Raw genomic sequence first — 72,089 nt, 5'->3', positions numbered from 1 at the left:
ATGTATAAATGATAGGGTTAGCCTTCATTCAATTCTTTTCACACTCCTAAGCCAAGAAATCGACTTCTCTTTCAAGTATCATCCGATTTTGCTTCTAGATCTTCAAGTTGTAAGTGTTTCTTCCTTTGATATAATGATTCATTACCTTATCTAGTAAGGATCTATCAATTTATCCATGAAATCTCTTCTTTTGGTTAGATCTTCAAGTGTTCTTCATTTCATCAAGAATACTCTTGTTCTTTGGGCTGAAAACTACCCTTTCTGGCTTCTACATTGTAAGTATCCTCTTATATACTTGCTATCTTGTTAGAACCATTGAATTACTCCTTAGAAATCATCCAATAAATGATCATCAAGGAGTGTATGGCCGTACACACTCCATGTGGCCATACACCCCTTTAAGTAGTGCTTAATGGCCTCAAAACTCATGTTCTAGGCTAGCACTTGATCAATAACACTTAGGGGATGAAAGATAGAACCTTGGGATGCACTTTTGACCATTTTTACAAAATCATCAAGGATTTACGGCCGTACACACCCTTTTTAAGTCCCAAAATGGCATTAAACTTTCATTAAGGTTAAGTATTGGTCAAGACACACTTCCTAGATGCTTATAGTGATGGGTTTTATACAAACAATCCTATGTGTGCATGCAACCCTAATTTGGATCTATGTTTTGCTATTACATACACAACATTATGAACACAAGAATGAAACCCTAAAGAACAATGCTATTTTCGAAATTAATATACAAGGTTAGATTACATACCTCTTGTTGTTATATTGCAATAACAACTTAAATCTTCAAACCCTAAGTCTTGAAAGCAAGCACCACAAGTGTAGTGCCTCTAATGGCTCACAAACACCACAAGCAATTGGAGAGGCTATAGAAAGAGAAGGGAGGAGGTGGAAATTGTCCTTGGGACTTCTTAGAAGCATGTACACGAATTCACAAGGCCTAGGGGTCTTTATATAGGGTTTAGATTAGGGTTTCAGTCCTTATCCTTATTCAGTTACTTGCCCACCAAGCAACCACAAGATAAGCCTTGAAAACCCTTATCTCTTGGACCTTGGACGATTTTAAGGATATCCTTATCCTTGAATTCGTCCATCCTTAAACAAGGATAACCATTGCCCTATTTTGCAACTATCACATAATTACAATTCAGCCCCTCTAGTTTAATTAATTACACTTGATCACAAAATTAATTCCTAATTAATTATTGACCAATATTAATTAAACAAATATGATTTCTCCTTTAATATATTATTCTTATAACATATTAATAAATCATAATAACCTCTTTCTCTATTCATTTCTCCAGTCAAGTTGTTTTGGTGAAGGCAACCCAAAAGGACCATGCACAACCGGGTCAAGTACTTGCCTAATATAGTTGCAGCCTTAGACACTATTCCAACAGTCTCCCACTTGGATAAGTCTAGTAACTATATGCACAAGTACAATCTGGTTTGCAATCGTAGCTCTCAAAGATGCTGTTAAACTCTGATCTAATCAATCTTGTCCTTTAGATAAGGGATCGTATAGTCCTTTGTTAGATATCATGCTGACAATTTTATGGAATAATTAGTCTAGCATTTGGTTTCTCGATCTCCGATTTATTTGACATATAACTTAATCAAACACATCAATTCAGTTCTAACTGGGCCCGACACATAAGTCAAATCAAATCATTGAGCGGCCGAGATATCGCTTTTACCCTCTTAGGATAAAAGTTACAGATAAACTTCGACTTATATGCATTTACTTATTCATTAATCAACTATACACAAAAATGCGTTTTATAACACCGAGTTACGAATGTGTTTTCGCATTATGAATGTACAGTCAATTAACAAATAACAAACCATATATCTAGGTTTTAAGACTATATGATATTATCGTCTTGTGATTACCTTTTATATCACATTCCATAAGGTGATTCCAGCAAGCGCGGGTTTGTTCCAATGCTCAAAACCAGTTCATAAGCACTCATGAACGTTGCAGCAATCTTTTGCTATGTATAATACCATTTAGACAATCTACACACCAATTCATGACAATCTTCATTCATATCTACTTCCGACATATGAACGATTGTGGACAATTTGAATAATTCGATTATTCTTAATAAACTCAATTATTCTGGAAGTCAAAACATGCAAAGTGAAACAATAGTTAAACAATTAACATAAGACAGTAACGTTACTCATAAATAAAACTCCTTTACTTAATCATCAAATGTTAATTACATTTATCTATTACACGTTTCTACTACTATCTAATCTATGCTAATATCATCCTCCAGCCCAATACTCCAAGCATGCTGCAAGTGCTTAACCCTACTTAGTCCCTTCGTAAGCGGATCTGTTGGGTTATCTTCTGATGATATCCTCTTTACTACGAGTTGTCCTTCTTCTACACGATGTCTGATGAAGTGATATTTTCTGTTGATATGTCGAGATCTACCATGATCCCTCGGTTCCTTGGTCAAGGAAACCGCTCCTTCATTATCATAGAAAATCTCTATGGGATCCTTTATGGCAGGTACAACTCCAAGGTCACCGATGAAGTTCTTCAACCATATTGCCTCCTTTGACGCTTCGCTCGCTGCAATGTACTCTAATTCGCACGTTGAATCAGCTACGATTTCCTGCTTGAAACTCTTCCAAGTTACTGCTCCTCCATTCAGGGTAAAGACCCAGCCCGACTGCGAACGGTAGTTATCCCTATCGGTTTGAAAGCTAGCATCACTATACCCTCGCACCTTCAAGTCATCACTCCCTCCGAGGACTAAAAACCATTCCTTCGTCCTCCGAAGGTACTTAAGGATATTCTTCACCGCAATCCAATGGGCTCTGCCAGGTTTCCCTTGATATCTACTAACCATGCTCAAAGCAAAGGCTACATCAGGGCGAGTACAAGTCATAGCGTACATGATTGAGCCAACTGCGGAAGCGTATGGAACTCGGCTCATTTAAGCTATCTCAGCTTTGGTACTCGGACTTTGAGTCTTACTCAACTTGGCATTACTTTGTATCGGTAATTCTCCCTTCTTTGAGTTTTCCATACTAAAACGTTTTAGTACCTTCTCTAAGTAAGTGTTCTGACTAAGTCCTATTAGTCTCTTACTTCTTTCTCTTACTATCCTTATTCCCAAAATATAGGAAGCCTCTCCGAGGTCCTTCATAGCAAAGCACTTCCTGAGCCAGGACTTAACTTCCTGCAGAGTCGGGACATCGTTTCCTATGAGTAATATGTCATCGACATATAGAACGAGGAAGCTTACTATACTCCCACTGGCTTTGACATATACACACGATTCATCTTCGCTTCGTACAAATCCAAACTCTTTGACTTTCTCATCGAAACAAAGATTCCATCTGCGAGACGCTTGCTTAAGTCCATAAATGGACTTCTCAAGCTTACACACTCTATTTGGATGCTTCAGATCCATAAACCCCTCCGGTTGAGCCATGTAAACATCCTCAGCCAACTTCCCGTTAAGGAAAGCGGTCGTGACATCCATTTGCCAAATCTCATACTCATGAAATGCGGAAATAGCTAGCATCACTCTAATACACTTTATCTTCGCAATTGGTGAGAAGGTCTCATCATAGTCAACTCTGGGAGTTTGAGTAAAGCCCTTCACAACCAATCGCGCCTTATACATGTGTACTTTTCCATCCATGTCGGTCTTCTTCTTGAAGTTCCATTTGCACCCAACGGTCTTACGTCCGGGCACATTATGAACCAAATTCCAAACTTGGTTATCATACATGGATTGGATCTCGCTATCCATTGCCTCTTTCCATTTTGCAGACTCCAGGCCTGCCATGGCTTCCTTATAGCTATTAGGTTCGTCAAGGTTTATTAGTGTACTATCACTAATATACGTGTCCCCTTCAGTAGTAATATGAAAACCATACAACTGGGGTTGAACTATAACTCTTTCGGAACGTATAAGAGGTAATGATACGTCAATCGGTTCAACCGGAGTTTCCTCCTCGGGTTGAACGCCAGCGGTAGAGGTTCCTTCATCTATCGACTCTTGAATCTCTTCAAGCTCGATTTGCCTCCCACTGTCTCCTTGGCCTATAAGTTCTCGCTCTCGGAAAACTCCTCTTCTCGCAACAAAGACAACATTGTCCTTCGGTCTATAGCAGAGATATCCAAAGGATTTCTGCGGGTAGCCTATGAAAATACATCGCTCACTACGAGGTTCGAGCTTGTCGTGAGTATCTCATCTTACGAAAGCCTCGCAACCCCAAACCTTGATATGTGCTAACGAGGGAGCTTTCCATGTCCACATCTCGTGAGGTGTTTTGGAAACCTTCTTAGTAGGGACTCGGTTAAGGATATGGGCGGCAGTCTCTAAGGCATACCCCCAAAAAGAGATAGATAGTGAAGCACGACTCATCATAAAGCGAACCATGTCTAACAAGGTCGATTACGCCTTTCTGCCACACCATTCAGCTGCGGTGTCCTAGGTGGCGTCAATTGTGAAACTATTCCACACTCCTTGAGATAATCGTGGAATTCAAGACTTAGGTACTCTCCTCCTCGATCGGATCGAAGCATCTTGATTTTCCCTCCTAATTGATTCTCCACTTCATTCTTGAACTCTTTGAACTTTTCAAAAGTTTCTGACTTTTGCTTGATTAAATAGATATACCCATATCTACTATAGTCATCGGTAAAAGTCACGTAGAAGCGGTTTCCATCCTTGGTGGTAGATCTAAACGGTCCACACACATCGGTATGTATGAGGTCCAATAGACCCTCACCCCTTTCGCACGTACCAGCGAAGGGTGACTTAGTCATCTTTCCAAGTAAACAAGACTCGCATGTGTCATCTTCCCTAAGGTCGAATGACTCCAACACTCCATCCTTTTGGAGTTGGGCTATGCATTTCTTGTTTACATGTCCAAGACGACAATGCCATAAGGATGCCTTATCCATACTATTGGAAGAATCCATGCATAAAACATCATTTCCTAAGTTATCAACAATCATAACAGTTTCATAAATTCCATTACACGGTATTGCTTCAAAATAAAAGACACCATTTAGATAAGCCAAAATAGAACCATTCTCATTATTAAAAGAAAATCTAAAACCTTGTCTAAACAAACCATGAAATGAAATGATGTTTCTAGCCATTTCTGGCGAATAGCAACAATTGTTCAAATCTAAAGATAAACCATTCCTAAGCACTAGAGAATACACTCCAATCTTGGTTACAGGCGACGATCTTCTGTTCCCCATGATTAGATTTATTCTTCCATGCTCCACATCGCTATTTCTTCTTAGTCCCTACAATTCAGAACAAATGTGGTAACCACACCCGATATCGAGGACCCAAGAAATAGCATGAGATGAATCACTAGATTTAATTGTATATATACCTGCGAAAGACGGCTTGATCTTTCCTTCCTTGATAGCTTGCAGGTACTCTGGGCAGCTTCTCTTCCAATGCCCTATTTTGTGGCAATGGTGGCACTCTACCTCCTTTGGGTTAGAAGTAGGCTTAGCGGGATCAACTTTTTTCCCACTAGAAGAGGAACCATCTCGGGACTTTCCCTTGCGGTGGCTCTTAGATGGAGCCTTCCTCTTCTTACCTCTTCCTTGCCCAATGGCCAAAACAGGAGCAGTGGGTGGATTGGGAGTAGGTGCAACGGACTTGTCCTTGAGATTGCTCTCAGCAACCCTAAGGAGACCTTGGAGCTTACTTAGGGTGACCTATTCTTTGTTCATGTGGTAGGTCATCCTAAATTGGTTGTAACACGGAGGCAATGAGTGAAGCACCATGTCGATTGCTAAGTCTTCCCCAAAGTCAACATTTAACTTGCAAAGACGATCGACATACCTTTGCATCTTTTGCAGGCGCACGGTTAGAGATTCTCCATGACCCATTTTGGCGGAAATCATGTTAGTGAAAAACTCGTAACGCACTTGTCTCGCATTTTGATGGTATCTCTCCAACAAGTCTCGGTGCATTTCTTACGGATACATGTCCTCGTAGGACTTTTGGAATTCGGAGTTCATAGTGGCTATCATGATGCAATGAACCTTCGTTGCATCACGCTCACGAGTTTCAAAGGCGGTGATTTCAGCTGGAGTAGCGATTTCAGGATTGATCTTCTCGAGCTTCTTATCGAGGACATACTCCTTATCCTCGTAGCGAGCGATCGTGCGAATGTATCTTATCCATTCGCTAAAGTTCGTTCCATCAAAAGTCACTTTTTGGCAAAGGCTCATCAATGTGAACGAGGTAGCAGCAGCGTTGTTTGTGTTCGACATCTACAAATAGAAAGGATAAAGATAGATTAGAATTTGGATCCCTAATTATCACCCAATAAGAAAATTAGGGCTAGGATCCAACAACAACATTTACATATTAGAAAAGGGATGTCGTAATCTAATATGCAAACAATTTGAAGGTAAGTGAATGGCGATTCACTAATTCTCCACCATGAAAACATAACTTTAAGTTCTAAATGCATTGAGAATTCCTAGGTTTGGATGAGATTCATTGAAACCTTTCAATGACATGTTTAAATATCGATATGCCCCTCTCGTTTGTGACTGGGATACCGAGGATCACAAAGTGGGTGTGAATTACCATGCAAATTCACATGGTGCCTTCATTGTAACAATCACCTATTCGATGTGCCAAAAAACCACACACGCTCCATCGAACTATGATAAACAATGAATGACCCTTTGCCACCTTCGCTTAGAACCAATTAGTGTGCTGGTAAACCACACACGCTCCGCTAACTTCTTAGCAAGGTGCAAAGTGTAATTTCATAGGATTGCATCAATTCACTTTTCCTAAAGTAACTAGGATTGGGAAATTTTTTTAAAACATGTAGTTACTTTGTATTTCATATTATACTTTTAATGAGAGGATGAGGTTGCCCTATCCTACCTGTTCGGCTAACGACCCTCCACCGATCAAGCAAGCGGTGGGTGTGAGTGTACACCCATTAAACGCCATTTTATAGGCAGCAACCTTATACCCACCTTATAGATCCGACTTCGTGAATGAGGCCTACTAACGGTAAGACTAGCATATTAATTATACATATATATATATATATATATATATATATATATATATATATATATATATATATATATATATATTAAACTTGTAATAATATAATAGTATAGGGTGTATTTTAAACATTTCAAAAATACTAAGCTTTTAATTTCTAATTTAAAACTTTCGAAATTTAATACCATTTAAATTAAAATTTTAAATATTAAAACTCTTGATTTAATAATTATCACAAATTAAACTATCAATTTAAATTATTAAATCATAAGGGATTATCTAAATCATGAGGATAATTACCATTTAAACAATTAACTTATCCTAATCCCTTTTATCCCTCTAAATTTCGAAAATAATGGGATGGGATAATTCAAAATATTTAATTACCATATTTAACCATTAAAAGATAATTACAAGATATGGGATTATCCAAATCCCTAAAATTTAGGATCTTATCTTGGGGAAGGAGGCAAATCTCGAAATCTAAGGGTTTGCAAACCCTAGATTTCGAAATCTTGGATTAAAAGGAAAGGATTCAAAAACCCTTTCAAGATTTTCGCAAATTAGGGTTAGGAAACCCTAATCTCGAAATCTATGGCCTCTTAGGGTTTATTGGCTATAAACCCTAATTTTTCAATTTCATACAATTAAATAATACTAACTGAAAACAAGTTAACCAAAGGCTCTGATACCACTGATGGGGTTTATACAAACAATACTATGTATGCATGCAACCCTAATTTGGATCTATGTTTTGCTATTAGATACACAACATTATGAACACAAGAATAAAACCCTAAAGAACAATTCTATTTTTGAAATTAATATACAAGATTAGATTACATACCTCTTGTTGTTATATTGCAATAACAACTTAAATCTTCAAACCCTAAGTCTTGAAAGCAAGCACCACAAGTGTAGTGCCTCTAATGGCTCACAAACACCACAAGCAATTGAAGAGGCTATAGAAAGAGAAGGGAGGAGGTGGAAATCATCCTTGGGACTTCTTAGAAGCATGTACACGAATTCCCAATGCCTAGGGGTCTTTATATAGGATTTAGATTAGGGTTTCAGTCCTTATCCTTATCCAGTTACTTGCCCACCAAGCAACCACAAGATAAGCCTTGAAAACCCTTATCTCTTGGACCTTGGACGATTTTAAGGATATCCTTATCCTTGAATTCGTCCATCCTTAAACAAGGATAACCATTGCCCTATTTTGCAACTATCACATAATTACAATTCAGCCCCTCTAGTTTAATTAATTACACTTGATCACAAAATTAATTCCTAATTAATTATTGACCAATATTAATTAAACAAATATGATTTCTCCTTTAATATATTACTCTTATAACATATTAATAAATCATAATAACCTCTTTCTCTATTCATTTCTCCAGTCAAGTTGCTTTGGTGAAGGCAACCAAAAAGGACCATGCACAACCGGGTCAAGTACTTGCCTAATATAGTTGCAGCCTTAGACACTATTCCAACATATAGGACTTTAAATAACTCAATGGCATGTTTCACCATGAGTGTACGGTTGTACACCCACTTGGGCCGTACACTCTGGCCAGACACACCCATGAAACACACCATTCTGGCCTTACACTCCTATGTGTGTCCATAAACCCATTATATGAAACCCTTGGTACTTCTAGCACTTGAATCTAAGTGTTTTCTATGTCCTAGGGTGTCTTTCCTTGCATAATTAGTTGTGTAAACACTAATTGTATACATATATGTGTCATTATATGATAAATAGGATCCGTGTGTGTGCTCAAGTCTTCACTTGGCACTTAGCATCCTATACCACTCATTCATCCAAACCACTCACAACAGGTGAGTTCATGCCCCTTAATTTACCTTTAAAAATGATTTTAAATGCTTTTATGGGGGGGGGGGGGGATAGAAGTTAACACATTATTGTTATTATATCAATCACACGTGATTAATAACTAAAACAAACAAATAGAATTTTCTATTACTTTCAAACTGTTATCAAACATATGGATTTCAAATACTTCAAAATGTATATCAAAATCTTTTACATACTAAACTCTGTATCAAAATTGTTCTTATATGCCAAACCTTTTCTTTTAACTCTTTCAAACTTATATATTGTCAAAACCATGTCTAATGCATATATATAGTTATATAAGTAAGGTTAGAAGGACTTAGGACTGATAACTCACTTTATTTTCTGTTCCTTGTTTGGTTGTGGACTTAGAGTACCCTATTGTTTGTCTGAGTGTCATTTGATCCTTAGTTATATATTATGTATATATGTATAGACATAAAAGCTTTTATCTCAGTTCAACACACTCAGCCATACAAATAACCCTACAAGTAAACTATAATAGGCATAGTTTTGGAAGTCACTACTCACTATTTCTAGTACAATGAAACATACAAAGAGTCAGTTCATACATGAGTCAATACATACTATAACGAGAAACAATACTCACTATAAAGAGAAACATATAAAGAATACTATAACGAGAAACAATACATACTATACACTATACAAGAGAACATATTATGACGAGAAACAAAAAGAACATACTACATACTAGACAGAGAGAACATGCACTACACTAGTACATACAATACATATACAAGAATACCATAACATAAATGTGAGTCACTACTTCGGGGCATGGCATAATTGTTGTGTCTCGTTTTGTAACCAGGGTTTCCTGGAGGGAGAGCGTGAATTTGTGTATAGATCTATATCAGACTGACCGTCCTACACCTTGTTGCTAGCTACAGTGGGACCTGCAGGTCTACAGGTGATGAATGTCTTACCATTTCGACGTCTTCGAGCATCGTGTTTTACTAGTCAATCAAGTATGGTTACAATCATATCACATTATACCTTAATTAACAACCAGTTTAAGGTAGTTAGTACAACAGTAGTCACTATATACAACACTACAATACTTTATTATTTCCCATCGCATTCACATTGTGATCTTCGCACATAAACGGTAATGAAAAAAAACTATATTTTGTTAATGATAGTCACGCTTGAGAAAAATACACACTTTTACAAGAAACAAACATACATAACATTTGATGCCTTGGTAGAAGGCTACTTTTTAGTAGAAAATATAGTATTTTCTAGGATATACAAATATTTACTACAAAAATTTACAAACTATTACATCAAACACTTACAAACATTTTCATACAAACAATGACACTAAAATGCTTATGAACTCACCAACTTTAAAGCTGATCAACTCTTTCAAAATAAATTGTATTCTCAAGTAATCAGTAGACAGGTACCGATGCCAGGTTTTGAGAAGACGGAGCTTTCAAGAATTGTCTTTATATTGATCATTCATATTTTTGGTGTCTTATAAACTATACAAAACACACTTGTATTAAATTATATTATTAATGCAATGGATGGTGTTGTTGCTTGTTTACTGTTATGCTTTGTTGTGATACTGTACATGACGTCCTCCACCCCGGAACGTTTCCGCCGTTCAGGTTTTGGGGTGTGGCATATTGGTAATACAGAAACATAAGCATAAACAAACCTTACATTCATTTACACTAATGATCTACATATCCTTAATCTCTCGGTGTAATGTAGCTTCATATTGACACCTGTGATACAAATAAACTGAGTGGGTCAGGTTGGGAAACCTGATGAGTACATAGGGTTTTCATCCTACAATAATATAGTTATTACGTTTCATCATCAAAAAAAATTAACCCATTTACCCATCCCCATTATCTTCTTTATTCTTAAGCATCTTCTCTATGAACCATTTACTCCTCATTATTTATTCCTAAGGATTGTCCTATGAAATAGGCACGAAGTCCATCGTCGTTAGGGTTAATATAACAGGCACTAAGTCCATAGTCGCCAGGGTTTATATAACATGCACTAAGTCCATAGTCACCAGGGTTTATCTTGTTTATTGACAGAATTGTTTTCGAGAGTCCACTCACAATACATGTCAATGGGATTTGAGAGTACACCGGGTGAACGTCTCTTTGACAACACCTACAGGTTGAGATCATGCTAGTGTTCCACTAGACTATCTAGAATAGTCTGTGGTTGTCATCCATACTCTACTAGATGGCGGGGCCAACGCTTCTTTGATTTTTCACCTGTCACCCTCATCTCATGATCTATTTCACCTTTTATTTCATTATCCAACTCATATTTCATCTACACATCTTTACCCCTTGTAACTTATAAGTATAAAATACATACATTTTAAATCATTTAAAATATGTATAATAGTGTTCATCCAGCATAGATAGCTAGTACATAGATAATATGCACATATAGCACACAATTTATTTAGATCTCAATGGTAGTCTTTAGCAAGAGTTTTTTCTCCAGTATTTGGCATTCTCATAGTACATTTATATCCCTTTATATATAGGTAAACTGGCAATTCCCTAGCAGTTGCACAACTCATATTGGGGGATGACGTGCCCCACAAAAACAAATGAAAAGGCAACATTCATTACTATTCCTTGTTGTATTTATATTTCCAATCCGGGGTACGTCTTGATGTTGCATATGATTCAGGTAAACCCACATACATATAACGTCCTCCTGGACCCATATGGTCATTTCTAATGTAAAGGTTCATTTTATTGGTTTTTGTCAATATGAACAACACAATCACTTTTTCAATATGAACAAAATGAACTGGTTTGCTCATATTAACCATTTACGTCTATACTTAGCATGTTGGTCAAATATACCATTATGGTCTTTTTAAAAGTGTTATATTATAATCATTTACTACGTTTAAAGTAGAGATAAACCAATTCGATGCAATTCTTGACAAATGCGTGCAATACAGTGTTTAGCTCTCAAGTGTTCAAAAAAGATAGTTACTTCCATAAAAGAGAAGAAAATGGTTCTTGGAAGTTTGCTTCAGTGCTCATGCTAGTAAATACTCTGTATAATGTTTCGGCCCCAAATTGTCAATATTACCCTTATTACTTTTTTTTTAGTTTAAAAAATTGTTGTCTTGATATAATTATAAGATTTTAGTATATCTTTCTATCCTTTTAATTATACTTTTTCCAGCACATTGTTTCCAATTCATATTTAATACAATTGATCTACTTATTCAATTTTTCATTTTTTTTTAATTGTGTGATCAGAAGTCGAAAAGGGGAATTTTAAAGTTGAATGTTATTGTTGGTATTCTCTATAGGGAGCTGTTTTGGTTTGGATTTTCAGCTCTAAAATGGAATATAATAAGAAAACTGGGACTATTTTACTATAAAATGGCAATATCATATTTTACATATTTTGGGGTTCTAGATGCAGAAGTTGGTACATACCATAGTAACAATATATGTCCCCTTCTAGAGGGTATTTTGCTCGACTTAAAGGAGCTATCCAGATGCAACGCTAACCATCTATTTTGTACATGCTGACCTCATTCCAACTATTATATGACCAAAATAGGTCACAAAAGTCAAACTGATTTATAACAAAAAATCATTTGATGTAGGTAATTCCAACAGTTCAAATGAAAATTATTACATTTTGTTTGCAAAAAACTTTCCCAAACTCTAATAATAAGTTATGTGGTTTGGGCTTGAGTAAATGGCTCTATATAAGTCACATGGTTGACTATTCAACGAAGGGTATTTTAATGAACACCATTCTTTAAATTTATACACAAACTGGTACAAAAAGAATGACCATTACATAATTATAGTCACACATTCAATGACCATACTATAATTATACTGATTAGTCATTATATTACTTCTAACTAGATTTACTTATAGGAAACATAATAATTGTAAACATAACCAGTTGCAACTTACACTCAAAATATTTGTTTTTTTCAAAGCAAATTCATCATATTTTTTCATACATAATAAAAGGTACATAACCATAAACCACCAAAATTAACTTGTTTTCTTGCTTTTACTTAGTCACTGCTAAACGCCATCCTATGGACACACAAATATTTAATGTGGCCATATGTATCCCCAGTTAGCTACATTGGATCTCATGTGTCAAAATAGTACCATGATATAGAAACATATACAATTGTCCCATGTCATCGGATATCAATGTATTGCGTTTATATAAAAAGTATCATAATGTTAATCTATAAATGTGGATGATAGTGAAATATGGCCATGGTCTTCGAGTCTGGCTAATAATTGTCACATTTGATATAGTTAAGTGAGGTTAAAGTTTTGATTATCTATACAAGGGACACATAAACTAATTTAAATGTATCCGAAAATAGTCTCTAAATTTTTTTAGTGACCTTTTTAATAAAAAGTGTGACAGGCCATTTTTTGAAAAGTGTCATTGTAAGTCATTTTTGTACTAGTGAAAACTTTATGTACTATTCTATGATAATGCTACACTCACTAAGAACAACCAAACATAAATATATAGATTATTCTACCAGACTATACTATCACATATAGTCTTATCATTATATTATAGATTACTCTGTTAGAATATAATGATAAATAATTCATTCTTTTTGGAAGACCAGTAACCATTGTTCATCTTTATCCTACACACTATCATCCAACCTTTAGGCCTTTGATCATCATGTTCCATTCATGTGTTGTATGAGAAGAATTGTCATGAAATCGAAATATGTAAGAATAAAATTATGTGAGAACGAAGTAACACCAATAACCAAGTCAGAATTCTCTTTGTGTTCTTTTAGAATTTGAACATCCGATTCTCTTTTAGGCATTTCCATAAACACTTTTCATGCAACATATATATACAATATAAAAGATATATATATATATATATATATATATATATATGTGTGTGTGTGTGTGTGTGTGTGTGTGTATTCATTTATAACACATGCATTATGGAAAAAAGAAGCATTTTAGTCAAATATAATATGGGAAATCATTTCAAAAAATATGACTTCAAGAATACGTTCATTTTAGAATATTTTCTAGCAGAATAGTGTACATTCTGCTATAACACATTTCTCTTTGACATTTCATCAAATACTTTTAGAGCACTCCTTAAATCTTCACATTTTCTATAAATCGTGATACAAAAAAAAATCCAATTCGGAATCATCAACATCAAATTCATAGGAGCAACAAGATGCTCTAACATCATTACAAAAATCTGATACTAAAAGATGAAATTGTAACAATTAGTAAGCCAGGGGGGATAGAAGAAGAAAAACATGTTTATTTTGGAATAGATAATTAAAATTTGCAGTACATTAGTACATGTTTTTTTGTCATATGTCGTTTCAAAAAAACATTTATGTGAATATTTGGTTATCTTTTTTTGGTAGGAATAGGTATCTATTTTCACCACATCGCTCGACAAAACTCCATGCATCATTACTTATGTCCTAGTCAAAACCAGATTATCTGACTAATGCATTTTACAAATTACTGCACCATTCCAGTAGCAAAACATCGACCAAACTTAAAAAACTAAATCACAAAAATTATTATCTTCTATAACAAGTATTGATCATACCATAAAAAAATTTATCAAAAGTATAATGAGTTAAAACACACTATAATTGACAAAAACTAATGAACTAAAACACATTATAAATAATAATACAAACTTATGAACTAAAGTGCAAGAGCAATTAAATGGATGATATAGAAACAAAAATAATACCTTAACTAGATAACTTTAGATTGCCAAGATCAAACGATTTAAGCAAAATATTTTAAGGTTGAGAGAGATGCAATCGTGCTATAAAACTGAACACAACATGAGCGACTAAGACTAGGTCGACGTTCAAAATCAAGACGTCTGAAACCGAAATAGATCGATGGCAGAAGAAAAAAAATTGTTGATTGGAGAGTTTAGGGCTTGATGTGACTTAGGATTGGTCACCATTAGGGTTGATGTTTGTATTGTGCATCAGATTGATGATGGTCGACATGTTGGGTTTCTTTACCTGGTATCGCGAAGGAGTCGATGATGAAGATTGAAGAAGCAGTTTAAGGGGGAAAATAAAACAGATCTAATGGTATAAGGGATTTTCCATATATATTGGAACTTAATTCAGGTGTATAAAAGAACATTACTAATATATCCTTATTCAGGTTGTTGAATTTATTAGTCCACAATTATCCTTATATCCACACAATAGTTAGTTAGAATACATGAATATATCTTTCTCTCTCTCTCTCTCTCTCTCTCTCTCTATATATATATATATATATATATATATATATATATATATATATATATATATATAGTGTACATGTTATATGGATAAATATTACGGTTATATAATGTTTATATAAAATCTTTTTATAAACTTAACAATTCATGTTAAATAACATTTATAAGTTAAAAGATTATTTACAATAAATAATTTATTTGAATGTTGTAGTAAGCTTGATTGCGAACCTGTGAGTCTAAAGATTGCCAAAATCTGACCTCATATGAATAAGTTATGATTAATCGAAGATCTGCGGTACTACACATATCTCCAGTATTTTTTATAAAATACGAAAAGAAAATATTTTACTTATTAGCCAATGTTTGTAAACGACAATTATGTAAATGCAAAACTCTAGATATAAAGAACGTCGAGAATGATACACATATGAAGAAATTATCAATTTTGCAAGAGCTTTCACTAGATAAGCTTTATAAATTATATAGTGAAAATAGAATGTGAATTTGCTATCGAGATCTAAATAAAAGTTGTAGCATTTGGAAATATGACACATGGCATCGACAAACTCCAACTCTCCCACCTAACCGGCGATGAATGATACCACGAGAATACGATACATGGCCGAAGGCACGACACGCTTTTCAAAAGTCTATATATATGGCTTATTTTCTTCATCTTTCTTCACATCTTTCTTTTTCAACTTTTCCCACACCTTTGGGATCAGACTTTTTTGAGTTTTCAGGATTTCTTAGCGAGGAATTTCAATGTTAGAAAGACCGCCAAAAGAAATATTCAATGTCGAAGTTCTACTCGCAGAATTTCCAAATTTTCAATAGAAAACCATGTCGTTTAAAAGGGAAAACCAGTGTTAGAAGGAGGGCTAACCTACCCCCAAGGTCTTCCACCTTTAATTAATTAAGTGCATAGTTACTTTCATGAGCATGATGCTGATAAAAAGTATCAGTTATTTTAAAGTATTAGATATCATTTAAACACTTATAGTATACTGATACTGAATGCTCATTATTTGTAATATTTGTTAAGTGTATGTTTAATAATACTACATGAATTGTATAGTAAGTGTGTATTTACATTCATGAGCACTATCTTAATAAAAAGTATTTATTTCTTAAAAGATTAAAGATATACTAAATGCTTAGTGTTTGTATTATGTGATAAATGTACAACTTGTATTAAGATAGTATTACATAAACAGGAAATTGTATTAGAAGTTGGTTTCATGTATTATATCTTTGTGTAGTTATAAACTAAGCCTTGCAAAGGATACTTAGCTCAAAGTGAGTTAAATAAGTGAGTAGTCTCATTTTGGGGTAAATTGTAAGATTAAAGCAGAGTTTAGTAGTCCTCCTCTTTCTAGACAGCCAAAGAAGGGTAGTTATGTATCAGACAACAAATGTATATGTATGGGCCATCTACCAGAGTAAGATGATAACACTTGATTATTCTAGACTGTCTTTTGATTGTGTTGTTAGTGTGGACTTATAACCCACAAACATAGATGAAATAGGATAAAATATTTGTCAATTACTCTAATACGTGGGTTGCCTTTATGAATTACATCGGCCAAGGAATCCCTTAGATGTATATTCAAACCATTGCTCTAAACGGTTCATCAGGTGAGGTGATTCTTCTAGATGATCGTTGATTATGATTTGTATGAATCGATTGGGCTGGATATGTATGGGTATATTGTCTTATAGATATCTATTTTGGATTATATATTTATATTTCTTGGTAATGTTTGTTTTGCAAGATTATTAATATGATTTAATATCATTATATTATTATGGAATTGAAAACCCTATGTGTCTGTTAAAACATTGCCGTGGACATTTTAAACAAATAAAAGTCAACTAAAGGTTAGCACATGAAAGCAGGGTTGGATCCACATGGACACAACCTAAAAGGCAATGCCTCTTTACATGAGGCATATACTAGTCAAAAATAGAAAATAATAAAAAAAAATGGGGTTTTGTTGTACATTTAATAACCAAAATAATAGTGAATATAACCAAATCAAATTTAATAATAAAAAACGAATTCAGTTCTGCTGTGACTTTCCTAATCATGCAATCAACACAAACCTTGTTATTTATTCTATCTAAGTTGATAATGAAAACTACTAAGAAGTTCTAGTAAGTTCCCTTTTAACTAGTTAATTGACAAAAACAAGCTCTTTAGTTAATTCTAACTTTTTACTAACCTAATTAAACAATCTCTTAATCAAGTAAAAAAAACAACATTATGATATATGTAAAATTCTCAGCAATATTCAATACTTCTCACAAGCTTGAAAGTGTAAAAATATGAAATTCCAATTTATAACAGGGTCAAATCCCAACACGAAACTGATCTGTTACTTGTTACTTGTTACCAGTTGATTAAAACAATTATAGATTTCAACAACTGATTAACTAGATTGATTTAATCCTAAATTTGGTGATCGGCCTAAAAGTATCAAAATCAATCATTCATTAAGTACAAAACTGAAATAACTAAAATAATACTATAAAAAACCAAGTCTAATGACTGATTACATAAAAAGTACTAATCTTGCAGAACTAAAATCTAGGATTTAGACAGCCATGGCTAAAATTTGATTTACAACAATGAAAAGAAAAATGAAACACTAAATCTTACTAAACTAAATAAGAGAGTCGGTCGACAACCTTCAGATCCTTAGAAATTGAGGAAAACGGAGAAATATCACCTAAAAATCGTTTTTGGTCATCTGGGAGCACCTAGGGTTTAAATTAATTAGATAGGAGTTCGTTGTATATGAGTCAACAACAAAAAAACATGATTTCTTAAAAAAACATGATTGTGTGTTTTTGCCCAAAAGTCCCGAAAATCCCCGGTTTTCACGTTCCATGAAGTACAATGCTATTTAGGACACTTTTCTCAAAAACACGATCGTGTTTTATAGAAAAAAACACGATCGTGTAAGTCCTTTGAAGTCCCGAAACTTGATTTATGGCATAGAAAAGTTTTGAAGATGAAGCACGATCAAAAGCACAATCACATGGTGAAAAACACGATCATATAAATCATAAAATGCGCGTTTCGAACGCAAACTCTTCAGTTTCAGCAAATCTAACCCAAGTTCCAGCTTCTTCTGGTATTTTAGCTCTATTAAGCTCCAATTATGCATCCAAGTTGATTCCAAAGTATCACTTCACTCGAAATATCTGAAAATGACATAAAAACATGAGCAATACAAGAATTTTGACCAAATAAATTTGATGGACATTATTTAAACTAATGAACATGAAAAAACATAAATTATGATGTAAAACACTAATAAAATTTATTATATTATATGCATAAAATGACATTTAACAGTGTCTCAATAGGTTCCTAAATTTGAACCACTCAAATTATATGCATCACACGTAGCAATACTAAGACTGCTGGAACTTAAATATAATGTCGAGTGAATAAAGTGACAAACATATGACAATATTCAGGACCTGTATTTCTTTACGTTGTAACCTATGTTGGGTATTGATTATGTCATCCTTAATGATTTTGGGATTTGAAACAATATTTGTTATCTCAAAATGTTTTATTTAAACTGGGATTTTTCTGCATTAAAAACAATATGATATTTAAAGTATAAAAACAAATTTTTATTTGATTGTAAAAAATAGGAGACGTCACATCCTCACAGCCACAAAAATCTTACCACCATCTCCATCATAACCGTAAGTCAAAGCCTTATTATGATGATTTTAATTTCCTACAAAAAAAACTATAAAGATAATTTTAATATCCAATCGTACCATAGTTCTGAAATTTTTGGAATTAAAACCCGTGGAGACAATTCCGTTTTCGAATGAGATACCTTGTTAGAGTGGTAAGTACAAGTGATGAGTAGTGTTTCTAAATTAAAAGAGTAAATTACTGAAATCGTCCGTGTGTTATGGTCAAAATTGCACATTTGGTTCCTAACTTTTTTTTTGCACTCGGATCGTCCTTGTGGTTTGATTTTGTTGCGTTTTTAGTCCCTATAGTTTGATTTTGTTGCATTTTTCATCCCTTACATAAATAAAGTTAGGGACCAAACATGCAACTTTTACCAAACCATAGGGACGAAAAACACAACAAAATCAAACTACAGGGACGATCCGAGTGCATAAAAAAAAATTAGGAACCAAACGTGCAATTTTGATCAAACCACAGGGATGATTTTAGTAATTTACTCAAATTAAAATTAATATTATAAAGAGAATACAATCTATTAATAAGGTAAAAAGATGTCAATTAGCATCGATTACACTTAAATAGTTTTTTTTTTTTTTTTCATCAACTAAAAAAACAATGATTCCTTTTTAAAAGGACGTTTTTTACATGTTAAAACCTTTTTAGATCTTACTTTAAAAAACAAAACAAAATAAAACATGGACAGTTTTCATCACAACTATTTTGATTGGATATTACATACGTACATAGTTCGATAGCTTTTTAGGTTCTGTAGTTTTGAGGATTGATGAAATTGTTTCCATACAAAAAACTTTCAAAAAAAAAAAGGTTATAAACATAATCTTTTTACAATTCCTTTTATTTATAATATACGTTCTTGTTAAAAGAGAATAAATGCCAATTGTTGTGTACGTGCGAACAAGTTATCTATTTGACTTCTATTTTATTATTCATTTACAAGTGAAAGACATGGGCATCACTACTCTTTAGCTCATTGAAAAGCCTTCATCCAATCAACTCCCCAGCTCTCAAGTATATATACACATCCTGCGTTCTTCACTTGTAACTCCATTGTTCTATAAAGATTATTTAAGGTTCATGAAGATGTCCATCAACGTCAGCTCATACGCAGAGAAGCAGGTATCCATAGATCCAAGATCCATGAGAGAAACCACCCAAAAATCAAAGTCAACTCCCATTAAAGCATTGCCTTCGTTTCCCACCACGTACAAGTTCCTTAACACCTCCGGATCCCTCCCGAATTCACCTCGCATTGGTGGTTCGTCCAGGATCAGAGATGATACTCGAAATCAAACACCGGATCATAACACTTCCCTATCTCGCTCTCCTCTCACCAGTCTTTCCAACAATCGCCTTCAACGAAGCAAATCTGGTGGCGAACATAGATCATCTGTGCCATATAGTGGTTGCGATCCTTGGGTATCAGTTAATACGAGTGGAGAACACATGTCTTCGACAAAGAATGGCAATGGTCAGAATGGAAAAACCATCGTGAAAAAGGGTAAAAAACCTAACGACATGGACTTTAAATGCGGAGCTCTTTGCTTGTTTTTACCTGGATTTGGTAAGGGTAAGCCAGTGAGAGCCAGAAGAGTGGAGCCCGAAGGATCGAGACAAATGATCTCACAGAGGATTTCACTTGAGAAATTTGAGTGTGGATCATGGAGGTCCTCGGCTATCCATTGCGATGATGAGCATTCAACTACTCTCTACTTTGATCTTCCATTGGAGTTGATAAGAACAAGCGTAAGTGATAGTTCTTTGCCCATGAATTCAGCTTTTGTGTTCAACAAGGGTGGTGTGAAAGGAGTTCTTAAGACCAAAGCGGGATCAGTGGAAAGAAAATCACAGGAGGATCGCCATGTTCGCTTTTCAACATCTTCTCCCACGTCACAACCAACATCGCCAACGTGCATCACACCTCGCTTGCGAAAGGCTCGTGAGGATTTCAATGCCTTTTTAGAAGCTCAAAGTGCATAAAAATGAAACCTGTAGTGACGTGATTATATATGTTTTCTCAGATTTTGTTTGGTTGAGTGTCGAATCATCTAATAACATGTTACCTGCCTATGGCATTGTCGAGTTACTATAAAGTATAAACAAGCATATGTTGTAAAAGTTCTGTATAAAGTGTATGGTACGTTGCTACTACAGACGTTTCAATATGCAATCAACAGATGGTAATAAGTGGTGAGTTAGGAAATAACGAGTTCATGTCGAGAGCTTTTATTTAGCAGATAACTGTGACCCTCATTCTGTCAATTTAGTCGGTAAAATGTGTTGCTTAATTTACACTGCAATCAACATTTAACTACACTCAAACATGCAGTAGGAAATGCAAACATTTATTCAGTTCATTGCATGGTAATTTAAAAAACAAAATGATAAACGCCTCAAGACCCAAGTTGAGTGTGTGTATAATTGACCGTTTGACCAATTGAAAATAATAATAATTTTTTTATGAAAAAGTAGAATAACATTAAAAGCTTCAACTAAATGTCATTTTACAGTTGAAATCTACGAGGACACATAACTAAGAAACGTTTGATAATATTTTCATTTATAATCTTTGAAAATCCTTCTCTTTCAACCACACAAATGACACAATCATATAGAAAATCATCCGAAATTCGATTCCGTAAATCCAACTTTACAAGCATCATCGCAGAAAAACATCTCTCCACCGTTGCGGTTGCAACCAGCAAAACCAATGACAATTTCACTAAAGGATAAATCAAAGGAAAGAACTGATGCATCTTGGTTTCCACCATCACTTTAGCAAGGTCGGATATGTTCTTCAAAGTTGCAAATCTTCCATCTTGTTGCATACGATTGGGGTAAACCGAAAGTTCATTTAGAATATCCAACCTATCTTTATAGCTAAAATCATGTGGATAGAAATCCATCAACTTCCGTAACTTTGATGGATCAAAGTCACAAAATGAATCATGTGGATTCAAACCCGTCATACAAATAAGCAATTCGGAGCTTACTTCATCAAAACGATCACTGAACTCTTGAATTTGCAAACCCAAAACCATTTTAAAACAAAAAAAATCTCGTAATAACGATGATTGGAGATATCGGTATATTGTCTTCCGGCTCTTGGGTTAACATAAACTTCTTCCATGTTCACCATTCGAATGCCATTTTTCTCACAAAAAGAGATGATTTCCAATATAAGTGCATCAAACCCATAACTTCTCATCTTTTTTAACGTTGCAGTGGTTGATTTCACCAAACTTATAACATTCACGATATCTTGATCCTTTCTGTGTAGAGCTTGCGACAATATGTTTGTGATCCCCAAAATTTTCAACATCAACTACAAGTGGAATATAAAATCAAATAATCGAAGATATATTCGAAGACCACTTGCTTGATGTTGACTAAAACTATTAAGCCTTCATCTTCAACATATTCAAGAACATCAGTAACAGATGAAAATAAACCAACCAAACGTGATAGAGTTTTGTAATGAGAATTCCAACGTGTATCTCCGGATCTAGTAAGAGAAAGTTCTTGGTTTAATCCACTTCTAGTTTCAATTTCACCACGACTTATGGATTCTTCTAATTTATCTTTTTGACTTTCGTGCATCATATTTGTACGTTTACAAGAAGCACACACAACATTCATTAGAACATATACATATCAAAAAAGACTCCAACATCGTGATGTTTTTTTGCAACCGCCACAATGACTAGCTGAAGTTGGTGAGCAAAGCAATGAACATAATATGCTATTTTCTCTCATGATTAAAGATTTTAAACCATTAAAGTTTCCACTCATATTACTTGCTCCATCATACCATTGACCCCTGATATTCGTCAAACTCAATCCATATTCAGAAAATAAAGAATCAATGGTAGATTTTAAAGACAATGCAGATGTATCCTTCACATGAACTGCAAGTGGAATACAAAATCAAATGATCGAAGATATATTCAAAGACCACTTGCTTGATGTTGACTAAAACTATTAAGGCCTTCATCTTCAACATATTCAAGAACATCGGTAACAGATGAAAATAAACCAACTAAACATGATAGAGTTTTGTAATGAGAATTCCAACGTGTATCTCCGGCTCTAGTAAGAGAAAGTTCTTGGTTTAATCCACTTCTAGTTTCAATTTCACCACGACCGATGGATTCTTCTAATTTATCTTTTTGACTTTCGTGCATCATATATGTACGTTTACAAGAAGCACACACAACATTCATTAGAACAGATAGCATATCAAAAAAGACTCCAACATCGTGATGTTTTTTTGCAACTGCCACAATGACTAGCTGAAGTTGGTGAGCAAAGCAATGAACATAATATGCAGACGTATTTTCTCTCATGATTAAATATTTTAAATGATTAAAGTTCCCACTCATATTACTTACTCCATCATACCCTTGACCCCTGATCTTCGTCAAACTCAATCCATATTCAGAAAATAAAGAATCAATGGCAGATTTTAAAGACAATGCAGATGTATCCTTAACATGAACAAGACCAATAAACCATTCTTTAACAATCCCACATGTAACATATCGTAAAACCACTGCCATTTGTTCCTTTTTAGATATATCGCTGGACTCGTCAACTAATAAAGCAAAAACATCATCACCAATTTCTTCAAAAATTGATTTAAGTACTTCTTGTGCAAAACAACGAGCAATGTCTTTTTGAATACTTGGAGCCACCATTTGATTGTTCCCCGGAGCATTTTGTAACGTAACTTTCCATACACTCTCATTTTGATCCCGAACCAAATTCAATACTTCTAAAAAATTTCCTCTAAAAAGAGACATTTCAGACTCATCGTGACCACGAAAAGGCAATGCACATTTTAATAAACATCTAGAAGTATCAATGGAAACATTTAATCGGATTCGATGTTCATTCCTTATGGCATCATTTTGCTTATGAAGAGTAGTGGCAATAAATTGATTTTGTCTCATCAAATCTTCACATTTTTCAAGTGCTATGGAATGGGAACTAGTGAAATTGTCTTCATGAGTTTTAAGTCTTTCCGGTTTATTCCAACAGCTAAAACCTTCTGTTACAAAAGCAGCACCGCCGCTACTTTTACTTGTCACATCTTTAAATAAATAACAACACAAACAAAAGGCTTCATTTGTTTTTTTACTATACTCCAACCATTTACTATATTGACAGTGATCAAACCAAGCCGGATTGAAACATCTTGTCCTACCTCTTATCTTTTTTGTTGGAAATGTATGATCACGTGGTTGACAAGGTCCTCTAATCAAATATTTTCGCCTTATTTCATCTCTTTGATTAGGGTGATAATCTGAAAAAAAATCTGTCAGATGGATCCTAAGGGTTTCACTTAAATCCATTTCAACCGGAACCGATGGAATAGAGCTAGATTGAGGAATTTCATTGGAAGCAATCTCGGATGAAGATGCATCATCAATTGATATCCGTCTTTTCATATATCTTTCCATTGATCTGTTAATAGAAATTTACAATTTATAATTTATTGATATAATAAAACTCAATTGGCAATCTCTTATATTTAACTATGAAACAAATCAAATTCATAATGCATACAGGGGACAAACAAATGAAACTATATATTATTTAAGTATTTTTTTTTTCTGCTAACAATAACAAAACAAGTTATGGATCCACCAACTGATCCCAAAACAAAAATTAAAAATTTCCAATTACACTCACTGCCGACATTATTTGAATTTACCCACAAAAATCCAAAAATTCACAATACAACCAAATATTAACTGATTTCAATAAAAACAAAATAAGAGTAACAATTCCACAAAACAACATAGAAGCTTTTAAACCAACAAAAATCAATTTCCTCTAATAAAATCAAAGTATATTTAAAGATAGGGATTTACCGAGCTAGAGAGAGAGAGAGAGAGAGAGAGAGAGAGAGAGAAAGAGAGAGAACAAGGGAAGTAGAGGTCAGAGGTCGGAAGCGCACTCAGACAGTCGGCATCTGACTCTGGCGACAATATCCTTTCTGATTTCCGGCAGAGTCGGAATCTGATTTGGTGGACTGTGTGTGTGGCTAGGTTAAAAAGAAAGAAGAAGATCCATTAAAAACTGATAAGGAAACAGGTTTAGGTATTTAAGGGAAGCATCGGGTGCCATCTAAAGTCAAAGGGGGGTCACCTTTATTAAAAAAAATTAATATTGAAAAATATAAATTAAGTGGGGTCCACACACCCCACTCCTACATTGCCTCTGCCACTGCCCATGTTAGAGGCCGCAGAATACTAACAAAATTTTTGTGGTGACATGATTTAAACAATGATCTTCACTACAAGAAAAGTCCTTGTCAGGGAAAGTTATTGATTATAAAAAGGTGGTTGAAAAAAAATATTTACTTCTTTCAAAAATATTTATCAAAATGGTTTTTTTTTCTTTACTTTTCTGTTTTCATTTTTTATCTTTATTTTTCTCTTTTATTCAATCTTTTTACTGTTTATATATATATATATATATATATATATATATATATATATATATATATATATATATATATATATATATATATATATATATATATATTTTTAATAACAGCTTTTATTTTAGGGTTTTTTTTTTTTTTTTTTTTTTTTTTGCCTTTTCTTACTTTTTTTTAAATAACAATTTTTTTTTTATCTTTTTTATTTCTGTTCTTTTTTAATATCCATTTTTCTTATACAATTCTTAATTTGACCATCAAGTTTTACCCATAATAAATTAAAAATACAATGTATTTTAAGGTGCAAAAACTCCGACATTCACATACAATGTTTTTAAGGTAAAAAAACAAAAACAAAAAAAAAATCAACGTTGTTTCTTACAAAAAAAAAAAACACCACAAAAAAACTCCGATATAGTTTATTATAAAAAGAAAAACATCACAATCAGTTTGAACTTGAACTAACGAAAAAAAAAGAGAATAATCACAACAAATAATATATATATATATATATATATATATATATATATATATATATATATATATATATATATATATTAAAACAATCTTGGCATAGACGAACATCGTTTTCCATTATGTCCCGGTTGACTACAAATTTCACAAAGATTGGTATTTCTTCATTCTTTATTTAATATCCATCTCATTTTTTTTTGTTTTGTTGAACGAGAACGACTTTTTTTATATTGTAATAGTCTTAAAATTGGAAGTAATTCATTAAATGGTGCTTGAGTCCAATACGCTTCATGAGGAAGCGGGGAGAACTTAGATGCTCAAGTAGCACAATAATATTCAATCGAGTACAATTTATCAACATATTGTGAACTATTCAAATAGAGTTTTGCAGATGCACTCAAGACATGAGAACAAGGATACTTAAATGACTCTCATTTACCACATGTGCAAGTTTTTTGTTCCAAATTAAATACTTGCGCATTTCAACATCTTTGAATTATCAACTTAAATATACTTTTTTCTCCGTTAAAAGATCTTAAGGAATGTGCACTTGCTTTTGCCATCAAAGCTACTTGTTAAGAAAAACATCATAAATTGTCTATGTGGTTTTCCAAAATCTGAAGTTTAGTCCCCGTGGTTTAAAAACGTCATAGATGGTCCGTGTGCTTTCAAAACTTTTGACGATTGGTCATTATTGCTAACTCCGTTAAGTTCTATCCGTTAGCTAAAGGGCATTTTCTTCATTTCACCACCATAGGGAGCATTTATGATGTTTTCTTACATATTTTTTTTAAAAAGAAAAAATTAAATATGGAAAAGCTCTCTCTCTCTCTCTCTCTCTCTCTCTCTCTAGAGATCTGAAAAAGCTTTAACAGGTTGTACGGTACAACCTAAACTTGTTCTTGCTTACAAACAAATAGAAATTTAAGTTCTTGAGTTCAGGTTTTGTATTTGTATGTGTTCATGTTCCATATTTTTTATATGTGTTATTGTAATTTTATGTGTGTTCCAAATCCATTTCTTTGATGCTCCGATTTTCGAAAATTCAATATGGAGATAAAACTACAACATGTATGTGTTCTTGTAATCTGAGAATCAAAAATCAATCAATACACTCCATCTATCTCATACATACAACATTAAGAACACAGTAGAATCGATGATTTCATGAACAAAAACATTTCTATGTGTGTGTGTTTTCCAACTCGATTCGAGCAACAAAAAACAGTTTTTAGAACTTAAGAACCCAAAAAATCTACAGATCGATGAACAAATTTGAAGCAGAAAACACTAACTGAAGAATGAAGACGAAATCCCTAATTGAAGATGAAGTCGTCATCGATATATGAACATCTCCTTACGACGAATCAAGAAGAATAACAGAATCAGAAGCAACAACAGGGGTAGATCGATGGTGGTTGAGGAATCACGATGAAGGGGAGCCCATTTTTCCAGCAATCCTTTTGACCTCTTCGAACTCGTCTCCGGCAGCAATTGAACCGAAAAAGGAAACAATAGCAACAGTTGACTAATGGAGAGCACCATCGATGCTAGATTTTACAAAAAAAAAGGACATCGAAAACGACAGTAGGTGGCGTTTCGTGGGATTTCTCAGCAGCCGGAGGAAGGGTGGCTGGAATGGAGGCAACCACCTACTTCCTTCTGTTTCGTTTTTTCGGTGAGTCAAGGAAGAAAAGAAGGAGAGGGGAATCGGGAATAGAAACTACTAAGGGTGTTTGGGTGGTGTTTCGACAGGAGGAGGGTGAGAATTTGTGAAATCGTCGGTTCCTCATTCCCTTCCATTACCGGAGGTCAAAACAAGAGAGAGAGAGAGAGAGAGAGAGAGAGAGAGAGAGAGAGAAAGAAGGGATTATATTTAAATTTTTTTTTAAATATAAGAAAACATCATAAATGGTCCTCGTAGTTGTGAAATGACAAAAATGCCCTTCAGCTAACGGACATAACTTACCGGAATTAGCAATAAGGACCAATCGTCAAAAGTTTTGAAAGCATAGGGACCATCTATGACGTTTTTAAACCAAACTTCAGATTTTGGGAAACCACATGGACCATTTATGATGTTTTTTTGTTGATAATTTACGATTACCATTTATGTTTAACACTATAGTTTATAATTTTTAAGTATTTATAAAATTGTTTTTTGATTTTTTTTCAAGTTTAACTGAAATTTTAATGGAAGTTAACCGGTTAGCATTATATCGAAATTAATAATTTAACTATTTTGCATAAAATCATAAATTTTACAAAAGTTGTGACTTTAAACTAATAAGTTAACTATAATATGATAAAAATTTAAAGTCATAATTTTATAAATAAAAGTAAATTATCATACTTTAATATTGTAGTTTACTTAATTTATGATTAGAATTTTGTTTTAGCATTAATTTAACATTATTAACCAATTTATAATCATTATTAGAAAGAAATTGAAAAGTCACAGAGGTTTCAAATGCATGTGGTGCAAGTAAAAATGTTTCTTTTATAAGTATAGAAAAATGTCTCTATTATAAGATATAAAGACTAGGCGAATTCTCGCTTGTTGCACAGAAATACATATATTGTTGAAATCTTTACAAATATATATTTTCTTAAATATAACAATAATGTTGTTGTTAAATTTGATATAATAATTTGTATATACTAAGTTGATATAATATATTGATTATTTTGAATTATATATATATATATATATATATATATATATATATATATATATATATATATATATATATATATGTGTGTGGAAGGGTTATTTAGAAAACAAAAAAACCCTTAAAAAACCCTAAAAATCATAAAAATGCAAAAAAAAATATTTAACATCACAAAAAAAAAAATTGAAAGTTTTTTTTTTGAAAAATTCGCAGCTTTTTATACAAAATCGGTGAACAAAAATTTTGAAAAAAAAAATTTACAAAAAAAAAAATTGATTTTTTATTTTTTTTTCAGCGAATTTTAAGAAAAACCTGCGATTTTTTATTAAAAAAACTCAAATTTTTTTGTGATCTCTAAGTATTTTTTTTATGTATTTTTATTATTTTTAGGGTTTTTTTATGGTTTTTTTTGTTTTCCATATATATATATATATATATATATAATCGTTTGAATGACTTCTATAATTAGGTTACTCATGAATGAAAATAAAAAATAATATATGATTTAATGTTAATTATAGTTGTTGTTATTGTAAATTATTTTAAAGTTAACAATATAACCATTTATATAGAGTTATTTTTAACTTGTGTTATTGTAAATTATTTTAAGCTACTTATTTGAAAACTTTAAATTATTATAAGAATATTTGTAGGAAATATTTTAGTTAAATTGAGATTAAAATTTAATTTTTACATTTAGCACTACAATTTATAATTTTAACTATTTGTGAAATTTTCTTTGGGTTTTTTAAGTGAAACTGTAAATTATATTTAAGTTGACCATTTAATATTATATTTAAATTAATAAGTTAAGTATTTTATCCAAATTGTTCAAAAGTTGTAGCTTTAAACTAATAATGGTTTACATACAACAACATATTAAATTTAATAAATTAAGTACAATATGTTTAAAGTTAAAAATATAACTTTATAAGTAGAAGTAAATATGTTAGTTTTATATTGAAATTTATTTTATTTATAATTACACTTTAGGCTTGATATTTATTTAACCTCATTAACTAACTTATAATCATTATTATAAAGAACTAAAATTTATCACTTTTAACTATTTATAAAATATTTTTTGGGTTGTTTAAGTTGGACTAAAATTTATATTTAAATTAACCATGTAATGTTATATTTAAATGGGTAATGTTATATTTAAATTAATAATTTAAGTATTTTGTCCAAACTGTTCAAAAGTTATAGCATTAAACTGATAATGGTTTACATACAACAACATATTAAATCTATTAAATTAAGTATAATATATTAAAAGTTAAAGTTATAACTTTATAAGTAGAAGTAAAGATGTTTTTTTAATATTGAAATTTAGTTTGTTTATGATTACACTTTAGGATAGATATTTATTTAACTTTATTAACCAGCTTATAATCATTATTACAAGGACACTACAATTTATCATTTTTAACTACTTACAAAATATAATTTGGGTTAATTAAGTTAAACTAAAATTTATATTTAAGTTGATCCAATAATGTAATATTTAAATTTATAAATTAAGTATTCTATACAAATTGTTCAAAAGTTGTAGCTTTAAAATGTTAATTGTTTACACCTAACAATATATTCAAACTAATAAATTAAATATTATACGTTAAAAGTTAACAAAAAAACATAATTTTATAAGTAGAAGTAAAGATATTCTTTTAATAATGAAATTTAGTTTGTATATGATTACACTTTATGTTTGATATTTATTTAACCTTATTAATTAGCTTATAACCATTATTAGGAAGAAATTAAATAGTCATGAGAGTTTCAAAAGATTGTGTTGAAAGGAAAAATGTCAGCTTTATAAGATATACTAGGCAAATGTCCGTGTATTGCGCAGAAAGACCTATATAGTAAAAATATTTACAAATATATGTTTATTTTAAATATAACAATAACGTTGTTGTTAAATTTGCTATGTTATTTCATATACTAAATTGATATAATATATTGATTATTTTGAATTATATAATAATATATACATCTATTGTAAGTTATTTTAAGTTATTTATTTGAAAATTTTTAACGATTATAAAAATATCTTTAGCAGATATATTTAGTTAAACTAAGATTACAATTTAGTTTTTGTATTTAGCACTACATTTTATCACTTTTTAACTATTCACACAATATTCATTGAGTTTTTTAAATGAAACTGTAATTTATATTTAAGTTGACACTGTAATGTTATATTTAAATTAACAATTGAAGTATTTTTTTCCAAACTGTTCAAAAATTATAGATTTAAAGTGATAATGGTTTACAAACAAAAACATATTAAATTTAATAATTTAAGTATAATATGTTAAAAGTTAAAGTCATAACTTTATAAGTAGAAGTAAAGATATTATTTTAATATTGAAATTTAGTTTATTTATGTTTACACTTTAGGCAAGGTTGTAGAACTCGCTACTCGGTACCTGCTCGGCCGACTGGGGAGTAGCGAGTACTCGGGGGTACTCAGGGAGTACTCAGATTCGGTAATTCATGTAGAAATATTTGTTGGAAAATTATATATGTCAAAATCATAAGTTAAAATCATAATTTGATTGAAATATATAACCAAAATTAGATACATGTGAATACATAAAAACTGAAATACACATAATTGTCTCACTACGTGGATAATTACTGAAAATTTAAGATATATATGTAGTAATAATCACATGTTTGTGTTAAATAATAAATCATTAAGTGCATTATACATACTAATCTTGAAATTCTTGATTTTTTTCTCTTTTTATGTCAATTTTGACCCTTTGACCGAGTTTGACCGATTTTGACCGAGTTGGCTGAGTTTGACCGAGTAGGCCCGAGTTTGATCGAGTTTGTCCGATTTTTGACCGAGTTTGACCGATTTTTGGCCGATTTTGACTAAATCCGATTTTTTTGGCCGAGTTGACATTACTCGCCTCGGTGGAGGGCCGATTCCGAGTAATCGGCCGAGTACTCGGCCGAGTAGGCCAAGTTTTGCAACAATGACTTTAGGTTTGATATTTATTTAACCTTATTAACCAAATTATAATCATTATTAGAAAGACACTATAATTTATCACTTTTAAGTATTTATAAAATATTATTTGGGTTGTTTCAGTTAAACTAAAATTTATATTTAAGTTAACCCTTTAATATTATATTTAAATTAATAATTTAAGTATTTTATGCAAATTTTTCAAAAGTTATAGCTTTAAAATGATAATAGTTTATATCCAATAATATATTAAAATTAATAAGTTAAGTATAATATGTTAAAAGTTAAAAAACATAACTTTACATGTAGAAGTAAATATATTTTTTAATACTGAAATTTAGTTTATATATGATTATACTTTAGGTTTGATATTTATTTAACCTTATTAACCAACTTATTATCATTATTAGAAAGAAATTGAAAAGTCATGGGTGTTTCAAATAAATGTGGTGATAGGAATATATATAGTTGAAATCTTTAAAAATATATGTTTTTTTAAATATAACAATAACATTGTTGTTAAATTTGATATAATAATTCGTATACTAAATTGATATAATATATTGATAATTTTGAATTATATGATCATATATATATATATATATATATATATATATATATATATATATATATATATATATATATATATATATATATATATAGAGAGAGAGAGAGAGAGGGTTAGGTTCATTTGAGACCATCTATATTTTGTGAGACCATAAGATGCATTTTTTTTTAGTTAATTCAAGTTCCGAAAATAATATTTAAAAAAAGAATTTTTGGATTTTTCCATTTATTTCGCATTTTAAAATTATTTTTTAGAATATGTACAATGTAATATTCTATTAGAATATTTCACTTATTTAAAAAAAAACGGATTTTTTTTTTAATTTTCTTTTATTTTTTTTAGTTAATTCAAGTTCCGAAAATAATATTTAAAAAAAGAATTTTTAGATTTTTTCATTTATTTTGTATTTTAAAATTATTTTTTAGAATATGTACAGTGTAATATTCTTTAGTTAATTAAAGTTCCGAAAATAATATTTAAAAAAAGAAGTTTTTGATTTTTCCATTTATTTTCCATTTTAAAATTATTTTTTAGAATATGTCAGTGTAATATTCTATTAGAATATTTTATGTATTTTTCAAAAAAAAAAAAAAAAAAACGGGATTTTTTTTATATTTTATTTATTTATTTATATTTATATTTATATTTTTTTTAGTTAATTCAAGTTCCAAAAATAATATTTAAAAAAAGATTTTTTGGATTTTTCCATTTATTTTGCATTTTAAAATTACTTTTAGATTTGGTTTCACGGTCTCACAAAATTAGAATGGTCTCAAATGAAACTGAACATATATATATATATATATATATATATATATATATATATATATATATATATATATATATATATATATATGTAATCTCAAAAGTTTGAATGATTTATACTTGTGAGTTACTAATGAATAAAGTTAAATATAATATATGGTTTAATGTCATTTATAGTTGTTGCTTTTGTTAATTTTAAAATTTATTTGTTTAACGTTTTAATTTCTATCATTATAATTATTGAAAACATCAAACATTTTTTTTAAAGGTAACAATATAATCAGTTACATATAGTTGTTTTTAACTATTTTTATTATAAGTTATTTTATGCTTTTTATTTGAAAACCTTTAACGATTATAAAAATATATTTATGATATATTTTAGTTAAATTGAGATTACAATTTATTTTTAACAATTGCTATGATTGATTAAGTTAAATTTTTTACTTATGCGATTATTTTCTAATTTCAATAATAATGTTCATTTAAAATACGATTTATTTGTTATTAACGTTATGTAATTTATAAATTGATGTTATTATCATTTAAAATTGTTGTTCTTTAGTTTTAAACCACTTATTGTTATTAATAAGTTAAAGAAGACTTTTAAGAAATACTTAATATTACTATTAAAATGTGAAACATACACTAAATAATAAACTAAAATGTGAAAACTACACTAAATAATAAACTAATAAGATAGACAATTTGCATTTCAAAAAAGACTTGCATGGATAATATGACATATCTATGATTTTTATAATTTGATTTTATTATTTATAAATTATAATTATGGTTCATTAGTTTTAAAACCAATTATTATTAGTAATAAACGAAAGAAAACTTTTAAAATACACTTATTATTATAATTAAAATGTTAAACATATACTAAAATATAAAGTGATAAGATTGACAATTTTTATTTTAAAAAGACTTACATGTATACTATAGATAATATTGCATATCCATAATTTTTTATTAATTATTACATTGAAGCAAGACAAACATACAAACATATATACAATATTTAATTAACTATTATCTATATCACTTCTCACAACATATAACTTACATTAAAGTTTTAACCACAACATACAATGATTGTCTTAAAAGAATATTTAAATCAATAAAAATATAAAAAAAGAATTAGTATATAACAAACTTACAAATTAAAAACTCTAACATAATAATATGACTCAAAAAATGGTCTAAAACCCTCAAACAAGCACAAAACCTTTAAACTTGTTTTCTTTGTGAATTTTGTATGTGATTTGTATTTGTGTGTCTACTCAATGAGCATGTCATTTTTATAGTAGACTATCAATTAATTGCTTATTAAACATATTATATAAGTTATAAAACCTTTTATGATGTGTGATTAATTACTTTGAAAGTAAAAATGTGGGGGGTTTCAAATGCATGAGGTGCTTGGAAATTTGTGGGGAGAGATGATAGGAAAAATGTCTCATTTGTAAGTATAGTATGATATAGATAGGTATATAGATTCATATATATTCAAATGCATATGTACAAGTAAAAATGTTTCTTTTAAAAATATATAGATAAATAGATAAAGATAGATATAGATATAGATAAATGATGCATTTTTACTTGCACCATATGCACTATAAACCTTCATGACTTTTCAATTTCTTTCTAATAATTATTATAAATTTCTTAATAATGTTAAATTAATGCAAAAACTAAATTCTAATCATAAGTTAACTAAGTTATAATATTAAAATATCATATTTTACTTCTATTTATAACATTATGACTTTAATTTTTTAATATATTATAGTTAACTTATTAGTATGGATATGTTGTTGTATGTGAGAAATTATCATTTTAAAGTCACAACTTTTGAATGATTTATAATTTTATACAAAATAGTTAAATTATTAATTTCAATATAATATTAAACGATAAACTTGAATCAAAATTTCAGTTAAATTTGAAAAAATTGAGAGACTTTTTTATAAATGCTTAAAAGTTATGAATGATAGTGTTCATCTAAATTGTAATATTAAATTAACAAAAAAAACCTTGAAATTATTTTTTATAATAATTAAGTTTTTTTTTTCAAATAATTAGCTTAAAAATAATTTATAATAAGAATAGTTAAAAGTAATATTATATAAAAAGTTGTAATGTTATCTTTAAAACAAAAACAATGTTTGTAGTTATAAATAGTTACAATTAAAGAAACGAATAATATCTATCACATAAATTTTAAAAAAGTTAAAATTTTGAATCCAAATTAAAATAATTAAGAGTTTTCAAATATGTTATCTTAAATAACTTACAACATCAATAGTTAAAATTAACATTATATACAAAATTATACTATTACCTTTAAGAACAAAAACAATATTTGATGTTTTAAATAATTATAATGATAGAAATTAAAATCTTAAGAAAATGAACTTTTTAAAGTTAATTAATCATAACAACTATAAATACCATTAAACCATATATTATATTTAAGTTTATTCATGAATAACCCGCATGTAGAGGACATTGAGACAATTGAGACTATAGAATTTTAAAAGATGTCTATATTATCATATGAATCAAAATAAACAATGATTATACTAACTTATCATAAGATTTATTATATAAGAGCCAACAACATCATTGAAATATTAAAAAAAACATATATTTGTAAAGATTTCAAATATATTGTTGTATTTTGCACAACTTGCGGGTATTCACCTAGTATGGAAATAAATATGGATCTTGGTATGGTGTTTATAGACTTGGAGAAGGCATACAACATTGTACCACATCAGAGAATTTAAATGGTACAAGAAGTTAGAAGGGTCACATGGAGATATGTGAGATTACTCAGGATATATACTAGCAGTCTACTACTTGTATGCGCGAAATGTAATCTTTCCCAATGGAAATCGGTCTACATCTACTATCAACTCTTAGACCTAATATTCGTTTGATTTGGGAAGAAATGTTTAGCGACATTCGTGAAGGGGTGCCTTGGTGTATGGTTTTTGCTGATGTTATTGTGTTGGTATCAAAGACTGGGAGTGAGCTAAATGTTATGCTAAATAATTGATGGACGACGTTGGAAGTGGACCTGACAATTTGATACACGCCACAGACATGACACTAGTTTTATGTGTATGGGTTCTAAATTTGTGTTCCGTGTCTATTCATGTCGACATAAATTCTAAATCCGTGTTTCGTGTCTTACATGTGTCAAAAACGAATTTACATGTTTAAACACGTATAAGACACGAATTAAATTCGTTTGACACATGGCACGTATATACACGTATAGGCACACGACATGTACATACACTTATAAACACGAACTGAATGCATGTTTTCCTAGCTTAAAAAATGGTATTAGACAATACATGTATAAATTTTTGTATAAATTTGTGTAAATCCATGTTTTCATGTAACACGGTTAAAACGTGTTTATTCATGTCCTGTCATATGTTACACAGATTAATTACGTGTTTGATATCCAAAACACATTTTATAATTTATGTTGTATAAATTCATGCATGACACATATACACAACACGAAAACACAAATTGTCAGGTCTAGTAAAATACGTAAAAAATGCCTAATAAGGCCTCACTAGAAGCCCTCTCTTAAAAAGATCTTCTCTTTGATTTGTAGTTGCATTATAGGCTTTTTATATCCACTTTTACCCCCTCTCACTTTCTATGTCACATAGACAAAAGAACCAACAATTTCTCACTTCATTTCCTCTAAAAAAAAAAAAAAAAAAAAACCACAAATTTAATCTACTTCTAAAATAATTCTATAATTCCACCTATGTTCATGGTATTAGACTTGAACCATCGTCCGCAAATAAAGAGTACAACATTGATATTGTTCGGATAGAAGTCATTTGAGTCTTCTGAAAACTAATAACTCATAATTTAATTTTCAATTATTTTGATTTATTCAACTAACATAATTTATTCAATAAATTTAATTTATTAATTACTAATAACATCGTAATCATATTTATTAAGGAAATAATAGCATCTCTATATTTAAACCTAAATCCAAAAAAAGTGAAGGCAAAAACTATAAGGCAATATTGATATAGACCGAGACCGGCCTGGAAATATATAGGACCGAATTTGTGTGTCTCTAGTCCTCTACTTCTTGTAGTGAAAAATAAAATGTATAATATGGCCCGCTATTAAGCCCAACTTAGTTCTTGAAGAAGTTTAATTGTGATAAACTAATACAATGGATCCAGTAATCAACAACGAATGCGAAAAAATCGATAAAGCTCAACACACTTGACACTTTAATATGCCATCGGATAATAAGCCTCCTAAAAAACCTCTGGCCCACAAAAAATTTGGGCATAATATAAACCCGTCAATTCGTACATCTTACAGCAAACTATATAGTAATCTGTGTCAAAATCTATATCACAGTCACACTACATCTAGAGTAACATGTTAATTAATCTTATTATAGTTAAATTTAAATATCATACTTAATTCGACAAAGGAAATATAAATATACACACCTCATATATTTTAAACAAATGGCCAAAACTTTTGTCAATACATGTATATCTTGTCTATTTACAAAATAGGTCTACTCTTTGTGTTTATGCTTGAGATATTCATGAGGCCTCAAGAAAATTTCGTGTGGATTATTTTTAACATGTTTAATAAAACTACAAACTAACATAATATACATTGAAGACTTGAAGTACAACCCAAAATGTGCACGAAAACAAGAACGGCAAGGCAAAACCGAACACATTCTTTATAAACATATGTAAGAATACATTCTAATGTTATAATAATAGAAATACCATATATCATTGTTATGAGAAGAAATAAAAGTTAGAGGGGTGACTTATCATCTAATGCAAAGGGGTTCACTTGAATATGTATATCATAGTTATTTTGAGATTATACAAACAATTATATGAATATACTTTTTATTTATTATAATAGAAATTATATATATATATATATATATATATATATATATATATATATATATATATATATATATATATATATATATATATATATATATATCAAGTTTGTAAAACACACTCGATGTTAGCTAATCGGTGGACTGGAGTTAAGAGATTAATTAGCTAGACGGGGACTAATTGGGAATCACTAATTGCTAATTTGTTAATTTAAAAAAATTAAATATGACTAATATCATAACAAAGTTCGTAAATATCACTAATATCATAACAAAATATGTTAATGTAATTAATAAAAACTAATCATTCATCAAATTGTTTCTATTAGGATATACTTTCTTCAAGATGTTAAAATTTCATCATTTTCTACTGATACACTCATTGTGTATGGAGGGATTAATCGTTAGACGTCCTCTAATCATGATTTTTACAACACTGATATATATATATATATATATATATATATATATATATATATATATATATATATATATATATATATATATATATATATATATATATATATATATATATATATATATAAAAGAAGAATTAAACAGAATGGTCATCCAATGCTTAGTTGTCATTAGCCAAGATTCAATTAAACATTGTGAAATATAGTTAATTTAAATTATTTGAACATATGTAATAGTATATTTTTAATGTTAAAATAGTAAAAGTAGTTATACACTATTCTAAGGGTTTATGTTGACTTATGTTATTAACATATTTTATGTCTCAACATTTGTTTTTTTAATTGTAATGGCGTAATTTTACCATGACATTAGCGGAGAGTTAGAGCAGGAGAAAAAATTATATAGAAATAATAAGAACTAAGTTTTCAATCCAAGAAATTAGTTTGTGACAATTTTCCGGTTCTCATTTACAAATAAATTGAAAGAATTATCTACAATAATATCGTAAATAGTCTTTCTTTTTTAATTGCCACTCCCAAAAGACAGAGGAATGTCTAAACTTTCATAAGAACCACGAAGTAGTTATGCCAATATCGTCCAAATTTGCTTTCCTCGTAGAAAGACTTCAATCCAAGTGCAAATATCGAATGTAGCATCTCATTTCAGCAATTTATGTGTACCCACTTTCAAGTTTTAACAATCACCTCCCATTTAATAAACAAATTATCTAAAATGACAAATTTATGGTTTGGTGTTTGGTCGTCTTACACGAGAGGATCACTTTTTTGGGCATGATCAGTAATGCTACATTGGGAACACCAATATTATTGATATGATAATCATGAGTTTTCTTCCAAAACATTAGGAAGCTATAAATCATATTGGTAGAACCAACTTAGTCTTTGATCGATTGTGGGTAGTAGGAGATGATGATTAAAAACCCGAGTGGGGGAGAACCAAAAATTTGAGGAAAGAGTGTGAGGGGATGCTTGAATTTTGATTTTAACGTCAAAGTGCAGTAAAGTTGTGGCACAAGTACATAGGTATTATTAGTGTCAATTTTTGTTATGCGGATGAAAGGAGAAGGCAGTATTCTACTAGAATACTCATATGTTATAAGTTTTCCCGATGTGCTTTTCAAGGAATGGTTACACTTTTCTTCCCAGTGTCTGGTAGGATTCAGAAATTAATCGAATTCCTGGGTACCACTCGGATAGCCAATAGAACCATATAGGTTTGTGCCATCTTCGCAGCATAGGAGCTGACTAACAAGGAATTCGCTAGGTCTGATAATTTCCTATAAGGAGTTTCAAGTGCTTTAGTGTCGAAGAAGGATGGACTATTCAAGATATATATTAGACTTGAAGAGTTTGGTTAGCTTGCAATAAGGATTTATTTACCATATGCTAAATATTAACTGTGGAAGGATCGATGTTAGAGGAGAACATGTTTTCTTCACATGGTCTTTTCGATTCATCACCTGATGTGTGTATAAGAGAGATAACAGACACCTAGAAGGAGATTTTCAAGGTGGACTATGTCCATTAAAAGAAGTGGTAATACCTTCTGAGGTTTGCTATTATATTAGCAATATACAAAGGATTGTTGGATCGAGTTATTGATCCATGTTCGATCAGTTGGTCTTGATGTTATCGTCGGTAGTTGCAGTTATTCTAGGGTCTTTACCATGAAATGGTAAGGTTTTTGTTAAGGGAGTGAACCTTCATCAAATGTTTTGAATATTTCCTTGATTGTGGGAGGCTTAGTTTGGAGATGCCACGCCAACTGGTTTGGTATCATGATTATGTCAGTTAGGGTTCTAAAGTCTCCCACTAGAATTAAGAGTTGTTGTAGTTCAGCAGGATATCATCAAAAATCTGTTCATGCTTTTCAATTTTTTTGGTGCGTGGTTTTGGTTGGTGTTATAGAGAACACATGAGATTATAAACAACTAGTGTAATTTTTCCTAGACACATTCATTTAGTTAACGTTTATGTTAGATTGGTATATCATCAAGTGAATTTCTTAAGGGTTGCATGTGAAATGAAGGAGATAGCTTGAGAACTCTTGGCCTAACTTTATTGCATGGCTTTTGTCTGATATATTAAGTAGGAACAAGTTTTCAACTATCTATATTGTTTCCTAACTATATACAACTATGTATTCATTTGATGATGTTTTGTTATTATATTAGGCTTTGGGGTTGACTACATGTTTGGTTTAGTGATCTTTTGTTTGATAGTCGTGTGTTTATGGGCTAATATATGAATCTAGTCGATCTATAACATTCATGTGTTGATGTCAGAAAATAGTTGGTGTGTATAATTCGTAGGTTGATGAAAGGCAGCGGTTAGACTTTAACATTTGTGGTTGTATGGGGTCAGTTGTATCCTCAAGAAGCTAAGTAGCGGAGACATGTTGTGATTGATAAATGTCAAGGGGTTGGTGACTGGGTTACTTCAAGTCGTTAGGATGACAGTTTCAGGCCCCTTGAGGTTTTGATCGTGATTCATCAAGAATGATGTGGGATGATGATAAGAATGGTGGTTCTCCGTGAGTCTATAGTCCCAATAGTTAGATAGTGGCACGACATATCGTGAACTTGCATGTGTACGAATTTCTCGACATCAACTTGAGTTTTTATGCACATGGGTAGTTAGAACCTTGTAGGAAGCGTTTTGGTGATTTATTGTTTGGTAGGTTATGGTATAGTATTTTGAGAAATGATTAATTTATTGGAAAGGTCATTGATGTGCTTAAGAAGCCCTTTTGGGCATATTCTGGAATGTAGATTACGTTTAGTTGTTATGAATGGATTTTTCTAAGTGTTAAGTTCATAATGGGTTGGAAGTGTTCCTCATCGAAGGAATTGGTCAACAATTTTATGTTTGGAAGTGATTATCAATACCAATTTTAGAAGTTCAACCGATGAATTCTTAGTCGTGAGTGGTATCATATCGAATTTAATTAGATTGCACAGAAGTCAAGACCTTGTGTAACATCCATTTTGTGAGGTATTATATTTCTTGGCATTTTTGGTTAAGTGTTGATTATTAAAGATGGAAATGGGTAATTATGCTAGGCGTAATGTGAGTATGCACGGTGTACTCACCTGACTTGGACATGGGGGAAGCACCTTCATACGTTGGGCATACGATATGTATGTTCGGCGTACGCTATGAATTAATAAACCCTAATTTTTAGAGTTTAACCCCTATATAATCCCTATTATGAGGCTTGAGGTTGCCCCCTTATCAGCCCTCCCACGAAACCCTAGCTTCATTTGAGTGTTTTGAGCTTATGAGTGACCTTTGTTGGTGTTTTTAGTGATCTTGAAGAAGGAAGGATCTCTTGGAAGTTGCTCTTGTGGTGTTAAAGCTTGTGGATCCAAAACTTAGCCACCTTGATCATTCTTCAGAAGGTATCAAGTCCTTACCTTGATGATTCATCTCTTAATTCTAGATAGTTAGGGTTTTGGGGAGGGCTGATGAGGGAAGGATCTCTTTGTTTTGGTCCCTTAAGATGTTTCTTGAGAGTATAAGATACTCTTGAAGGTTATGATGATAGATCTTAGTGTTTATGATTTACCTTGTACATAAAAATGGTGTCTTGATGGATTCAGCTCAACCATGCAAGGGTTTAGGGTTGTTTCATGAAGTTAGTCTGTTAAAATCCAAGATTTGACCTTTTTAAGCCATGTAAAAGCTTAAAGTCTTCGACTTTATGGTTGAGGACCTTGTTCTGATGTTGACTTGAGGCTTGGTTGTTATACACTTAATGAGTTAAATCATGTGGAGTGGGTTTGGTTGTGTGGCTAGTATGATGGGTGTACCCGTTAGTACGTTGCACATACTAGGCCAGCACCCCGATTCTGGATCAGCTACGTACGTTGGGCGTACAAGCCAGGTACGCCATGCGTAGGATCTTTTATGGGCTTTGGATTTTTTTGGGCTCGGGTTTAGTTGGGCTCTTGCTTTGTTGAGTTTGGGCTTTATAACTTTTTATGGTATTCGATCATTTATGGACCTTAGGCCACCCTAGAGCTCTTGGGCTTATGTTGGGCCTTAAGGTTCTTTAGTTTGGTCTTGGGCCATTGTTAGGCCTTATGAATGTGAGCTTAACATTAGATGGTAACTAAGGTTGGTATTGATTATGTTCAGCGTGAGGAACCATTAGAAAGTGGACTCGGGTGTGGGATTTGCTATCTTTCGATAGAGGTGAGTTTCCTCCATTGTACTGGTGGGTCGAAGGCACCAATGTCGGCCTACTAGATTATGCTAGTAGGATGATGGTTGACTTCGTGAAAATTTCATGTCTGTAAGATACAATACTTGAAATAGACCCAATACCGGTTAAAAGATACCAAAGGGGGTGAAATAGACCTAGTACGAATTGAAAGATATTGAAGGGGATGAAATAAACCCAATACCAGTAGAAAGATACCGAAGGGGTTAGAATAGACCAAGTTATGTTTTGACTGTTATGCATGTATGGTATGTGGTATTTTGGGGGAAGCTCATTAAGTTTTGTGCTCATGGTTTTCAATTTGTGTTTTAGGTACTTCCAGCACGAAATGAAAGGACCTGACTTGATCGCATCGTATCCGCCCGTGCTTTTCCGCATTATGTGATTTTGGGATTTGTACTCTGATATTATTTTCATTATGATACACTTTGGATTATTCTTACATGATTACTGCATGTTTGAAATGAAAATTTTTGTTTGGAAATTTAGGGATCTTACACCTTGGGTAGGAAACTATAGTAGTTATGATTTTAGATAGGAAGTCAAGACCTTGCTTCATAATATGATTAGGATGGTAAAGGTGAGTTTGCAGCACTAGAAGTAATGTAGATGGACTCATAATTGATTTGCATCTGCCAATATTTATTTGGATAGATTCTAGGGACGAAATCTTAGTAAGTGGGGGAGATTTGTAACACCTCAATTTCACTTTTCAAGATATAAGAATGTAAACCTTTGTTCATAAAAACATAAAGTGAAAATATATTAATTTTTAACCAAAGAATTCTAAAGGAAAGTTGTAATAAATGAAAATACGAACTCGTGGTATAAAGAACGTTGAAAATAGAGTTCGTATGAGAGATTTACAAATATATGAAGATAACATGAATATAGCAGATTCTGAACCAGCACCCTCCCCAGCCATACTGACAGATGCATAGTGATGTGAATAATGATGGATAAATAGTGTTGTGAATAGTGACATATGAATAGTGACGGATGAATAATTAGACGAATACATGAATAGTGCCAGAATCACCCTATAAATAGAGTGTTTGACATACTCATGTCTATGCACCATTCTAGCTTCTAGAGCCTCTCTCTCTCTCTCTCTCTCTCTCTCTCTTAATCAATTGAGCAGTTTGGCCCCCTTGTGATTTGACTTCTCGTTCTATAGTTTAGTTAGCGAAGCTCTACATGTTTCTAAAGGATATAAGGAACTAAGCATCAAAGCTTTGCTTGTGGGTATTCATATTTCATCAAATCAAGAAAGTTACACTTATCTACAATTGATTATAGTCTTAAGTCGTCATTATTATAGTAGATGAGTCATTGATTCTAGTTAAAATTACTTATTGATCTACTTATAGGAGAGGTGTCTAGGATAGACACATTGGCCTGGTTGTTGGATTTTAGAAAAGCTATACACTGAAATTGTCTTGCCTCCTGATTGTCTTGACTGGCTAATCCATATTTGATAGTCATTTCAGTTTTGATGGGATTGGTAAAGGATTTAGATAATAGTATTGATTTCTATAGTTATTGATCAGTTATAGTACTATAGGTTAATACATGTTTGGCACACCTCCCCAACAATTGGATAAATGATAGTCGTTTGAGTAATTAATCAAGTGAGCTTTCTCACCATACTACATATTATAGTACGTAACATCTATATGTTAGGATGTAGTTTTATTATAGGGTGTTGATAGGTAAGTACACTAGTTTAGTTAGCTTTTTGTTGTGTTAAGCTGTTTAATTGTATGTATGTAATATATGTGTTTACATGTCATGTTGTGAGTTAGGGACGATCCAACTTTGTGCTAAATGCCAAAATACTCGAGGTGGATCAACTTTATTATGAAGGTAAAAGGGGCGGACCAACTTTATGTTAAAGCTCAAAAGGGGTAGCCAATTTAATGTTGAGGGCCAAAGGGGTGGACTAGCTTTCTGCTCAAGGCCAAAAGGGAGGACCAACTTTATGCTGAAGGACATTATATGTATGCATTGTATGTATATTATGTATGTGGTATCTTGGGGAACTCACTAAGATTTGGTTTATAGTTGGTGATTAATTATTTTTCAATTACTTGATTAGATCGGGAGAAAAGGCAAGATTTGACTTTACATGCGCACCGACATAATGTTTTAAGAATTCTGCATGTTCTATTTTATACTCTGATTATAATAGTTGACTTTTGATTATTAGACAATGGTTTTCCTTAGGAATAAATGAACAAATGTTTGAATGAAGTATTACCTTTTAAAAATTAAAAATTTGGTTTGAAAGACGAGACGTTGCAATGCCTTAGTTTCAAACTCCACTATCCACCCATCATCTTCCAATATTCTTTTACACCTTGCCCAAATTTAATATATCAACTTAGATATATTTAAATACTTAATAAATTATCAACTAAATTAAACCATTGTATTGAAACGTCCCACAAAATTAGATCGAAAATTTTCATTTTTAATATAATAAAACTGATATCCCAAATACATCATTATAAAATCCAGATAAATAAATGTATCAATCAACATATCATATCAGAGTAAATCACAAGATGCGAAGCGAGGTGGTGTGTGATTTACAATCATCCCGAGCTCTTCCCTTTGGAAACAAAAGTACCTGAAACATAAACTAAAAATTGTAAGCACAAAGCTTAGTGAGTTCCCCAACATACCACATACCATACATACATAACACACAAGGGACCCACCCAATGTGTAATGATCGCTACCCACAATCGCATAGTGGGCCCCGCTCAATGAGTATAATGGGCCCTGCCCAAACTCGCATAACGAAACCCGCCCAAACTCACATAACAGGCCCCGCCCACATACAATTCATATAAGCATAACATGTAATAGCATACAATATAACCAGCATGCCCCGCCCGGTAAGCATACAAGCACATCCACATACAAGAGTCACACAGACATCTAGTATTCTAACATAACAGATCATGGCCAACATTGGTGCCTTTGACCCGCTAAGCATGGTGAGGACACTCACCTTGAACTATTGAATCTCATTGATAAGTCTCCGGCTACTAGCATGCTAAAAATCCCCACGCTATAATCACAAAACATCATCCAATTGATAATTGGATCCTAGCTCACCCTAAGAGTCCAAACTAGGGTAAAATACCTTTTTACCCTTCCGTATATTCAACCCAAGGCCCAGGCGCAATCCAAATTGTCTAAAGGCCCAATATTCTAAAATAATCACATCAGGCCCACTATGACCCAAATTTCCAAATTGGGCCCAAACCCTTTCATGGGCCTTCAACCGAGGTCCATAAATATACTTAGCCCCAAAACAATATTCTGATGGCCCAAAATAAAGACCTGGACCCCTAGAGCCCAAAATAAATCCCAACACCGAAAAGCCCAACTTCCGCAACCCACTGCTGATTCCGTGGGGCGTACTCAGCCTGTACGCTAAGTATACTTTTTTTAAGGCTTGTACGTGGCGTTTACGAGCTTATACGCCCAACATACTCCCCTGTTTGTCCAACTTTCCATTTCCAGCTCCTAACCAATTAAGACCTCAACCCAAACTCATATATAACTTCCTTAAGATGGTTTATCACATAAAGTTGCAAATTTTACGTGCATGCATGGCTTAATGGGACCCTAGATCTTGAAAGAGCTTAATAAATGACTTAATGTATGCATGAAACCATAAAAACCATTGTATGTATATTATGTATGTGGTATCTTGGGGAACTCACTAAGATTTGGTTTATAGTTGGTGATTAATTATTTTTCAATTACTTGATTAGATCGGGAGAAAAGGCAAGATTTGACTTTACATGCGCACCGACATAATGTTTTAAGAATTCTGCATGTTCTATTTTATACTCTGATTATAATAGTTGACTTTTGATTATTAGACAATGGTTTTCCTTAGGAATAAATGAACAAATGTTTGAATGAAGTATTACCTTTTAAAAATTAAAAATTTGGTTTGAAAGACGAGACGTTGCAAGCTGCGAACTTCACCTTCATGTGCTCAGGGCAGTCGCATATCTCGAATATCGATTCCACCTTCTCGATCCAGCGCTTCAGAGTAATCACTCCTCCGGTGCCATTAAAAGTTCGTGGTTTGTCGTTTGTGAAGTCCTTATAGGTACACGTCTTGGTGGATCCTTGGTTCGTTCCATTGTTTGAACTTCCGGCTCCTTGCCCATTGACTCCTCCATTGTTCCCTTGTTGAATTTGCGCAATTGCTGCAGTGACTGCCGCAGACACAGCTGCCTGGAAGGCGGCTGAGTCAACTTCAGGTGGGGTTGGTCCTGGGTTTCCGCGAGTAGTTGGGCGAGGCATCTTTCTGTCAGGAAACGGAAAGATGTTGAGTGCTCGTGGTTTCTGTGAGGTTGCGGCCCTACTATCTAGGTGTATGATGCGAACCTAAACGTTTCTACTATCAGGCATACAATCATAACGTTCCAACACATGACAAGTTGCAACATTGAAATAAAACACATAGAAATTTACTAATATTATCCGCATTTGATACATGAAAATTTGCTCGTAAGAGCATACATAAGTAATGCTAATCCGACAGCATAACGGCTCCATGAGTAGTGTAGTCACTTAAACATAGAGCCGGAGTACATAACATAGTTCCTAATGATCTACTATGATGAGTCTATCCCTAGCCTCGATGAGCTGCGTCCTACTATAATGGTGAAATCATATGCCGAAGTGCTGAGCTAGCAGCTGCGCCATCTCTGTCATGTCTACAATAACCTCATCCCTCTCAAGCTCTGCTCGTACGGCTCACGCTTCCATGACGAACAGTTGTTGTCGTAAGTTGGCAATCACGGCTTCTGGGGAGTGGTTCTCCCGCGAGGGATCCACTGGTGGGACGCGGGGATTCCGTCGCGCTTCGCTACCAGGAGATGCGATGTGACCCGTGTCTGGGGCCTGATCCTCCTTCATGTCATCGTCGGTCTCCTCGAACTCGTAGTCGGTGTCCATGTACTCATCTGGTTCAATGTCGTAAGCCCCCTCTTGATTCCCTCCTGGTTCGCCTTCGAGTACCCCGTGTGCCTCAGGGGCTTGGAAGAACTGAATGCCCTGATGCTCTCCCTCCATGACGACTGAGAGAAAGTATGCGAATAAGCTATCACTTTCCTATGATTCTAATGCTACGGCACAAGCTAAACCGACATCCTTTTCTTGGTGGTAGGGGTATAGTTTTAGGTTCCCTAGCTATCCCGATCTCATCGGGACGTGTATTAGCTTTACCTTGGAGAGAATGTAGTTGATCAGGCTACATTCACTCCTTGGTATCACTAAGAACAGTCCCAATTTAACCGAGATACCAGCATTATTGTGTTCGATTCGGCGTTATGTTCTTATTCCTAATACAAGCAAGCGTATTTTATTTACTTGTTTTGTTCAGAGTTATGTTAGTCCCTCTTTTTGGTTTATAGTTGCATATCCGTGTGCGGCGAGATATGCTAGTTCACTATAAACAATGCTCTGATACCAACCTGTCACACCCCCGAACCAGACGGCGGAAACGTCCGGGGGCTATCGTGACTCATTGAATACCATTACAATGCATATATATGAAACATAACATTATACATCACCAACATTTGGAATTGATACAACTGGTAACGTTTACATACATTACATTGTTCCAAAAATTACATTCAAAGAAATAACTGTTTGGTACTACTTAAATCATAGCAAAACGTCAGCGAGTACAAATCATCTTCACTTTATCTGTTACCTGAGAATACAAGTATTTTGAAAAACGTCAACATACGAAATGTTGGTGAGTTCATAAGTAGAGTTTGAAATCCGATGTGTTGTTTAAAAACCTTTAGAAAATCCGATATTTTCTAGAAATTGAATGGTGTAAAAATAATAAGTGATGATCCATGAGTATGCTTGTTTGAATTCTATAGATGTAAGCGTAAGGGTTGTGAAGTTCGATCGGCAATTGGTAATCGTTATTGAAATCCCAGGAAAACCCGACGTTTTCCCATCGTTGTATCGTTGTATTCCGGAGGCATCGAGGGTACAGAGGGTGGTGAAGTGTTGGGACAAGCGTTCGTGAAAACGGCAAGTCAACAACCTTACAAGCGATCCTTATAGGCGTCACTCGTAAATCTTCACGCGACTCGATCCTACCGGACTTGTTAAGTCCCACGACCGGAGGGAAGGAAAAAGGTACGAAACCTTCGGGGTTTCCCCGCGTCGTCCGAGACCAAATGCAATTGCGAAGGGCCCGAAGCCCAACTCGCAATCGTGAGTTACAGACTTTACTAGCAGCACTGAAGGACCCTTGGGGACCAGCAGCATATTGCCATTGAAAGTCCTGTTACGTCATGTAGGGTCGGTAAAACCCAACACTTCGTAAGAGAGAGAGACCTTCGGGCCTTAAGATCAGGTCGTTGGGCTAGCTAGGCTCAACGGACAAGATTTTACACTTTTGGGGCCCAAAGATGGTGCGTAGACGTCTGTGCACACTCGCATGTAATCGTAATCGTTATGGTTATGAATCGAAATGTCGTAACTTCGTTGTGTTAGTGATTTTGGATTTTTATTGGTTCGAGACCGAACCAATTCGTTTGACAACGACTTTTGGTATTGTAGTATATTGTATTTCGTCGACAAGCGTGTTACCATCAATTGGTCAAATTGCATGTATTAACTAGCCTTGAAGATTTTCTGTTTTCAGCCCCTCATTGATTGAAGGATTTACTCTTTTTACCCCTTTATTTAAAAATTTTCCGGTTTGGTCCTTAAATCAATTTTCTTGACATTTTTATACCAAAAATTATTGACATAAGTATTTTTCCAGCAAACTTATCATAGAAAACAGTTTAAGCCCTTGAAACTTCAGTTTTCTCGGTTATAGCCCCTATTTTTCGCAACTTTTACATTTTTGACCCAATTTGGAAAAAATTTACAATTTTGGTCCCTTTTAAATTTGGAAAGCATTTTAAACCTTTGAAAAGCATATGGAACACTTATAGCCCACTGTTTTACAGAAAAATGCAGTTTTGGTCCTCCAATTTAGAAAATTTCGCATATTGGGCCCTATTGGGCCGAAAATGTCATGTTTAGCCCAATAAGCTTGGAATTTATGTTTTTAACCCTCTAAATGGTATATTTTCAGAAAAATACATTATGCAAACTGTTTTGACTCATCACACCCATCAGATTTCGAAATGTTTCATGTTAGGCCCTTCAACTTTGCATTTTCAACATTTTATGTCAAAAAAATGAGTTTTTAGCCCAAGTTAAGTGTTGTTAAGATATTTAGCAATTTTCTTAGTATACTTTGCATGTGATAGTCTATTTTGTGCTATGATAAGATGTATGTCTTGGTTTTTAGCATATCACCCTAGATCTATCAATAAAATCATACAAAACATACATATAAGCATAGAAATCAACCACAACATACACATAATGATGGATCTTCACATTTTCTTGTATTCTCCCCCATAAAAACTCATAAAAATAGAAAATAAGGGGATATGAAACTCACCTTGGGTGTTGTTTCGGTTTTTGGGAGAAAAGATGGAAGAAAACTTGATGATTTTTGGCCTTAGCACCTTTCCTTGGTAGATCTCGAGTTTGAGATGGTTCTAGGGTGCAAGATCACGATTTTTGCATAGTTTAGGAAAGGATTTTGATAACAAAAGGATTTAAATCATAGATCTATGCATAATCTTACCTTAGATGAAGAATTTTGTGGAGATTTCCTCTTGAAGGCTTCCTAGAACTCGAGATTTTTGAGTGGAGAGGGAGAGATGTTCTTGAGTGATTTAGAGAGGATTTGTGAGAGAATTGTGGTGTGTGTGTGTGCTTGTGGCCGAGAATGAGAGAGGAGAGAAGAAGAGATGTGATCTTGAAGTGATTTGCATGGAAGAATGGGAAATAATGCATGGAGGTCCTATGGGTAATAGTGAGGTGGCAAGCAAATAGTCAACTCTTCCTCACCTTCTTGGATTTGGGTCTTGGGCCGAGATTTTTGAAAGGGAAAAGAAAATTTTGGGCTTTTTCCCTTAAGCCCAAAATTAGAGTTAGTTAGAGTGTATTTTATGCTTAAAAGAATGTAGTATGATTTTTCTATTTTTGATGAACTAGTTTAGGGTGTTCATGGCTCAAAGCTTTCAATTCATTTCGTTTCTAGGCCCAATATGGCCCAAAATTGTTGAAATAAATAAGTGTGGGTCCAATTAGAGCCCAATTAGGGTTCTAAGCCCATGATAGTCCAATTGGAAGTTTATTGGTCCATTTGGATCCAATAAGGAAGTCTTAGTCCAAAATGGACTTAACCAAAACTTCTAGGGTCTCCAATTGTTTGATGACTATTTGTAGTACTTGCATATTGTATTTGATTGAAGTTTTTGATTCACATTAGGTTGAATGTATGGATTTCATGACACAAAATTTCCAGTTGTGACATCATCCCCCCGTTAGAGGGAATTTCGTCCCGAAATTCTGTTTGAAAGCTAGATTTGAGAAAACTAGAATAGGTGAGGGTACTTTTGCTTCATTTGGTCTTCGCGTTCCCAAGTGAATTCTGGCCCACGCTTTGCGTTCCACCGTACCTTCACGATCGGGATGCGACTCTGCTTAGTACGCTTTACCTCCCTGTCCATGATTTCGATTGGTTCTTCGACGAACAGAAGTTTCTCATTGATTTCGATTTCGTCAAGAGGGGTGACGAGTGTTTCATCTGAGAGACACTTCTTCAGGTTAGACACGTGAAACACGGGGTGTACACCATTTAGCTCTGCGGGTAGTTGCAGTCTGTATGCTACCGAACCAATTCGAGCGATGATTTCAAAAGGTCCAATGTATCGCGGATTCAGTTTTCCCCTTTTTCCGAAACGTATAACCCCTTTCCAGGGCGAGACTTTCAACAGTACTCGATCACCGACCTGAAATTCTAAGGGTTTTCGTCGTTTGTCAGCATAGCTCTTTTGTCGATCACGCGATGCTTGCAGTCGAGCCCTGATTTGAACGATCTTTTCCGTGGTTTCGCGAATGATCTCAGGTCCCGTTAATGTTTCGTTCGACGCATGCATTTTTGCTAGCTGGGTGTCACCTACTTCAGCCCAACATAACGGTGATTTACATTTACGTCCGTAGAGTGCTTCGAAAGGAGCCACCTTGATGCTCGAATGGTAACTATTGTTGTATGAGAACTCGATTAATGGTAGGTGAGTATCCCAAGACTTTCCGAAGTCTATCACGCATGCACGGAGCATATCCTCGAGTGTTTGGATAGTTCGCTCACTTTGACCATCCGTTTGAGGATGATAAGCGGTGCTCATATCAAGGGTTGTTCCCATCGCCTTATGAAGTGATTGCCAAAATCGGGACGTAAACCTACTGTCCCTATCCGAGATAATGGATTTTGGCACTCCATGGAGTCTCACGATTTCTCGTAGGTACAACCGTGTCAGTCTCTCCATCTTGTAAGATTCTTTGATTGGCAGGAAATGGGCAGATTTCGTCAGTCGATCGATGATTACCCATATGGTATCCAGTCCGTCCGACGTCTTGGGTAGCTTGGTGACGAAATCCATTGAAATCCCCTCCCATTTCCACTTGGGAATTTCCGGTTGCTGCAACAATCCTGATGGTTTCTGGTATTCCACCTTTACTTTGGCGCATGTAAGGCACTTGCTAACGTAGGTCGCGATTTCCGCCTTCATGTTAGGCCACCAATAGTGTTGTTTAATATCCAAATACATCTTATCAGAACCGGGGTGAATGGAGTATCGCGTCTTGTGGGCTTCCTTCATGACAACATCTCTAAACCCTCCCAGTTTAGGGACCCAAATATGGTTCATGAAGTAGTATACCCCATTCTCCCTTGTTTCTAGGTTCTTTTCCATCCCGCGTAATGCTTCGCTAGCTCTATTTTCCATTCTCATGGCCTCCGACTGGACCGACGCGATTTGAGTGGCTAGGTGAGATTGAATGGTGATTGAGAGCGTTTTCGTACGACGGCTAGAGTACTCCTTCCGGCTTAACGCATTAGCTACTACGTTGGCCTTGCCTGGGTGGTACTTAATCTCGCACTCATAGTCGTTTAGCAACTCAACCCATCTTCGTTGCCTCATGTTTAACTCCTTTTGGTTTAGGATGTGTTGGAGACTCTTGTGATCTGTGAAGATGGTGCACTTTGTACCGTAAAGGTAATGCCTCCAAATTTTTAGGGCAAAGACTACAGCTCCCAACTCTAGATCATGGGTTGTGTAGTTCACTTCATGCGTCTTTAGCTGGCGGGATGCATAGGCTATAACTCTCCCATGTTGCATGAGAACGCAACCTAAACCCTGATTTGACGCGTCGCAGTAGACTACAAAATCTTCCATTCCCTCAGGTAGGGATAGTACTGGTGCGCTACAGAGAGCTTGCTTGAAGGTTCGAAATGCGATTTCTTGTTTGTCTGTCCATTTAAATGGTACGCCCTTTTGCGTAAGCGAGGTAAGTGGCTTGGCGATCTTAGAGAAGTTTTGAATGAATCTCCTATAGTAGCCTGCTAATCCCAAGAATTGACGAATTTCCGTGGGCGTTGTCGGGATTGCCCAACCTTCTACCACTTTGACCTTAGAGGGATCCACGTGGATTCCATCTCGGCTGACTACATGGCCTAGGAAGTTCACGCTCCGCAACCAGAACTCACACTTGGAGAGTTTGGCGTATAGCTTTTCTGATCGTAGAGTTTCTAAGACTTGTCGGAGATGTTGGCCATGCTCTTCCTTGTTCTAGAATAGACGAGGATGTCATCAATAAAAACAATGACAAAGTTGTCGAGAAACGGTCGGCAGACTCGATTCATTAGATCCATAAATGCGGCGGGGGCATTCGTTAGACCGAAGGGCATTACGACAAATTCATAATGTCCGTAACGAGTTTGGAAAGCGGTTTTTGGAATATCCTCTTCCCGGACTTTGAGTTGGTGATACCCGGACCGTAAATCTATTTTAGAAAAATAACTAGCCCCTTGAAGCTGGTCAAATAGGTCATCGATTCGTGGGAGTGGGTAGAGGTTTTTGATTGTGAGTTTGTTTAACTCTCTGTAATCGATACACATTCTAAAAGATCCGTCTTTCTTTTTGACAAAGAGCACCGGAGCTCCCCATGGCGAATAACTAGGTCGAATAAATCCCTTATCCAGAAGTTCGCTGAGTTGGCTGGATAATTCCTGCATTTCGGCAGGAGCCAACCGATAGGGTGACTTAGCGAGAGCTCCTGGGATAAGGTCAATTCGAAATTCGACCTGTCTTTCTGGGGGCACTCCCGGAAGATCTTCAGGAAATACATCCGGAAATTCACATGCTACTGGAATGTCTCGAACGCTAATTTCCTCCTTGGTCTTGTCCACCACATGAGCCAGGAACGCCAGATTGTTCCTTCGTAGGTATTTTTGTGCCTTGACACACGAAACGAGGCGAAGGTTCATGCTAGATTTGTCTCCGTAGACCACTAGGGTTTCGTGATTTGGAAGACGAAGACGGACGGCCTTCTCGTGGCACATAATGTCGGCATGGTGGGGGCTTAACCAGTCCATACCGATGATCACGTCGAAACTCCTAATTGATACCGGCATTAGGTCTATTCGGAAGATGTGTTGATTAAGAGTTAGGGTACATCCGATGTAGATTTCCCCAGTGGATTCGGTTTTTCCATTGGCCATTTCCACAGTATAGGCTTCATTTAGCTTTTGGGGAGGTTGTTTTAGTAAGTGTTTAAACTTATTGCTTACGAAGCTTCGCTCCGCTCCGGAGTCAAATAAGATGCATGCATAAGCGTGGTTTAAGAGAAACGTACCGGTAACAACAGAGGGATCCTGAATAGCTTCCCCCTGACCCACGGTCATCATCCTTCCTGTTCCTCCATTTCTTGAATTGTTGTTGTTGGGACAGTTTCGGCGGACGTGTCCAGTCTTCCCGCATCCGTAGCAGGTGTAGCTAGGCCCTGCGCTGATGCCGCTGACAGGGGCGTTGTTGTTGTTGCGAGGGTTGTTGTTGTTGATTCCCTGATTTTGGTTGTGGGGAGGGTAAGCTTTGCAGTACTTTGCAGTGTGACCCCTTCGGTTGCAGTTGGTGCACTGAAAATCCTTGCATTCTCCATAATGATGGAAACCACACTTGTTGCATTTAGGAAGATTACCGGAATAAGGTTTGGAAGTATTTGAAGTGGCTGAGGTTGGAGCATGTGGTGCGGCTGGAGCTGATGTAGTAACAGCATTTACCGCCACTGTCTGTTGTTTCTTGAAGGTGTCGGGGCCCTGACGCCCCTTCCTCTTGTTGTTCCTTCCCCTCTTGTCATCTCCTTCCTTCTTCTTCTCAGCCTCCACTGGTTTCTCTCCCTTTTTGTTATTATGGTCGTACAACCTCTTCGCCAATCTCTTTGCGCTGTCAAATGTTTCTGGGTTTGCAGCTATCACATTCCCTTGAATTGGTGATGTGAGTCCCCAGATGAATCGCTCGATCTTCTTTCCTTCCGAGGTGATCATACCCGGGCACAACAGAGATAGTTCGCTAAATCTCGATATGTAGGCATCGATATTCGCGTTTTGTACAGTGAGGTTCCATAGCTCTTGTTCCATCTTCTGTATTTCGCCTCGTGGGCAGTACTCTGCCATCAACATTTCTTTCATTTCTGTCCAGGGGATAGAGTTGGCTACAGGGAGCGTCATGGATTCTACATGTCCATTCCACCAGGTGAGCGCCTGATCCGCAAAAGTGCAAGCTGCGAACTTCACCTTCATGTGCTCAGGGCAGTCGCATATCTCGAATATCGATTCCACCTTCTCGATCCAGCGCTTCAGAGTAATCACTCCTCCGGTGCCATTAAAAGTTCGTGGTTTGGCGTTTGTGAAGTCCTTATAGGTACACGTCTTGGTGGATCCTTGGTTCGTTCCATTGTTTGAACTTCCGGCTCCTTGCCCATTGACTCCTCCATTGTTCCCTTGTTGAATTTGCGCAATTGCTGCAGTGACTGCTGCAGACACAGCTGCCTGGAAGGCGGCTGAGTCAACTTCAGGTGGGGTTGGTCCTGGGTTTCCGCGAGTAGTTGGGCGAGGCATCTTTCTGTCAGGAAACGAAAAGATGTTGAGTGCTCGTGGTTTCTGTGAGGTTGCGGCCCTACTATCTAGGTGTATGATGCGAACCTAAACGTTTCTACTATCAGGCATACAATCATAACGTTCCAACACATGACAAGTTGCAACATTGAAATAAAACACATAGAAATTTACTAATATTATCCGCATTTGATACATGAAAATTTGCTCGTAAGAGCATACATAAGTAATGCTAATCCGACAGCATAACGGCTCCATGAGTAGTGTAGTCACTTAAACATAGAGCCGGAGTACATAACATAGTTCCTAATGATCTACTATGATGAGTCTATCCCTAGCCTCGATGAGCTGCGTCCTACTATAATGGTGAAATCATATGCCGAAGTGCTGAGCTAGTAGCTGCGCCATCTCTGTCATGTCTACAATAACCTCATCCCTCTCAAGCTCTGCTCGTACGGCTCGCGCTTCCATGACGAACAGTTGTTGTCGTAAGTCGGCAATCACGGCTTCTAGGGAGTGGTTCTCCCGCGAGGGATCCACTGGTGGGACGCGGGGATTCCGTCGCGCTTCGCTACCAGGAGATGCGATGTGACCCGTGTCTGGGGCCTGATCCTCCTTCATGTCATCGTCGGTCTCCTCGAACTCGTAGTCGGTGTCCATGTACTCATCTGGTTCAATGTCGTAAGCCCCCTCTTGATTCCCTCCTGGTTCGCCTTCGAGTACCCCGTGTGCCTCAGGGGCTTGGAAGAACTGAATGCCCTGATGCTCTCCCTCCATGACGACTGAGAGAAAGTATGCGAATAAGCTATCACTTTCCTATGATTCTAATGCTACGGCACAAGCTAAACCGACATCCTTTTCTTGGTGGTAGGGGTATAGTTTTAGGTTCCCTAGCTATCCCGATCTCATCGGGACGTGTATTAGATTTACCTTGGAGAGAATGTAGTTGATCAGGCTACATTCACTCCTTGGTATCACTAAGAACAGTCCCAATTTAACCGAGATACCAGCATTATTGTGTTCGATTCGGCGTTATGTTCTTATTCCTAATACAAGCAAGCGTATTTTATTTACTTGTTTTGTTCAGAGTTATGTTAGTCCCTCTTTTTGGTTTATAGTTGCATATCCGTGTGCAGCGAGATATGCTAGTTCACTATAAACAATGCTCTGATACCAACCTGTCACACCCCCGAACCAGACGGCGGAAACGTCCGGGGGCTATCGTGACTCATTGAATACCATTACAATGCATATATATGAAACATAACATTATACATCACCAACATTTGGAATTGATACAACTGGTAACGTTTACATACATTACATTGTTCCAAAAATTACATTCAAAGAAATAACTGTTTGGTACTACTTAAATCATAGCAAAACGTCAGCGAGTACAAATCATCTTCACTTTATCTGTTACCTGAGAATACAAGTATTTTGAAAAACGTCAACATACGAAATGTTGGTGAGTTCATAAGTAGAGTTTGAAATCCGATGTGTTGTTTAAAAACCTTTAGAAAATCCGATATTTTCTAGAAATTGAATGGTGTAAAAATAATAAGTGATGATCCATGAGTATGCTTGTTTGAATTCTATAGATGTAAGCGTAAGGGTTGTGAAGTTCGATCGGCAATTGGTAATCGTTATTCAAATCCCAGGAAAACCCGACGTTTTCCCATCGTTGTATCGTTGTATTCCGGAGGCATCGAGGGTACAGAGGGTGGTGAAGTGTTGGGACAAGCGTTCGTGAAAACGGCAAGTCAACAACCTTATAAGCGATCCTTATAGGCGTCACTCGTAAATCTTCACGCGACTCGATCCTACCGGACTTGTTAAGTCCCACGACCGGAGGGAAGGAAAAAGGTACGAAACCTTCGGGGTTTCCCCGCGTCGTCCGAGACCAAATGCAATTGCGAAGGGCCCGAAGCCCAACTCGCAATCGTGAGTTACAGACTTTACTAGCAGCACTGAAGGACCCTTGGGGACCAGCAGCATATTGCCATTGAAAGTCCTGTTACGTCATGTAGGGTCGGTAAAACCCAACACTTCGTAAGAGAGAGAGACCTTCGGGCCTTAAGATCAGGTCGTTGGGCTAGCTAGGCTCAACGGACAAGATTTTACACTTTTGGGGCCCAAAGATGGTGCGTAGACGTCTGTGCACACTCGCATGTAATCGTAATCGTTATGGTTATGAATCGAAATGTCGTAACTTCGTTGTGTTAGTGATTTTGGATTTTTATTGGTTCGAGACCGAACCAATTCGTTTGACAACGACTTTTGGTATTGTAGTATATTGTATTTCGTCGACAAGCGTGTTACCATCAATTGGTCAAATTGCATGTATTAACTAGCCTTGAAGATTTTCTGTTTTCAGCCCCTCCTTGATTGAAGGATTTACTCTTTTTACCCCTTTATTTAAAAATTTTCCGGTTTGGTCCTTAAATCAATTTTCTTGACATTTTTATACCAAAAATTATTGACATAAGTATTTTTCCAGCAAACTTATCATAGAAAACAGTTTAAGCCCTTGAAACTTCAGTTTTCTCGGTTATAGCCCCTATTTTTCGCAACTTTTACATTTTTGACCCAATTTGGAAAAAATTTACAATTTTGGTCCCTTTTAAAACCTTTGAAAAGCATATGGAACACTTATAGCCCACTGTTTTACAGAAAAATGCAGTTTTGGTCCTCCAATTTAGAAAATTTCGCATATTGGGCCCTATTGGGCCGAAAATGTCATGTTTAGCCCAATAAGCTTGGAATTTATGTTTTTAACCCTCTAAATGGTATATTTTCAGAAAAATACATTATGCAAACTGTTTTGATTCATCACACCCATCAGATTTCGAAATGTTTCATGTTAGGCCCTTCAACTTTGCATTTTCAACATTTTATGTCAAAAAAATGAGTTTTTAGCCCAAGTTAAGTGTTGTTAAGCTATTTAGCAATTTTCTTAGTATACTTTGCATGTGATAGTCTATTTTGTGCTATGATAAGATGTATGTCTCGGTTTTTAGCATATCACCCTAGATCTATCAATAAAATCATACAAAACATACATATAAGCATAGAAATCAACCACAACATACACATAATGATGGATCTTCACATTTTCTTGTATTCTCCCCCATAAAAACTCATAAAAATCGAAAATAAGGGGATATGAAACTCACCTTGGGTGTTGTTTCGGTTTTTGGGAGAAAAGATGGAAGAAAACTTGATGATTTTTGGCCTTAGCACCTTTCCTTGGTAGATCTCGAGTTTGAGATGGTTCTAGGGTGCAAGATCACGATTTTTGCATAGTTTAGGAAAGGATTTTGATAACAAAAGGATTTAAATCATAGATCTATGCATAATCTTACCTTAGATGAAGAATTTTGTGGAGATTTCCTCTTGAAGGCTTCCTAGAACTCGAGATTTTTGAGTGGAGAGGGAGAGATGTTCTTGAGTGATTTAGAGAGGATTTGTGAGAGAGTTGTGGTGTGTGTGTGTGCTTGTGGCCGAGAATGAGAGAGGAGAGAAGAAGAGATGTGATCTTGAAGTGATTTGCATGGAAGAATAGGAAATAATGCATGGAGGTCCTATGGGTAATAGTGAGGTGGCAAGCAAATAGTCAACTCTTCCTCACCTTCTTGGATTTGGGTCTTGGGCCGAGATTTTTGAAAGGGAAAAGAAAAATTTGGGCTTTTTCCCTTAATCCCAAAATTAGAGTTAGTTAGAGTGTATTTTATGCTTAAAAGAATGTAGTATGATTTTTCTATTTTTGATTAACTAGTTTAGGGTGTTCATGGCTCAAAGCTTTCAATTCATTTCGTTTCTAGGCCCAATATGGCCCAAAATTGTTGAAATAAATAAGTGTGGGTCCAATTAGAGCCCAATTAGGGTTCTAAGCCCATGATAGTCCAATTGGAAGTTTATTGGTCCATTTGGATCCAATAAGGAAGTCTTAGTCCAAAATGGACTTAACCAAAACTTCTAGGGTCTCCAATTGTTTGATGACTATTTGTAGTACTTGCATATTGTATTTGATTGAAGTTTTTGATTCACATTAGGTTGAATGTATGGATTTCATGACACAAAATTTCCAGTTGTGACATCATCCCCCCGTTAGAGGGAATTTCGTCCCGAAATTCTGTTTGAAAGCTAGATTTGAGAAAACTAGAATAGGTGAGGGTACTTTTGCTTCATTTGGTCTTCGCGTTCCCAAGTGAATTCTGGCCCACGCTTTGCGTTCCACCGTACCTTCACGATCGGGATGCGACTCTGCTTAGTACGCTTTACCTCCCTGTCCATGATTTCGATTGGTTCTTCGACGAACAGAAGTTTCTCATTGATTTCGATTTCGTCAAGAGGGGTGACGAGTGTTTCATCTGAGAGACACTTCTTCAGGTTAGACACGTGAAACACGGGGTGTACACCATTTAGCTCTGCGGGTAGTTGCAGTCTGTATGCTACCGAACCAATTCGAGCGATGATTTCAAAAGGTCCAATGTATCGCGGATTCAGTTTTCCCCTTTTTCCGAAACGTATAACCCCTTTCCAGGGCGAGACTTTCAACAGTACTCGATCACCGACCTGAAATTCTAAGGGTTTTCGTCGTTTGTCAGCATAGCTCTTTTGTCGATCACGCGATGCTTGCAGTCGAGCCCTGATTTGAACGATCTTTTCCGTGGTTTCGCGAATGATCTCAGGTCCCGTTAATGTTTCGTTCGACGCATGCATTTTTGCTAGCTGGGTGTCACCTACTTCAGCCCAACATAACGGTGATTTACATTTACGTCCGTAGAGTGCTTCGAAAGGAGCCACCTTGATGCTCGAATGGTAACTATTGTTGTATGAGAACTCGATTAATGGTAGGTGAGTATCCCAAGACTTTCCGAAGTCTATCACGCATGCACGGAGCATATCCTCGAGTGTTTGGATAGTTCGCTCACTTTGACCATCCGTTTGAGGATGATAAGCGGTGCTCATATCAAGGGTTGTTCCCATCGCCTTATGAAGTGATTGCCAAAATCGGGACGTAAACCTACTGTCCCTATCCGAGATAATGGATTTTGGCACTCCATGGAGTCTCACGATTTCTCGTAGGTACAACCGTGTCAGTCTCTCCATCTTGTAAGATTCTTTGATTGGCAGGAAATGGGCAGATTTCGTCAGTCGATCGATGATTACCCATATGGTATCCAGTCCGTCCGACGTCTTGGGTAGCTTGGTGACGAAATCCATTGAAATCCCCTCCCGAAAAGCCCAACTTCCGCAACCCACTGCTGATTCCGTGGGGCGTACTCAGCCCGTATGCTAAGTATACTTTTTTTAAGGCTTGTACGTGGCGTTTACGAGCTTATACGCCCAACATACTCCCCTGTTTGGCCAACTTTCCATTTCCAGCTCCTAACCAATTAAGACCTCAACCCAAACTCATATATAACTTCCTTAAGATGGTTTATCACATAAAGTTGCAAATTTTACGTGCATGCATGGCTTAATGGGACCCTAGATCTTGAAAGAGCTTAATAAATGACTTAATGTATGCATGAAACCATAAAAACCATAAAGTTTTCAACTTTAAGATTGAGGAAATCTCTAAACATTCAGATCTACAAGATTTAGCTACTAAATCGGTCTTAACCCATCAAGAGCAACCAAAAAGGGACAAAGAAGCATAAAACCATAACATGAAGATATTTAAGCAAGGAGTAGACAGGGTATGAACTTTAAACCTCAAAAGTCACCAAAAGATGGAGCTAAATCTGGATCTCTAGGCTTCACTCCAATGAGTGAGTCTTCCAACTTCTTCCTCTAACACTTCAAGGTGCACAAACCACCAAAAATCAAGACCAAGGCTAAAGAACAATCAAAGAGGTTATTAGGGTTCAATATTAGGGTTTTATGAAAATGAAAGCTGATAAAGAGGCCAACCCTAGGGACTTAAGGAACTTATATAGGGTACAACACCCTATAATTAGGGTTTCATTAAACCCCTCATACGTTGGGTGTATGAGGCTCGACTCCGCAATCAACCTCCCCTTTAGTACGCTAAGCGTACCCAATGGTACACCCCAAGGACTAAGACGAGACCTGCATAACAGGGTCAAATCAATTACTTTGAGATTATTTAATCCAACTGTAAGTGTCTTATCACTTTCGTTCCGCAAGCTACTCCACACACAAGAATCCTCACATTACTAGTTATGCCCGAATAAGGTGTAAGTGAGCCGAGCTACTCGTGAGCTACTCGGGATCGACTCGTTAAAATCTCGAGTCGAGATCGAATTAAACGAGCCCGATCCGAGCTCAAGCCTTAACATGAGGCTTGTTTATTAAACGAGCTCGATCCGAGCTTCAATTAGTGGGCTCGCGAGCCTATATATACACACACACACACACACACACACACACATACACACACACACATATATATATATATATATAGAGAGAGAGAGAGGCTCGTTTAGGCTCGCGAGCCCACTAACTTGTTCACGAGCCGAGCTCGAGCTTCATTTCAAGGCTCGAATCAAGCTCGAGCTTCCTCAAAATTAAACGAGTTGAGCTCGTGCTTGGTCAGGCTCGGGCTCGGCTCGACTCGTTTACACCCCTATGCCTGAACATCCTGCTACCTCTTATCTAGTTTTCGAAGGAACCTAGACCTCCTAGGTCCTAACTTATCTGTCAAATATCTGGAATACCGGATTCCCACCCAGTTGCTGAGCTAATAAACACCCTCTTAGTGGCTCCCCGTGACTTCCGAAGAAAACTTCGGCTACCGAAAATGCCCTATCCACATTGCTAATCTTGGATCTATAAATCCTGGGATCCCCGACCCCATACCTTGACCCAACGGTCACTGCCAGGTCCCACCTGCATTGCTATAAACACACAAGCCTCACCCACGGGTCCCATCCGAACCATATCACGTAGCGTCCTTGCCCACAGGTCACACCTATCTAGGGCTACATAGGCCCAACTCCACCTCGAATCCCAACAACCTATCCTTTCTTGATTCTAATCCTATTGTGGCCTTTCTAGGATCTTACAAACTGACCCATCCTATCCTAACTTATCTGCATGAATATATGAATGCTATGGCTCATTGCATAGTATAACAACACATCCCACACTATCTGGCTAGTTAGAGGATGTTACGGCTGCCTTGCAGTCACACGTTACTCTTCCCTACTATCTGGTTGCTGGTGTATATTACGGCCATCCCGCAGTCTTATAACACTTCCCACGCTAACTCAACTGCTGACCATGGTTTTACCTCTGAATACCAATCCAAACACATGTAAAGTCGAGCACACATGTGGGATAATATCCAGACTGAACTCGTGTCCTGATGGGAATTCCAAACCTAATTCCCAAACACTATCTATCAAATACTAAGAATACACAAACCCAATGTTTGGGAAGTTTCCCAAACTCCCAACTCAAACACTTCTCGACCTAAACAGCCACTTGGGCCGTCTTCCTCCTTAGAGGGAATGCGAACTCATCCTAGTTTCGCATCTACTTCTGTTCCTGGATACCTGAACGATTCTCCCCTAATTTGATTCAACTAACATCTTACAGCACACAAGACTGGAAGGATTCCCAATCTTTCTTACCATCCAATGATCAATCTGCTAGAAACCAACCCTTACCACTGTTAGTGTTCCAAAACTAACCAACACTAAAGAAGTACAACTCTTGAAGACTAATGGAACACCTCCCGAGCTCCAATCACACTTGCTACAACTACCGCATCTTGGGAACCCACTATATAAGGAGACGACCCCACACTACTATTCTAAGATTCATGGTATGCATATGGCATATAACCCGAACATATGCAGAAAATATAACTCCAAGGTACACTTAATTATACCGATGCAAGACAATAGCAATAAAATCATAAATAAAAAATGATAAGAAAGAAAAAGGTACATACCTGCAACATCGGAAGTTGCTCGTGCCTCCTCTATAGTCAGCTGGAAAGCCCTGCTCATCACCGTAGGTGCCTCTGCCCGGCCGTGACACCCGTCGGTGATCCTCAATGTCGTAGGGGCAGGTGCCATCACCTATCCTGCTGCAGCTAAACTTGGACATTGATTCTTCTTGTGGCACCGCTGAATCCAATGAAAGTAGATCAAGTCTGATCCCTAAGTGGTGGTAGCAGTGAAATCCCTACTATAATGACCAATTCGGCTGCACTTGAAGAAGCCAAAATGACCACCACTGCCACTCCTACACGCACCCTCGTGTGTCCTGTCGTACTTGCCACAACGGCTACAATCCTGATGACCCCTCAATCTAGAATCCGATACCTTGGGCCTCTTTCCCGATCACGCGGATATCCGAACCCCGTCGTGCTTTCTGTTCCTTTCCGCCTCCAAGTCAATCTCCCTCTCCCTGGATCGAGCGATCATATCCTCCAGCATCTTGCAGCTCAATCGACTCACAAACTGTCTAATGTTGCTCCTTAACATCTCGTGATATCGGGCCTTCTTCATCTCCTCGTCCTCCACATACTGCGGGACAAGAAGGGCCCTCTCCCTAAACTTAGCGGTAATCTCAGCTACCGTCTCCGTAGTCTGCTGGAGGTCCTGGAACTCCGGTGCTAAGTCTTTCACTTCAATCACTAGTGCAAACTTAGCCCTAAACCTGGCCGAGAAGTGACTCCAAATCATCGCATCAATAGCGACATCATCTCCAATAGCATGTCCAACCTCCTCCCAACAATCACGTGGTCTATCCTTCAGAATATAGGAGGCGAGTCGGACCTTGTCCTCCTCGGGACACCGACTAGTATGAAAAGCGTTAGCGACATCTGTCAACCACCTTCTGCTAGCAATGGGGTCCCGAGACCTATGATAGTCTGGAGCTCCACTAGCTCGGAACTCTCTGAATGTCATCATGTACGCCCCCATCATGGCCGCCATCTCGGTGTGGAATGCAGTCAACCTCTCGTCAATAATCTCCATAATGCCCTCCTTGACCGTACCAAAGATCATAGGAGTCTGGTCCAATATATTGCGCGTGATCTCAGATGAAGTGAACTCCCTCATCTGATCATCGAGCTGACCCACTCCAGAGCCCGAGCCTCATCCCTCACCGGTTCCCGAGCTGCACGTGGTCTAGTGCGTAGCGTCACCATACTGAAAATACACCATAACAAACATCAGAATACTCAGCATAACTCAGAGGGATCACACACATTACAAGTTCCCTGGGCCCATACTACCTTCCACATTTATCCGTGCTTTTCTCAAGGATTGCCTTAACTCCACCAAGTCCCTTCTACTACTACTAATCTTCATGCTAGGCTAATCCTAGGCTTTCCCTAGGATAATCTCCGACCAATTCTCCGCCATCAGCTGCATAAGAAGTCCCTGCTATCTCCCCCTAACTAGCTCGCGAATACCATTACATATCACTAAGATCAGATAATTCTTCGAATAAGAGGTCATACCCTACAACGGTTAGACTCAAACAAGAGTTGCGAAATAGAGCTAAACATAACCTTCTGAAATTATTTAGTCCTCGTAATATTTAACTCAACATATTCGTTTACTAGTTAGTTAAAGATACTAGAACTCCTAAAATCACAAAGCAAGCAACATTCAAGCATTGAGTAAACAAAACCAAGCATATCCTAATCAGGCCATCAAATCACTGACTAATCAGTACTAGCATGTTGTTCATAAGCTCATACAGTAGGCATACAAGCCATCCTTCCTAGATCCTTAGCCCTAATCTAGCATGCAGTTCTCATACTCATATAGTAGGCATAAAAGGCATCCTTCCTAGATCCTTAGCCCTAATTTAGCATGCAGTTCTCATAATCATATCATAGCATAACAAACATGTATGGGTAATTTGGGAGAACTTACTTGAGCTCGGCTAATTGCATGCATAACACCCTTTTCTCTTTTCAAAATCCTTTTTATAAAAAGGGCTTTCGTTTTAAAAAATTTATACCAAGTCCTCAGTTTGAGTTCAGACATACCTGAGAGTATGCCCGAATTCCTCAGACAAAGGATCTTATACAAACTTGAAACACCCCAAAGATCATGACCAAAAATTTCATTTTTAAAGTCATTTTTATAAACCATTAAATAAAACATTGTTATTAAAATCATTTCATCAAAAACATAAGTCATAGTATTCCAAACATCAAATTAAAGTATCATATCAAAACATTAGAGTAATATCCCAGGCTAATCATCATGGTGTGTGTAATGTAGTCATCCCGAGCTCTTCTCTTTGCAACTAGAAGTACCTGAAACCAAAATTGTAAATCGTAAGCATGAAGCTTAACGAGTCCCCCATACTACTACATACCATACACATAATCACATATACTGGGCCCCCGCCCTTCATCGGTCTCCGCCCGACATCAAACAATGTTCGGCATCAGGCCCCACCTGGCATCAAACCCCACTCGGTATACAAATCTGTCTCTCCCCGGCTTCACCTGTCACTGGGCCCCGCCCACTATACACATACAAACAATATCATATAATCATGCTAGCACATAAAGAATCATATACGGTACTATATATTCCAGTCCTAAGGCCTTGCCTATCATGGGACCCACCCCTACTCTGCTAATGATGAGATATGGAACCCCATCCATACTCAACTAGTGATGAGATACGAGATCTCGTCCACACTCACCTCCCTACCAGACACATAGAAGTATCACAAAGACAACTAGTATAACTAAGCATGCATACATTCCTCGGGTACCACCCGACATCGAACCATGGTATGGAAATATACATATAATCGTTCCTCGAACCTCGCTCGACATCGGGCTGTAATTCAGAAGCGTACAGACATTCCTCGAGCATCGCCCAACATCGGACCGTAATTTGGACATATACAATACATACACATGCAAGAATCACGAAGACATCAAGCATACCAACATTCCTTGGGCACCCCCGACATCGGATCGTAATCCAGAAACACATAAACATAAATACGGGCTGACATTGGTGCCTTCGACCTGTTCAAATAGGAGGAAACTCACTGCGCAAAGCTGAATCTCATGGATAATCCTCTGGCTGCTAGTTGGTAGATCCTCGAACTGATGATCTCTCGACTCCCCGAGCTACCATTACCAAAATAACACTTAGTCCAAAAACCAATAATCCTCCTTACGGTAAAATAACCATTTTAGCCCTGATCTAATTTGGTCCATGCCTAAGGCCCAAAACCATAATATGAAAGGCCCAATACTAGGTATACTTCCCAAGCCCACTAATGGCCCATTTTTATAAATTGGGTCCAACCCCTATAATGGGCCTTACCTTAAAATGTAAACATATTATTAGCCCAAAATATCTGACTTCTGATGGCCCACAAATGCCTAAAGCTAAGGAGTCCAATGAATGGCCCAAACAACGCAAAGCCCAAATCTATTGAGTACGCGGGGCGTACTGCTCTATACACTAAGCGTACATACTGTATGGCTTGTACGCTGCACATGCATGCATGTACACCCAACGTACTACTCTGTTAAACCACTTCTACCATTAAGCACTTAATAGTTTAACCTAAAGGTTAAAATCACATATCCAAGTCCTCTTCAACATTTTATTCCATAAAGTCGCTGACTTGATGACTTTATATGACCCACATGAACCCAAAATCAAAGTATAAATATCTACTTCCATGAAAATGGCCATAACTCTTGCATGAACACATTAAGACCATCAAGATGGAAACTTTCTGCCTTAAGGACTCATATAGCACCAAGGGTGGTAACCCTAAGCCTAGAAATGGATTTAGTACCATAAAGTTCCATTCTTGGGACCAAAAAGGTCAAAAAACTAATCATAAAAGATCTAATGCACTCATGGATCAAGTTCAAGACCTTATACCTTGAAAATGTTTGAAATGAAGCAACAATCCCAAATCTACAACTTCTGCTTTGAACCACCACCTTGCTTTTGCTCTTCACTTCCTTTGAGAATGGATCCACAACACCAAAATTCTCTCGAAAGTCCTTCTAAGCTCCAAGATTACTCAAGTATGGATTTGGGTTTCATAGTATCTTCTTTAGGGTCAAAGGGAGGTTGACCATTGAGGCATAATGTTCCTTATATACTGCCAAACGCTAAAATTAGGGTTTTGGTCTGAATGGAGTACGCCCCGCGTACATCTTAGTACTCCCGACATACTCACAAACCACCCGAGACCATATAACTTTACAAGTTGGACGTTCCCATCCGGACACATGCATGCATCCTTTGAATGCATGGGACTTATCTGCTAAACATTTCCGTTAGGGGCTAAATCTGCCAAAACATTCAAATTGCTATAACTTCTTCGTTCTAAGTCCGTTTCTGAGGAACTTTATATCCATGGAAAGGTGAAGAGAAGCCCTACGCTTCTAACAACTCCTCATTACCTAAAAACTTTCCAAACAAGAAACCAAAATCCCTAGAAGACCGAGCTATCAAGTTACAATTATACCCTTGGCCTCCAAAGACAAAATCAACACTTGGATCACGAATACCCTAATGCCCACATCCGAAATGGGAAAAATCCTTCCTTTCCCAAGGACCTATCCCTTATGACCACTGATGATTGGGTCGCAGCCTCTAGCAACGAAGCACTTTCAAAACCAGGTGTTACACAAAGTGTGCGAATCAGTTACTATCTGACTGTTTTTTTTGAAAGATTAGGTTGTTTTAGAATTAGATCAAGAATAATATTTTTTGGATTTTTCTTTGAAAAGGGAAGTACACGATGGAAATTTGAAAAACATATTTATAACACCCCGTTTTCACTCTTCAGTATGATTTAATATAAATTGTTGTTTATAAAATTTGAAGTAGAAATATATTACTTTTTATCCAAAGTAATCATTATAAACACATAGAAAACATCAATACGATTTTCGTAGATATATAAAACTCTTAAATCTGACTTCATATGGAGAACTTATGATACGACAAATGTGTCATAAAATACGAATTAGAGATTGATTGCTTATTAGCCTAAGTAAGCTAAAAAAAATCATAGTATTAGTAAAATCGAGAGGGTACATATAAAGAACGTCTAAATCTGACTTCGTATGAGGAAGTTATGATTTTTCAAAGTTTCGGTACGATAGTACACGACATAGAAACTGAAATTAAACTAGTCGGTTGTTAGTCGATACAATCTAAACGAGAGTAGAATATCTAGTGAATAGGATTCCGTCGATATAAAGACAGTCGAGAACGGATGTTGTATGAAGGAGTTATGATTTTCATACAGACTTTAATAGTTTAAGCATGTTAAAAATATAACTTTGTTAAGTCCGTTTCCGACGAACTTTATATTCATGGAAAGGTGATGAGAAGCCCTACGTTTCTAAGAACTTCTCATTACCTAAAAACTTTCCAAACAAGAACCTAAAATCCCTAGAAGACCGATATGTCAAATTACAATTATACCATTGCCCTCCAAAGATACAATCAACACTTGGATCATGAATACCCTAACACCCACATCCGAAATGGGCCAAATCCTTCCTTTCACAAGGACCTAACCCTTATGACCACTGATGATTGGTCCGTAGCCTCTAGAAACGAAGGACTTTCAGAACTAGGTGTTACACAAGGTGTGCGAATTAATTATTGTCTAACTGTTTTTTGAAATATTACGTTGTTTTTAGAATTGGATCAAGAACAATATTTTTGGATTTTTCTTTGAAAAGGGAAATACACAATGAAAAATTGAAAAACATATTTATAACACCCTGTTTTCACTCTTCAGTATGATTTAATATAAATTGTTGTTTATAAAATTTGAAGTAGAAATATATTACTTTTTAGCCAAAGTAATCTTTATAAACACATATAAAACGTCAATACGGTTTTAGTAGATATATAGAACTCTTAAATCTGACTTTGTATGGAGAAGTTATGATACGACAAACGTGTCGTAAAATACGAATCAGAAACCAATTGCTTATTAGCCTAAGTAATCTAAAAAGGTCGTAGTAGTAGTAAAATCGAGAGTGTGCGTATAAAAAACGTCCAAATCTGACTTCATATGAGGAAGTTATGATTTTTCGAAGTTTCGGTTTGATAGTACGCGACACACGAACCAAAATTAAAACTAGTCGGTTGGTAGTCGAAACAATCTAAACGAGAGTAGAGTATCTAGTGAATAGGATTTCGTGGATATAAAGGCAATTGGGAACGAATGTCGTATGAAAGAGTTATGATTTTCATAGCAACTTTAACAGTTTAAGCATGTTAAAAATATAACTTTAAAAATAAAATGAGAATTAACCAACGGAGTCTAAATGAAAGTTATAGATCTCTTCAATAAAAATTCTTGTATATAAAGAACGTCAAAAATGGAGCACGTATGAGCAAAATACAAATTTTTTAAAAATGCTGAAAATTAACGCACAGTGTGCACTGCGCGGGTGTTCTAGAAGATGGGATGTGGCCCACCCAAAATCTAACATGTGTCATGATTTGAGGGGGACCACGTTAACTCTACCGACAAGAGGCGTGATGCGCCTAGATAGGGTAAATGGCGTGCCCCATTTCGATTTCTATAAATACCAATTTTGTCTCACTCTTTCACTCACACCAAAATCTATTTCTATATTTCTCTCTAAGATCTGATTTTCTTGGGAGTTTTTGGGGTTCTGAAGAATCTCATTTTATCAAGGCTATAGGGTAGTAGATAACTAGGAAGAAAGAGGTGTTCAATATGAAGGTGTTGTTCGCAACGTTTTGGGTTTTTTGCTAGAAATTGATATAAGTGCAACTACACTTACTAAGATTATAGGATAGCGTATGTTTATAACTATAATCATTATTAGAAGCCTATAAGTACCCTATCAATCATTAATTCTGGTTAAATATACTCATTGGTATACTAACGGGAGAGATGTCTAGAATAAGCATGTTGGCTTGATTGTTGGATTTTAGCAAAGCAATATGGCGAAATGCTCCTGCCTCCCAACTGTCCTTCCTGACTAATCCTTATTTGGTAGCCATGAAAGTATATTTGAAATTAATGAAGGATCTATCTTCTATCATATTTCCATATTTATTAAGAAGTTATAGTTGTATAGGTTAATACTTGATAGATGCATCACACACCAGTTGGAGCATCCGAAGGATAACCAATATTCTTCTGAGTAATTGTCCAGGTGAGTTATCTCACCATACTATGTATTACTATATATATATATATATATATGTATTACTATATATATATATATATATATATATATATATATATATATATATATCCATGTATGATTAGGTTATAAGAGCTAGTAGAATATAGTCAATAGTATAGTCTCCATGTGCATGTAATAATAGAGATGAAAATGTAATCTCTATGTTAGTAAATGTTGTTATTAATTACAGTTAGAGTAGGGGTTGACGATGGAATGACGACCGGTCAGGAGCCTTTAGAATCAAGTGTTGACGATGAAATGGCAAGTAGGCCATAAGTCTGGATACATATATCATTAGTGGATCGATGAAAGGTCATTAGCCAATTGGTAGATCGGAGAAAGGTCATGAGCCATTGTTTGTATGCATGTATATGTATTGTGGTATATGGTATTTTGGAGAACTCACTAAGGTTCGTGCTTACTCAATTGAATATAAATGTTTTTAAGCACTTCATTGATTCGTAAGAAGGTATTCGGCTGTACACACGTGCATTCACAACATGTTTATGCATAATGTAATTATACTCCAATATATTGAATAAATTAAATGAAAAATATAAGTTGGAAATTGGGAAGTTACAATATATTTGTGTTTTTGGATTTTTTTTGAAAATGAAAAAAAGAAAAAAAAAAAAAAATGATGAAAACAGAAAATCTTTTGGAATTTTTAGAAAATTTTCGAATGAAGTGCAAACTGAAGATAAGTTGAAATTTTTTTATTTTTATTTTTAGTGGTGAAAATGAAAAATGTAAAGAAATTAAAAAGATGGAAAATATATATGTTTAAAGCGAATGCAGAAAATATGAAAATAAGAAAAAAATTGGACTTTTTAAATTTCTAAAATCTTTATTTAATTTTTGAAATATTTTTATGAAAAGAAGGCATGAGGAACCTGATGTACAAGGACCCATCCTTAATCTTAAGAATAAACATCATCCTTGATACTCAGAGAGGAGAGGGGCAACTATTAAGGCAGGGGATCAATATAAGGGATGCAAATCCTCATGAACTACATAAGTTGAAAATGGTTAGAGATGACACTAAAAATGATGATGAAAATGGATATATAACTAATAAAACACATATGTACAACTATTTAAATCACACAATCAGATTTCTACCAACTCTAGTCAAACAAATTAGAGATTTATGCACAAAAATTAAACCATAGAAGGAATATACCTACCAAAACCATGAACTTGCTAGTATTTTCTTGGTTTTTCACTTAATCTTCAACCTATAGACAAGTTGATCTCTTCAATGGTAGAGAGAACAAATGGTGGTGAAATCTTCCCCTCTTCTTCACAATTTATTCCCCAAGCTTAGT

The 72,089-nt window shown here is 35.1% G+C and overlaps 1 protein-coding gene and 1 pseudogene across 1 annotated transcript; one reads left to right on the top strand and one right to left on the bottom strand.

Moving 5' to 3' along the window:
- Positions 1-20,022: 20,022 nt before the first annotated feature.
- LOC145029043 (uncharacterized) lies at positions 20,023-21,170 on the top strand. The gene has a single exon (XM_078977690.1). It carries the CDS (start codon positions 20,042-20,044, stop codon positions 20,942-20,944), a length of 903 nt encoding a protein of 300 aa, XP_078833816.1. The 5' UTR covers positions 20,023-20,041; the 3' UTR covers positions 20,945-21,170.
- A 298-nt stretch (positions 21,171-21,468) lies between these two features.
- Positions 21,469-64,495, bottom strand: LOC145030038 (uncharacterized; annotated as a pseudogene).
- Between the last annotated feature and the right edge of the window lie 7,594 nt (positions 64,496-72,089).

This window comes from Lactuca saligna, chromosome 2, assembly GCF_052625555.1.
Source record: "Lactuca saligna cultivar CGN05327 chromosome 2, ASM5262555v1, whole genome shotgun sequence".
NCBI lineage: Eukaryota > Viridiplantae > Streptophyta > Magnoliopsida > Asterales > Asteraceae > Lactuca > Lactuca saligna.
This window is presented reverse-complemented; position numbering and strand designations above follow the sequence as displayed.

Bases quoted from the DNA above. Each gene is read 5' to 3' on its own strand.
- LOC145029043 (XM_078977690.1), top strand. From the start codon at position 20,042: ATGAAGATGTCCATCAACGTCAGCTCATACGCAGAGAAGCAGGTATCC.